We start from the raw sequence: 72,089 nt of genomic DNA, 5'->3' as shown, positions 1-72,089 counted from the left end.
TGAAAACTCTTTCATATTCATGACAGCGTCATGTTGGCCTTATGCACACCCTTTCAAATAAACTATACCCAAAAAACGACAACATTTTGAGAATAGTCTCAGAAATTCCTGAAAAAAAAGCTCTTAAATTTTCAGAATAAACTCTGCTCTCTTATATAAAAAATATGCAAATTTCTGAATCCTAAAAGTTGAAACTTTTACTCTTCTAGAGTCATTTCAAAAAACCTCTAGAATGTAATGTCACAAATAAGCAGGCATTTCACCTTTACGTAGCAACCCCAACAGAGTTCCGCCCGTTACCTAGCAACCCCAGCAGAGTTCCGCCCGTTACCTAGCAACCCCAGCAGAGTTCCGCCCGTTACCTAGCAACCTCAGCAGAGTTCCGCCCGTTACCTAGCAACCACAGGGGAGCTCCAGCATGATTGCCCAGTTGCCTCTACCGCTGCAGCTTATTTGGATTTAAAGTGACAAAACGCCATTAACAGCTCAAAATAGGCAGAACTGACCAGACTAAAATCTCATGATCTAAGAATGATTTTGTGGAAAAATGTGGAGAACATATTTTGTGTAGATTATATACTTATTGTAACCTGTTCTATGAAGCATAATGGGTCATCAGACTGAATGTAAATGTCTGTAATGAGATTAAATGTGATTTTAAAAAAAGTATTTATATTTTTGTTTAAATCCCTTAAAACTACGGTGGTTTCACTCCAAAGTTTTATTCTATGCCAACCTCGACTCCTTCAACCGTCCGTTTGTCCTAATTTCTTTGTTTTCCAATAATCTTCTACCAAACGCCTCATAGAACAAGTGAAACCAGAAGCACCTTGGCAAAAACAAGCTCAAAAGTTAAAGCAGGGCTGTGGCTGAAGAGTTGACCATTTCTCTCTCTCTAACACACACACACACACCCCCCCACACACACACACACACACACACACACACACACACACACACACACACACACACACGCAGAGTCCTGTGAGGGCCGAGTCAAGTGTTGGGTTGATGTTTTCCTCGGTTCATGAATATTAATGAGCTGCTCTCTCCATCAAAACACGAGCAGTCCTCATTTATACAGAGGCCAGTGTGAAGCCTCTGTCTCACACACTCAAACACACACCGAACCGCTGAAAAGAATAAATTCATAGAAGATCGTAAACATGGGAACTTTCATAAAAACAAAGAGAGGTTGGTTCTGATCTAATAAATGTCTCTAAAACCATCAGGATAATTCGGTGGAGGGACGAAGGAGGTAAACCGATGGAGAGCCGGGGATTGTTGGGCCAAGATTTGTAGTCAATTAAGTTGGATTTAGCGAGGCCATGATGAGATCCTCACCGACGCCGTGTTTTCATATTGGACCGAAGCTTCGGGTAAGCCTTTAAGTTTTCCCTCCGCCCACTAACGTCACCGTTCTCTCCGGCTCTGCTTTTAATATCGTTTTATCTGCCTGGCTCACCCGCGGCTCCGATGGACCCGGCAGACGCTCAACCTCAGAGATCCCACAAAGAGCCACATTTAATCAAGATGGAACCGTTTCCGGATGCTTCTGAGGAGACAAAACGCTGTAAGCAGAACTGTAAAGTACAGAAGTAAAAGTACTTTCTTACTGTACTCAAGTAGATTTTTCAGGTATCATTACTTTACTTGAGTATTTATCTTTTTGGGGACTTTTTACTTTTATTCTTTTCATCTTATGAAAAATATCTACTTTCTACTCCTTATATTTTCAAATGTGACTCTTGATGGAAAAATAATGATGGAAAAAATCCACCGCTCACACTTAAAGTGTGTTATATTATCGGTAATTCACCATTCAGATGGATTCAACACAAAGCAGAAGAAGAAGAAAACACTGTGAGAAAACAACATGGATGGAAACTTAAACCTGAGCAACAACACAGGAAAACATTCAGAGATATTCTCCATCTGTGGCCTTATTTTGAAAAATAATTTAATGTTTTTGGCTCAGAGTGATTACCGGTGAATGCACTTCGGTTTGTGAAATCTAGATTATTGGTTACGAATGATTACGTATCTACAATATCAGTATGTTTTAGTTAATTTTAAAATGTGTTGTTTCATTAGTTGTAGTTCTCTATTCTGCATCAGAATGTGGTTTATAAACCAGGATTCTGTTTGTTTTACAAAGTGAGATCATTTTATCCAACTTCTCCAGATCAGCTGGGTGAACAGACGGATCAGAGGTGAAAATTAAGAGCAACAGAAACAAGCAATTAATGGGGCACACATGTAAATTTGTGTTATCACTTCTGAGAGCGGAAACAAGCTTTTTGTTTTTCAAAAGATTCACATGTTTTTCCAAAACTGCTGCTAAAGTTGTTAAAAACCACAATTATTATTTAATGCTATTAAATCCTGTTTACATCAAACAGCAATTTGATTACAGGCTGTTTGTACATAACCAAAAACCCCAGAAAGTTCTTAGAAAAAACAACTTTAGAAAATTCTGTCAAACATTTCCAAATTTTGAAACAGATTTACAAAGTTTGTTTTTCACTAGCAAAGAAATTATTTTATTTTGAAATTTCATGTGCAAAAACTTGCCTGCAAATTTGGTGACGTTCTAATGACCAAGTCAAATTAATCACCAACAGACTGAGTCGAGTGGCTTTCAGCCAATCAAATTACGCTCCTTTTATCCGTTAGCTGACCAGCTAACAGACATGATTAAAGGAATGTAATCCAGTTGGCTGAAAACTGCTGAACTTAATCTAGAGCTCATTAGTTTGGCCTTGGCATTTGAAGGTATATTTAAAAAATCATATGGATACTTATGCAGGATAGAAATTGGAAATTTATCTTGCCAAGTTGAAAATTCTCAACTTTTGGATATTTTTGAGTTTCAAAAGTTGAAGATCTTCAACTTTTGAAACTGAGAAATGTCAAAGTTTTTCTAGAATATTGGTGAATGTTTATTTTGCTTTTGATGCTTAGAAATTTCCTTGGTTTTCTAAAATTTTCTGAGATTAATCTCAAACTTTAAACTTTCCTTGCAAATTTTAGAGTTTTGGAACTTTCATTTTGTTTTCTAGAAAATTTCTGAGTTTTTTGGCGGATATTTATTCCTTTTTTTCTGCCATCATAGAGATCGAGTCCCACAGCTTCACCCAGCACAGAAATATTAGAACTGTCCTCCTAATTTACATAAAACAAACAAAACAACTAATACAACAAAGCAAAATGCAACAACCACTAAAATTTGACGCTTCTCCATTTTTATTTCCATTTTGTAAAGAAGGAAGTTGCGCTCATGTCTTCAGACGTTTTTGTTTCCTTCAGTTATTCTTGTTGCAGCGCCCCCACAGGCGAGGAGGGGAACAGGTTTTTCAAATTGTCTGGTTTATTTGACTTGGTGCAGTTTGAAAGAGAACAGCAGCTGACATTGTAAAAAATGTTGTAACTGTTGTCCCAAATAAAACCAAATCTAAAACACCCTGAAAGCTACTGACCTTCTCTTGTAGAAAGTATTAATAGAAAGCATGACAATTATTGTTAAACAAAACCAAATCTCTCTCTGGGATTTTTTTTTTATAAATATGCACAAATTAATGGCTAGTTTTCTAAATATTTCCACTCAGAGATCCTTCTGCTGCAATAAAACATTCATTAATTTATGGATGAATGTTTCGCAGCAGCGAGGGACAAAACACGAAACGTCCCATCTGAACTCAGGAAGTGCTGTGTTGCAGTATTTAGACTGAATGACGGGGCATTTCATAAAACAGTCTGCTGAGTGTGTGTTTAATAAATGCATCAAGTCAGCCAAGGTTAGGCAGCAAATCTGACACATAACTGGCAGAACTGATACCAGGACATGTCAGATAGGTGTCATGACAAGAAATCTAAATAATTACACCCACTGCTGAGTCCGGAAAAGTGAAAATTTGATTCGATTTATTCTTGGAAAACGTCGGCTCAAGGACTGAGGAAAGGTAATCCGATACTCCGGCCGCACTGCTGATCGGAACGATCCTGCCACATAAACAAAACGTCTGTGTCAAGTCCAAAGATAAATCCTGCTGAATGGACTCTCGAACAGTCCGGGTTTGAAAATGACAAGCGTTCGCTGTGATCTCAGAGACAGACTGCTGGGTTTCCTGCCACGTTTCGGCGGAAGAAATCCGACTGATTGGCTGCCAATACGACATGTTTGCACACAAACTCTCAACAGACGGCAGCAGGATTTCTGCAGGAGGAGCAACCTGAGAACTGAAGCTGGAAATACAACAGAAACGACAATAATTACTGCATGCTTACAGAAGCCAGAGATATTTTGGACGTACACATAACACTGGAGGACTAAATGAAGTTTATTCAGCTTTGCTCTTCTTAAAGGTTATTTATTTTGCTTCCTAAAACAGGTTAGGAAAGGTCTATGGACGATAAAAAACATCTTTATTATATTTTTTGCACAAAATCATAATTCTTAGATGATGAGCTGCATTATGTCACTTTTATAAAACATGTTTTTTACACATCCATTAAAACTGTCATCATGTCATGGTTATTATGAGACAGATGATCCCTGAGCTACTTTGCCGTTTGAAGAAATGCACAGCTCCCAACCAAAAACAACCAATCAGAGGCAGGAGACCGGTCTTAGCGCTGTTACTCTGCACCATGTTCACACTGCTAAATGTGCTAATGTCGGAGAAACAACTTACAGTTACAAGAAAACAGCAGAAGGCATGGGGGAATGAGCAGCGCTGCATGGAGCTGCATGATTGACAGCGGTAAGATCCGCCTCGTGGCTCTGATTGGTTGTTTCTCGTTAGCACTGGGAGAAAGTGAAGGAGTTTAATATTTTTTCACACATTATCTGTCTCAAACCAAACTGTCGCGACACGGTGACAGTTTAAACAAATGTGTAAAAAGATACATTTTGTGTGAAAGTTACATACAGCAGCTCTAAATCCCCCAACTGAACCATTATAGCCTACAGTGAAAATGGCTGCACAATGTGAAAAGCAGAAGTGGAGCCTCCTGCAAAACCAACAAGAATGCAGCAAATGGTTTCCAAATATTAAGTCACCAACAAAACACTTGTCATTCCGGCAGCCATTGTACAGCACACCCATCGGTAAAACCAGCTGACCAAATGTGCTGGAGCTCTAGGTTGCTATGTAACGAGCGGAACTCTGCTGGGGTTGCTAGGTAACAGGGAGAACTCTTTTGGGGTTGCTTGGTGACAGGCAGAACTCTTTTGGGGTTGCTAGGTAACGGGGCAGCGCCTGCTGATTTGTGACGTCACATTCCAGAGGTTTCTGAAACGGCTGATTTTCCAGACACCAAAAAACATTAATTTATTACAAAAAAAGAAAACAGCTTGGTATTTTTTTTTTCAGTGCTGGGCTGAATGGAAATACAAAACTGTGGAAAATATGAGTTTTGCATAATTTGTCTGAAGCAGCCAAATGTATCTGTTTTGGGACGGACGACAGGGTCACCATGTCTCTGGTCTATTCTGGTCATACAATCATTAAGCAGGTCTCTGTGATACTTTCTAGATGGGAGGAAAAACTCAGATTGAGCTCCAATCTCTGCCTCAGTTTCTGACACCCGTCCAAGCCTTGTCAGGAAGACGTGAACGATTGTCTCCCTCTTGCCTAATGATGCCAACCGGAGGAAACCAGCCCAGACTGACGATGTCTCTGCTTTCCAAAAACCTCAAAAGGAAAAGGGTTTGAGACCTTCTCAGTTGTAGAGTCCAGAAGTTATTTTAGTGGAAATGTTAAGAGGTCTGACAACAACTGAAGATCAAAATTGTGGGCAACACATAAATGTCTGCTTCTACTTTTGTTTTGCTCTGTTAGAAAAATAAAAAACGGTGGATGGTATTTATATTTCACCATCAGGAGAGTTTGGTGGTAGTTTCACCCAAAGTAAGAGCAGGTAACCTGAGAAACACAAGATATTTTTTATAATAAATGTATTTCCTTGTCTTTTATGTAAAAACAAAAGGTTTGATGTAAGAACACGTGTCATCAACGAACACACTATGAAGTTAAAACTGATCCTGGATGTTGACGTGTTCTGGTATCCATTATGAACACCAGGCGCCCATTACGGTTCGTTATCCTGTTGGCTCTATGTCTGGTTGCTGCATAATAACATCAGAGGAAACTTATTCATGAGACATGGCCTGGATTTGTCTCTGGAGAATTTAATTAAGGGTCGCAGGCTGTGTAGCTGTTAGACCTTCTGTTAGCTTACTGCTAACAAAAGCTGTTAGCAAGCTTTCCTGTCTGCTTTTTCTCCAGGTGTTCAGGCTCGGAAAACAACGGTAGTCTCATTAGAATCAGTCTCCTGATCTTAATGAATCAAACAGTTAGCTGGTTAGCTAAGACATTAAAGGAGAGTAATTTATTTGGCTAACTGCTAGGCCTGTCATAATACGCAATAAATGAAGCACATGCTAAATTAAAACAAAATTATTTGCATGACTTATCATTTTTTCTCTGTTCTCTCTTTCTACCAAAAGTCTTCAGTTTGGTGTTTTGGTCTCAACTAGTCATTTTCTAAGGACAGTTTTATTTACAGACTCCATAATTAATTTTATTTGTTGTTTTTGTTGTTTTGTTTATTTATTTTGGATATTTAAAATGTCTTCCAGTTCCAGTGTTAAATATTCATTAGAAATTAAAATTTATTGATCTTTGAGAATGTTTTCTTGCATTATTATTATTATTATTATTATTATTATTATTATTATTATTATTATTATTATTCCATTTTACTTGAAAATTGTTTCAAAACAACAATATTATCATTTATTGCAATAAAGTCTGGGGCAATTTATTGTCCAGCAAAATTTTGTTCCAGTGATTAGACCAAACCTAATGCATTCTTTCTGGAATACGGCTCCCATCAACGGGAGAAACACACACCTCCCAATTGTGCATGTGGGCAAGTTACTACGATTTAAAGAAAAAAAAGAAGCAAGGACTTTGGTAGCCTTTAGTTAAAATCTAACATGTATTTATCACTCATTTGCATTAAAAACCTCCTTCGCCTGAATCAGTGCATGCTGATAAACTGAACAAACCAGTGGGAACCTTGGAAAAAAAGCGATGTCTTCTTTTTCCCAGCTAACGATGAGCTTTTGTTTTCTCTGATAAATAACAGTTTGTGCCGATCCGTCTCCCACCTGCTGACCTGCGGCACACAGCCAGCCTCTGGGTCCGCCTCGGTTCCTCTGAGGGTCTGCGGAGGTCTCAGTACATCTGCCCACATCCAGTGTCCATCCGTCCATCTGCCTGTCCGTCCCCGTCCCCGGGCCTCTGAACCCAGAATCTCCAGAGTCCAATCAGCTCAAACGATCCGGTCAGGCTGCTGCAGCATCAGGTACTGGATCCACTCTGCCTGCTCTCCATCTATGTGGAGATTAAATGCTTACTTACCCCAAATAACCACAAGATTATTCAGATTACCTGTATTAATCTGTTTTAACACTTTGTTGCTACATGTAGCAACTTTTCAGACAATCTTTTCAAAAACACCACGAGCAGCAAAGGAACTTTTTTTTCTATTTTGCTCAATGCTCGTAATTCCAACTCAGGTTGAGTGTCTAAACAAAATGGCTTCCTGGCCGAACGCAGGACTGTGTGACGTAGCCACCGTTCCACCCAAAGAGGGCAGCACTGAGACGATTTTAGATCAGATACTGCAGAATTAAACAAATTTACACAAAAATGTCACAACTTGCACTGAAACTTAAAGACAGCATCCCGAAGGCCCAATTTAAACAGTTTATCTGCATAAAAAAAGTTATTTTGTGGTTTAGTTGCCCTTTAATGTCAACATGGAAATTGATTTTTTACGACATAATGACAGTTGATTCAAAATATGTAACATAAAATGTGTAGTAGCACTGATATTCATTGACTGACCTAATTAACAGAGATCCAGTCAGTTGGTGCTACTGGTCTCATTGTTGGTCTTTGCAGGCATTCGCCATTAAACACATTTTTACTTCAAATCTGCTTAGAAAACACACAAGATCAGTTTTTTCATATGCAGCAGCAACACACAATGTTTTATTTCCAGATAAAATGAAAGGAACGAGTAATTATCCCAACAAAGCCGATTTACCACGAGAGTCCATCTCTCATGCAGCAGTGAGCTCCTAATCAGCGCGGTGTGACAGCCGTCCAGCTCGCTGCCAGCTCAGCCTTATGGCTCCAAACTGAATGATATCCAACAGGACCCCTGATGATAAACACTGCCAGCCTCCGTCTTCCTCTGCCTTCACTCCTTCGCTGCCCCACTTCCACTATTTACTGTCCTTTATCCTCTCATTTCATTCATGCTGCTAATGGTGTCTACAAAGGCCTTTGCTGTTGTCTTCTGCATCTTTATGAAGGTTTTTCTTCACACAGGTAAAACCCAAATCTATGAAACATAAAGCAAAAATCTATCTGCAAATTAGTTTACAATGTAGTTTAATGATCCAGAAAGGATAAAGTGCTTGGATCATTGTGTCAAAGAATTGTTCTGAGAAAAAAAGTCAGGATTATGACGTTTAAATTATAATTATAAGAAAAAATTCAGAGCTTAGGCATAACTAAAAGTCATGATTTTTAGTCATGACTTAATTAAAAAAGTAAGAAAAAAGTTGAACTTCTGAGAAAAAGTCAGAATTCTGAGATTAAAGTTGGAATAAATTTTTTGCAATGGTCCTAATCATCTTTGTTATGATGTAAGATGAGTATTAGTGCCACACTAGGAAAATGAAAAAAAAATTACAATAATAAAGTCATATGGGAATAAACTTAAAGTAACATGAGAATAAAGTTCTTGTATGATTATGACTTTATTCTCGTAATCTCATTTTTTATCATGGCTCTTATTCTCTGCCAGAAAATTTCACGTTCAGGTTTCCCAGGAGTTTTTTTGAGTCTGTTTTGTTTTTCTCCTCCTTCTCCTGCTGCATCTTCACAGCTTTCAGAGCTGAAACCTTTTGAAAAAGCCGACGAGTTTAAAGGACATTTCAGGACAACAAAGTTCACTGTAAACACAAGCAGTCCAGTTTCATTTTGAGCCAAACCAAGCCAAATAAAGCCAGCCAGAGTAATCCCGCTATTAAACATTAATAAAGGCTATTAATGTGGGAGGTCCAGATGGAGGAACACCTAATAACAAAGACGGCAAAGAAAAAGCAGGCTGTGCACAATCTGTCTGCAATAACCTCCCACCAGAGAGCAACAAACAGATTTTAATGAGAAAAACAGCTCCTCTGAGACTGAACCGCCATGACTCGACTCGTGTAGGTCAGGAAGGTTTGTGACAAGAAGAAAGAACTGTATTTATCTGCCGCTAACGCTAGCGTGTGCAGGGGAGACGTTAACGCGGATCAGTGACTCTGATTTACAGCCAGGAAATACACAAAACGCAGAAAGACAGACATGTTTCATTACTTTTTCTTTAAATATTATTTATTATTAGTTATTACTAATTATAAGTTGAGTTCAACATCTGCTGAAAGTTTTTACACATCTTCAGTTACAGGTGTTTGTTTGCTAATTAGCTCAAACATCAACAAAAAAAAACAATCATATGGCAGCGACTGAATGAATCATGCAGTATTTTCTGCATCCTGGAATTTAAATCAAGAATCAAAATTGTGGAGAAAAGGGGATTTAAGTAACTTTTATTGTGTTTTTATTGGAGGTGTAACATAACATATACATAGTGCTATATGTTATGTTAATCTATATGCACAGATTGGCATTATGAAAATAAATTAGCTTAACGGAAACATGCCAATTAAAAAAACTCAGGTTTTTGCTAAGAGGTTTTTGCTGTAGATGGACATGAAGCTTGGTTTCAACACTTCACATTTCCTGATGTTGTTTAACCAGGAGAAAGTTAAAGAAAATAAAAAGGGACTAAGAACAGAACCTTGAGGAACACCATATTCTGTCACATAATACAAATAACCCTTACATAGTTTACCCATTATTGCTTCTACAAATAATTTTTGACCAACAGAGGGGTGTGTGTTACCGGAGACATTTTTATTTATTTATTTTTTTTTTTGCTTAATGCTCATAATTCCAACTCAGGCTGAGTGTCTAAATAAAATAGGTTTTATTTATACACTCAGGACTGTGTGACGTAGCCACCGTTCCACCCAAAGAGGGCAGCACTGAGACGATTTTAGGTCAAATATTGCAGAATTTACAAAAATTTACCCCAAAATGTCAGTTTATCTGCATTATGCTTTAAAGTCAAAGTGGAAACTGGCATTAAAATAACTTTCTAATTATTTTTAGTGATTTCATGTGGATGTAAAATGTATCCATTTTCCCAGATATCCAGCTACGTGTGGACTATACCTGACACCAGCATGCTAATGCTAATGCTAACTTTGACAGCTTATTGTTGTTTAAAACAACCAAAAACCGATAATTAAGAACTTTTTAAAACTTTCTTACCCAAAATAATTTCTGCAACATTTTCTTCACATTCTGCAACAAAACGTCTCACTTAAAACTTTTTACTCTACTTCCTCTTTGTAGCTATTCTTTCCATTCTTCCTCTGTGTCTATGCTAAGTATTGGTAATTACATTATCATGCGCCCTATGAAATATAGTTTCGTTGACACAGTGTGTGTGTGTGTGTGTGTGTGTGTGTGTGTGTGTGTGTGTGTGTGTGTGTTCGCTGCTGATGATGGAGAGGCTGTCTGCGTTTTTAATAAACACAACACCACAACGCCTCACACGCTAACTGCCTTAGCATTGAGCTCAAACACACACACACACACACACACATAAACGCACACGCAGACACGCACACACACATAACAAAACACACAAGCATCTGCCAAGTCTAGGCTCAAACTTGCAGGGAATTTATGTACAAATAATTACTTTTTAATAGCCAGTAATGTGATTTCCTGCCAAAGAAATATTCAAATGCATCTCAGGCAGTCCAGTATATTATCTGCCTGCAGCTATGGATGCGACTACGGGGAGACGGCGCAGGAAAGACGGATTATTGTTTGTGTGATAATAATTATTTTACCCTTGTCATCTGCTGAGGAAAATGGGAGGTAATGCCTTTGTCTCTCTGTCTTCTTTCTCCACATTCTTCGTCCTTTTCTGAAAATTCATCTAACTGGGTAACTTTTCTTTCTGGTTTTCATAAGAGTTACGACTTCTAGGACTTTTTTCAGAAGCTTTTCATAAATGCGTGTCGCTTTAATTTTCCTCCTTTGGACATTGATGTGCTGTGTGACACATTAACAGCCTTTGTCAGGAAACCTTGCACACAATTTCAGGTTTGAATTAATCAGTAGGTGGAATTCGCCCTTGTAGGTTTTCACGTTTTCACTTTGTAAGACTTTATTCCTATAAACCTCTGAGCTCAACCCGGTGAAGGTTTTTCTCTCATTTAGAGCTCAATCCAAGGATGTTTTTTCACTGCAGACAGAGCGAACTATGAAAAGGTTGAGTCCATCAATGAAAGACGTTTGAGCTCACGCTGACGTGTGTAAACCTGCCAGATATAAAACTGAAAACTGAATAAGTAAAGCCTTATGAGTACATGAAGACAAAGAAACGTCGACATGAATTCAGCTCATAACAGCTCCAGTGACGATGAAAATTAACATCATTCAGTTTTAGAAAAAGGAGAAGTTGTGTTTTTTTCTCCAGAAGTTGTTTCACATCATTCAACATCAAATTTATTTATTTGTATTGAACTTAACATCTGGTTTCAGCATCTGCATGTTCTTTACTGCTTACATAAACTGGATAAAAAGACTCTTTTTTTTTTCTTACTGTCTGAAGTTAAATCAAAAACAAACTTTTTTGTTTTAGTTCAGGCAGAATTAAAATTATTTCTATTTGCTAAACTTGGTAAGGAATTTTTTTTATATATTTTTTGTAACTTTCTTTGAATTCAGAAGTTTGCACTGCAAAAGCACGAAAGTATTTTTGGTCGAGTTTCTAGTGCAAATATCTTAGCAGACCTGAAATAAGACAAAATTAACTTAAAAATAACTTTTCAACAACTTTTGATATTGATTTTAAAGCAGTACTTATTGGAATGGCAGATTATTTCACTTATAATAACATATTTTAGTGAAATAATCTGCAAGTGCAACTAAAACTTTTCCATCAATATTAAGAAAATACTGACTTAAAACAAGCTTCGTTTTCTCTTATTCCAGCTGCACTTAGATATTTTCACTAGAAACTCGACCAAAATGTCTTGGTAAGATTTTGTGTTTTTGCAGTGTAGATATATTTAGTCAGTAACTGTAAGTAAAATCAACTTTTTTCCATAATGTTATAATGTTATTTCCTCATCAGAAACATACCTGTAGTGTTGCTTTGATTCCTTCATCTAATCTCCATGGCAACCATTCAGGTGAGCAAAACGCCTGGTTGGACGTAGCTCCGCCTTGTAGCTACAACAAAATCTCCAAAATGTTTTCTGGCATTTAGAAACTATGAATGATTTTGGTGATTTTAACTACCATAAAACAGGAGAAGTTTGGTCGAGTTTAACTTCAGAAAGTGAGAAAAGAATCAGTTCCTTTTTTTTCTGTGAATCAAAGTATCTGTTTCAGTAAAACGTAGTCACCAAAGTTTTAAAATACTAGAAATTACATCACAAAACAAAGAAATCTCAAGAATGGAACGAGGTTATGAATTTTAATTGGAGTCAAGTTTGTTGAAATCGGTTCTTTAAGAGTTTATTGAAATGTTCAATTTTCAAGGAGTACTTTGCTTTACATACACATTTTTTCTGTATTTACTTAGAATAAACAAACAAACAGAAGAAATGCATGAAACAATTTGCAGAAGTGTTGCATTTTTGATTTTATTGCATCACTTCCTCTTCTGTGGAGTATCCTGTTGGAGCCTGCAGCCGATGGCGAAGTGTCCTTTCTCCAGCCAAGTCTGATCTCGCCATGGCAACGGAAACATTTCTCAGCCCTGATATTGGGCTGCGACGTGACGGCAGGTGCAAAATCAATTTACAACCAAACAGAAAATCTGTGTTTATTCAGGTTTTATAGAACTTCAGTGTTATTGTTGAGAACAAAAAAGCAAATATGCCGCTGGATGATATTGTGTCTTTTCTTCCTTGGAAACAAAGAAGAGTACTTTAATTCTGCATCTGAGTATAAAATATTAGGATTTAAATTAAACATTTAAATACCTCCCTGATTTGCAAACCAACGAGTGTTTTGTCTGGAATTAATTTCTCGCGTTAGCAGTTGACACGTCCTTCGCCTGGTTCAAGAGCCTAATGGTGTGGAAGTTTGAGAGCATCTGTGTGAGTGTGTTTGCAGGTTTTAATCTGTGCTGGAAGTGTGTGTGTGTGTTTGTGTGTGTGTGTGTGTGTGTGTGTGTAAATTGTGGTTAATGACCTTTGAAAGAATGAGCTAGCTCCAAATGAACCTCGGGGAGTCTAACCGATTTCAGCTGTAGAAGTGTGGGTGTGGCGCTAAGCGCTAACTGATGAGCCGTTGTGTCTAATCCGCACCATCAAATCGGAGCGAGGTTTACCACACACACGCACGCACACTGATAAGGAGGAAAAGTGAGCGAATTTGACTCGTTTCGCTCACTTTTCGTTTGTCTGTCGGCTCCTAACTGTGTTGCTGGATCTGTTTGTCCTGTGGCGGATGTGAGCTGGTTTGACAGGGCGGTAATGGGGCCCAGGCTGGGCGACGCCATCAACCTGGAAACAGACCTGCCGCTGATGAACACACACACACACACACACACACACACACACACACACACACACACACACACACACACACACACACACAAGGTATTATTTCTTATCAAATTGCAGTCTAGCATAGCTTCCAGTCAACAAACAGATGATCTGTCCCCTCTGTCTTGATGTTTCAGTGCATTAAATTCAAGCCAAAAGGGTTCAGACATATACTTCCTTATTTTACATTCAGTCCTTTTCAGGAAATTAAGAGTATTTGTTCCAATGAAGCTTGTTTGTCAAATTAAAAGTACCTTTTGTAAGTAAAGACCTTTAAAAGAGACTAACTATGGATGTTTGTATATTTTCATTTTGGTTTCTTCTGCTTCTAAACACCAAGCCGTTTTTTTGGCAATGAAAGTGAGCCGTTTCAAAAACGTCCAGAATGTTACGTCACATTCCACAGGCAGTGCGCTGTTACCTAGCAACCACAGCCAGCCCAGCCCCGTTACCTAGCAACCACAGTCAGCCCAGCCCCGTTACCTAGCAACCCAGCAGTGGTTTTACCACTGTGCTGTTCAGTGACGAATGGAAAAGATTTGATAGTACAACATCTTTCTTACAAAATGGAAAAGATGTTTCAATCCACGGATTAAACAAAGACAATAGGGAGATGTCAATAAAAGAGATTTACACACAGATATTCACTGATAGTCCAGTGGATTTGGTTTGACTGGAGACCAAAATTGCAACATTTGTTACATTTTCTGGTTCACTTTCAAACTGCACTGTGTCAAACCAACCAAACTGTTTGAAAAACCAGTTCCCCTCCTCGCCTGTGGGGGCGCTGCACCAAGAACCACTGAAGAAAATGACACGAAAACCTCTAAAGAAGACACTGAGCGCAACTTCCTTTTTCATGAAACCTTAACAAAAATGGTGTGGTGTCAGATTTTAGCATCTGTAGGATTTCTGCTTCATCTTTGATTAATGACCAGGAGCCATACCCCCCACTAGCATGTTAGTTTTGGTTGTATTTACCCAGAATGCCCTGTGCTTTAGTCCGCTTCCTGCTTTTGGAGCGGTCTCCAGTCACATTTGTATTGGAACGGCACCAGAGTTCACTTCAACCAAACTGGTATTGAGGTTTCTAGGCGGAAAAATTAGATTTTTAGTTCGGTTTCTCACCAAACGGACCTGACCTTCTAAGGAAACGGACTGGAGTTTGATTACAGGGTTTTGTCTGCAGTAAGAAGAACTGTGATCCATGATAATTATTATGTTTTGATTAATAATCGACAGTTTGTGCTTCTGTTTGATATAAACTGCTCTTATTATTTCTAACTTCTCTGTAGCAATCTGCATTTTCACTTGGCTTTACTAAGTTACCTTTACATCTAAAACTCACTCTTCTCTTCCGTATCTCATAATTCTTTTTCTCTCTCTTTCTAATGAATCATGCTGAAGCGAGTTTTCATACGCCGCTGATGGAGGCCCTCTGGCATGCACACATATTGCATACATTTATCACTGCTGCAACACATCTTAGACTCTGAAAGACAAACACATAATGACACAGTTATTTGCACATTTGCTCATGCATTTATTTGTTTTTAAAAATATGTATCTATGGGTAAGAATATGTCATGCTCTCTATTTCTTTGTTTTACTGGAGAACAATAGATACTGAGTGGTGGACATGTAGAAAAACTAATTATAAACAAATAATAACAGAATCTGGTATCTAAATGGTAATATTTTCTCACATTGTTAATTATTTTAAAGTATTTACTTTTATCTTCCTCGGTTTTGCATCATATCATGTGAATTTATGAAACAAGAAAATATTACGTTGGTGTACGACCTGTAGGGGTCACTGTTTAGCTCAGCAGTGTCCAAAGGGTGGGCAGCGGGCCATTTGTGGCCCTCAAATGATTTTGGTCGGCCCTTGCTCAAATTCGAGAATAACCTGAACTTGAAATTTTCACTGATGTTCAAAAAAGAAACAAGAAACAGGTGCGACACAAAGTATTCACAGTATTCATCCAGGTCTTTAATTTGATTAAAAACAAAAACATCCAGTGGCTGATTTAATAAACTTAGCCAAATAAAGCTAAATTAATTCATATCTTCTTTTTTTTTTTTTTGAAAAGACACAAAAAGCTAATCATGAAATAAGTATAATATGGTTTGTTGTTATTGGTTTTAAATTGATAGCTTATCAATCATTACATTATAAACAGAATAATGGATGTTATTCCATGACCATGTTTAATTTTTTGCTTTTTTTTTTTTTTGCATTTTCACGGTTAGCCCTCAAGATTTTTTACTTAAAAAATACTGTCAATAATCCGTTTTGTTTTGTTAAATAAAGTGACTTTAAGTGTTATGTTACCAATATTTACATTACTTAGTGTTCTTGTCAACATATGGATAAAATATACATGATATTTCAGCTTCAATAATTGGTTGGAAATGTTGCAGAAATTCACCTTTAAAGAGTTTTTTAGACACTAATGGCATTAAAACCTCATTTTTACATACAAACAGTTACATTTAAACATCTTTTTACAAGAGGTAATTCAACATAAACTACAAATAAAACAGCAGGAATAAACAGTTGAAGAAACACCTGGAGTTATGTGATGATGTGGATTCAAACTGGAAAAACAAACCTGGCAACGGAAACACGTTGGTGGAAAAAGCCACAATGTTTAGTTTTCATTGAAACTATTCTCTTTATACAGATGAATATTGTGGTTTAAACATTTTCTTATCAAACTAAGAGTAAAAAGAATTTAAAAAAAGACATGATGGTGGTAGAAAGTGTGTGTGTGTATTTCAGGATTTCGTTAACTAAAACCCAATTTCAACTTCAAATCATTGGCCTGCCAGCAGCAGCCGCCTGTGACATCATCACTGAGAGACGGGTCAATACTAATGAAGTCAGAGAGAGGAGGTGAAATCCAATTATGATCCTCAGTTCATAAACAATATATTTCTATTAAAATGCAACTTGTACAGAAGTGTAGGGTGTCGCCACGAAAGGAGTAGAGAACACAGGTAAAATGAATGAAAAGGGGCAAAAACAGGCACTAGAGAAAGTTTGGAAGTTTGGATATTGTGTTTAATATTAAATGAACTGTATTAAAAATGACCAATCAGTCTCTTTTAATCAAAACTGTAATAAACCCAAAAATTTTTACTGACAGATTTGAACATCAGATGTTAGATAGAAAATACAAGCAAACCAAAAGCTTATTTCAGACATATAGAGGCAATAATCTTATTATAACAGGAATGTTTATGGAAATCTCTCATGTTTGTGTTTGATGGTGGAAAAAATACCAATAAATGTTCATGTTTGTTATTCTAAGTGCTTCTTATTGCAATGTGAGATTCATTTAGGTAATGGGTCAACGCAGAAACATCAAAGGTTCAATAAAGGATTAAGATAAATGAAAATAAGGTCATCAAAGCTGAGTGTTTGGCATAAAAGACTATCGCCATGGAAACAGACAGAAAACCTGCAAAAGAGAATGAAAACACAACGAACAGATTAAGGAGAAAGGTTTCTAATTATTTCAGCACAGAAGACCTCCATATGGGCCCAATAAAACACTACAAATTACAGAAAAAACACAGACATATTTGGACAAACCAGGTGTTAATTTTTACAAAAATAATAGACCAAAGCTGTAAGTATATTACAGTGTCAGTTACATAAAAATATTGATATTACCCACTGAAAACAGTTAAATGCTAAGTGCTAGCATGGTAGCATGCATCCACTCATTGAAAAGCATTTTTTATATATTGTATTTTAGGCCACATTTAGCATCTTTATTGTTAACAAAAGAGTTTGCAAACAAGTTTTAATTGACATTTTCAGGTTCAAATACGGCAACAAACTGTCTGAAAATACCTGCAGCATTGGGATTAGTATGCTAATGCTAGGTCAAAAACTCAGTTAACATCAGAATCAAACAATACATATCAAAAATTTTATAGTAAATTTGCTGGATTAGGTAATATTTTTTTCACCAACCTAGTTTCAATTTGGTTAATTTATAGGAAACTCGATCAGAACCAGGAGATGCTAACGATTGTCTTAGCAAGCTAACATATCATAAAATATGACAAAAGAAAAACACTTCAGTTTTATATTTCCGAATACAGACGTAAACGTTTTGTTTTTTTGCTTCTGATCAGATCACAAAAATCAACAAAAAATGTTTTTAGTGCATTATCAACAAATTAATACAAAAATATTCATTCACATATTTTGTTTTGTTTGGTTTACTGTGATTCATTAGTGTATGATACAATTAGCATGCTAATGCTAACATTACCTTTTACATATTGGTGACAATGAATAATGAGAAGAAAACTTCATCCATGGAAGAATAATGAAATAATTTCCAATATAAATTCAATAAATTATGCTTTACTGTACCAATTTGTAAGTTATACCTGCATGTCAGTAAAAATATAATTTCTTGGCCTGAAAATCAGGCAAATTAACAAAATTGTGCTTAAAGAAAAATTGTTCCCTCTGGCAAAAATCAAAAAGTTCTCTTTAATTTTAATTAAACGGTTGAAATATGTCAGTTGTATTTGATTACAGTATTCTGATTTTTAAGATGATGTTGATATTTAAATGCTCTGTTAACCAACTGAACATCCAGTTTATCTAAGAAGTTTTAAGTTGGGCGTCAAACACAAATTTTAGCCTTTTTTTCCACTTCTTTATCATAAAAATGACATTCACGTCTGCTTTCAACCTCATGTTTCCTCTGTGGACTCAAATAAAAACACCTTCAGGGAACAGAAAACACACAGACACGGATCGAAACTGACAAAAGAAAAATGAGACCCATAACGCTTTGAGTTGTGGGACCCAGAAATGTCGTTAGTGACACTAAAAACAGAACCTAGCAGCACGTTTTAAAGTCCAGCTCCGTCCCCGGATCTTACATTCAGCATATGGAGCTGAATGGTGAATCTTGAACACAATCCCAAGTTTGAGTCCAAAACGTTGTTTCCCACGTCTGTTCTTCTGCAGCAGTGCAGACAATCTGCTCCAGAGAACCAAATTAGATTAATCACAGCAGAAACTGGAAACGAATAAAGACGACTACGCTGTACACACACACAGCTGAAGAAAAAGAGGAGCAGGAGAAACACACACACCCTTACAGTTAGTAAAGCCATGCTCTGAAGCAGGGCGTTGTGTTTGTGTGTCAGCGCAGCATCAACTGTGGCATCTGTTGCCCACTGAGCCAATCTGCTGGAGCTGGAGTCAATTATAAACACATTAGACTCTGTTTCACATAACACACACTGACAGAAATACCTGGCGCCGACCAGGCCTCCGCTCACAGCGTCAGACCTGAACCTTTCCGAGGGTTTAGGGTCCTTCAGGGCTCCATGAAGTAGATATGTGTGAATGTGACGCTAATGACACAGTTGACAAAAACAAAGGAGATCCATTATGCTTCCTTGAACTTCCTTGTTTTATTTGTGCATTTTTTGCACTGTCATTCATAGAAAATGAGGTTTCCTGCCTATTTTGAGCTCCTTTCTGATTGAACTGTGAGGACGTAATGTCCCGTAGATTCAGTTTGATTTGGGACCAAAACTGCAACGTTTGTTACATTTTCAGACATTTGAAAAACCCGTTCCCCTCCCCGCCTGTGGGGGCGCTGCACCAAGAACCACTGAAGGAAATGACACAAAACCCTCTGAAGACACTGAGCGCAACTTCCCTCTTTACAAAATGTAAACAAAACTGGAGTAGCGTCAGATTTCAGCGTTTGTAAGATTTATGTTTTATTATTGATAAAAGACCATGAACCACTAGCTAGGTAGCTAGCGCTTTTGTTTCACTTGTATTTACCCAGAATGCCCTGTGCTGTACTCCACTTCCTGCTTTTGGAGCAGCCTCTGGTCCGCTTGGTGTTCACATATGCATTCAAACCGCACCAGAGTTCACTTCAACCAAACCCAAGTGTGTAGGTGGACCAGAGTTAGATTTTTTTGGTCCAAATAGGAGTTTGATGTATTCACACCTCCCCAAACGAACCGGAATTTTTGGACAAACAGACTGGAGTTCAAGTAAAGTGGACTAATCAGTACTGGTATGAATACACCCTTTAAATCCTAATAAGCTGCTGCTGGCCGTTAATGGGCAGAACTCTGCTGGGGTTGCTAGGTAACGACGCAGTGCCCATCAGTTGTGATTAAACATTAAGGAGGTTTTTTTGGGCTAAAATATGTAAACAGAGACACATTTTTGTGAATAAATTTTAATTTAAAGTTGTAGTTTTGTTCTAATTTATTCTTGAATTTTGGTCTGTCCAGGTGCCCCAAAAGGCGCGTAGGCCCCACTTTGAACACCCTTACTGCAAGGTTAAGAAAAAAAAGCCTCAAAAGTTTCTGAATAAACAACAAGAAGCTGTTTAATGTCAGTTGGAGCCAATTTCTGAAATAATCTAATCTGCTGTGATTCTCAGGGGGACCAGCGTCACTTTTCACATCTGATCTCACAAAAGATTGACTTCAAAACCGAGAACGCAATAAGAGAAACGCGTTCAGCTGCGTCTTCTTCGAAAACTCAATTTGTTGAAGAGCCTCTTTGTTAAATGCGGAGCCTGCATCTGAATCCCAGCAGAGGATCGGCGACTCGATGCTTCTCTTATAAACGCACCTGACAGACAGAATGGAAGAGAACAGCTCTGAGTTTCTTTCATTAGCGAGATCGACAGGCCGTCACCAGATCGGCTCCATCCTCCGACTGCAGGGCTTTTACACACGTTCTGGCTTTTAATGCATTTTGCAGAGTCTCCTGCATTCTTCTGTGAATTTTATGTGACAGCTGACAAATAAGCATCAGTTCAGAGTGACTGACAGGAGGCAGGTTATGAAAAGCAGAGTTTCTCTCTCTGTCATCTGCTGATTTACAAAGAGATGGTCGTTACATTTTCAACTGGTTCTCTTTACAGTCGAACCAGCTGACATTGCAGATAAAGCAGTAAATTCACAAATTCTGAGATTAGTTCATTTTTATTGAAAAATTTGTACATTTCGGAGTCTGAAAAGTCGAAAATCTGCTGGAAAAAAAACTCAGAAATTTTGAGATTAGTCTCAGAAATTTTAAAGAAAAAAAATTTTCACCAAAACATTTCTTAAATTTTGAGATTGACTTAAGAATAAAAAAAAACTGTAGAATATTTGAAAAGTCAAAAATCTGCAAAAAGCTCAGAAATTTTTAGATTAATTCTCAGAAATTTTAGAGAAAATGAGAATTTTCTACATTTAAAAATCAAGAATCTGCTGGAAAAAGTTCCAAAATTTTTAGGTTAATCAGAAATTTCTGGGAAATCATCGACATTTCTGAGTAAAGTTTTGTAAAGTCAAAAATATACTAGGAAAAAAGTCAGAAATGGTTTAGACAAATCTCTGAAATTAATCTCAAAATTTCTGAAAAAAGAATGAAGAAAGGTCATGAGGAAGGAATGATGGAAGGAAATAAGGAAAGAGGAAGGAAGTATACAAGGAAGGATGAGATAAAGAAAACAAAGGCATAAAAAAAGGAAATTAGGAAAGAGAGGAGGGGAAAATGAAGGAAGGAGCAAAGAAAGTTCACAAGGAAATAAAGAAGGAAAAACACATGGAGAGAATGAGGAAAGGAAATAAAAGGTAGCAAAGAAAGAAAGATGTTAGGAAGGAAGGAAACAATAAAAAACACTGAATAAAGTTTATAAATACTGATATTTTATCAAAACTTTCCAGAACAGGAAACTTTTCCAGATATAGTTTGTTTTTTTCCTGAATTATTTAAAATTCTCGTCTACTTTTGGATTTCACCACCTTCAGCTGGGAAGATCCCAGTATGAACTGGCAGTAATGGAGCTGAACCCACTGGGAGCCAGACGACCAGCCTCGAAGCGCCGAGCGATAAAGTACGAGGCGGTGTGTGTGTGTGTGTGTGTGTGTGTGTGTGTGTGTGTGTGTGTGTGTGTGTGTGTGTGTGTGTGTGTGTGTGAAGTCACAGAGGAAACCGGCCTAACCTTTATGCCGCTCTTTACTCTGTCAGTTCACGTAAAAACACGACTTCATCACTTAGCGAGGAAGAGGAGGAGGAGAAACAAGTCAGGAAGAGGAGGAGAAATCGTGGTTAAACGGAGGGAGAGAAGAAAACGATGTGAGGAAAAGATGAAGATGTTTCATATTTTCAAGGTTAAACGCGCCGGCTGTCAGGCAGCCTGCTGGCCAGAAAAATGAACAAAGAAAAACTCAGAAAACCTGAGAGAAAAGAAAACTGGAGCTGTTAAAAGGTTACAGAGATGAAATAAAAGGTTACAGCACCAGCATTACCTGTTTTCCAAGCATTTTATAGCATAATCAAGTAAATGTCTTAACTTCAGTTGTTAAAAAAGCTAGAAATATGATTTAAAGGACATTTGACTTTATAATTTAAAATTTGGTCTCTGTCTCTTTAAGAAGCTCCTGCTCTTTCTGAAGCTCCGTCTTCAGGAAGTCATCACAACATGGCTCCTCTATTAACCGTTTAACATTTTTACAGCGTTGCTCTGAGAAACAGCTGCTATAATCAGCCCAGCAGTTCCACCAGGTGTTTGCTAATTACTGCTGGCTAGTTTGAAGGAGCTGAGTTGCAAACTGAAGCCCCTTGAAGGCGGAGCTACGCCCAACCAGGTGAATGGTTGCCATGGAGATTAAAGGAATGAATCAAGGCAACACTCCAGGTTTTGATGAGGGTATGACTTTACAATCTGATTTTAAGTTTATTTTTTTAAAGTTGATTTTACATGACACTGCCCCTTTAAAAATACTTTCATTACTCCAGGGTCTAGTTAAAACCTGGCTAGGTAAAGATTTTTAGATTTCCAATGTTGGATTTTACAAAAACACTTGAAAAAACTTCCTCATTTTCCTTTTTTCTGTAGGAACCAGGATGTTAACTTAAAGCTAAAGTATGTAACTTTGATAAAGAATCATTTTATTTACTAAAACTGTCACCATGTTGTGACAGTTTGTTATGAGACACATAATCTGTGAACAGACTGATCACCTCCTCCCTGAAGAGGAGGATCATTACAGATCAAAAACAGCCAATCAGAGCCAGGAGGAGGGTCTTAGTGCTGTCAATCAAGCTCGTGAACATGCTGCTAAATGTACTAATGGTGAAGAAACAACTTATTGTTACTGTAACAATTTTAACTTTGTTTTGTCTTATTTCAAGTGTACTAAGATATTTGCAGACAAAAGTACTTGTGTTTTAGCAGTGAACATTTGGATATACGATAAATAACATCCTTTTTCAACAAGAAACAAAATATCAGGTTTTTGAATTTTTCAATAGTAAACTTCTTAACTTTTGTTCAGTTTTATCTGCCAGTTCATTTAACTTTGAGCCCCAAACAACAAATGTTTGACTCAAATGTATCAAAATAAAATCTGAATGCGATTTCCCAGCTTGCTTCAGTTAAGAGTTTTTATAGTGTGATGCTCCTTCAGAGTCTCAGCAGTGATTAAGATCTGCACAAATAAATATGACATAAACGTATCTGCTCCTTCGCTTCGCCTTCGGTCTCCAAAAACCAGATAAATTATTCACTTCATCTCAGCAGTAATTATCCGCTTCAGCCTCATAAATCACGACCACCTTAAAAAGGTCAGCCACGTTACCTGGATGTAGACAAACAATTAAAAATCAGATAATGCTGCATAATTTATACAATATATTAGATTTCCCTGAGGTTTGCACCATGCAGCAAACCGATGGAGAACAGACGCTCTTCAGGGTGTCGTTCTGCCGCAAAACAGTGAAAAATACGCTTTACAATTATTCTCTGTTTTTACATCCATCCTGAGGAGACTGAGGAGCCTAATCAAGCTAACTGCATTTACACTGTAAAAACATAAAAGTATTACACTAATTTCTAGTGCAAATATCTTAGTACTTTTGAATTAAAACAAAACTAACTTACAAGTAACTTTTTCAGTAAGAAATAAGAGCTTGTTTTAAGAAAGTAATTTATGAAAATTGATGAAAAGTTATCAGTTCCACCAGCAGAGTATTTCACTTCCTTCCATGTTTTCAGTGAAATAATCTGGCAGTTTATTCTTCTGTCTCTGGAAACGAAGGACACAGCAAAGCGACAAGCTGCAGAAAACACTAAGACAGAAACAAACTTTATTTTAGGCAGAAATTTGTTTTGATGTGACGTCCTAGCCGTTGTTTCACTAGCAGTAGCATCATGCCTTCTGCTACTGTTAGCGCTGTGTGCTAATTGTTAGCTTCTTGAGGACAGACTCATACTGTGTGTTTATAGCATAACAGTTTGTTTATACCATTTCGTTTTGAGAAACACACAATGCAAATTGACTCAGCAACGTTCTGGTGCTAAATCGCTAACAATGTTGAGGCTTGTTTACATCACGTGTTCATTCATGTTTTCTGTCTCAAACATGTGAGGTTGGAAGAACAAGCCTTCGGTTGTTCACATCTTTTTATCACCTTGAAGGGGAAAAAAGTTTCTGCTCTGCTAGATAATCATATCTCTGCTGTCAAACTACAAAAATGGCCGAAGGGGGAAGAGTGGGATCCTCTGTGACCTGGAGGGGGCAGGGCTTGAAGTGCCTCATTTGCATTTAAAGAGACGGCACAAAAATGAGTTCATGTCAAATCAAAAGTTAGAGAAATGTCTGTGGAGTTTAATAATGAGAAATTAAAACCAAAACACTGCAGCTCTACTTTATATAGACCACAACTGACTGATTTAAAAGCACAGTATGTCTACATTAGTGGCAAATACGCCTTAAAGGCGCAGTGTGTAACTTGTATAAAAATATTTTTTTACATATTTGTTGAAACTGTCACCATGTCATGACAGTATGGTATGAGACAGAATTACTTTAAAAATTGACCTCTTCTGTCTTCTCCCAGTGCCGATCAAAAACAACCAATCAGAACCAGGAGGCGGATCTTAGTGCTGTTAATCAGCCACAGCAGTCTGTTGTTAATGCTAACGACAGATAAACGGTTTTTCTGTAACTCTAAGTTGTTATCACATCAATATCACATTTAGTATCGCTTACATGAGGATTATTAACAGGGCTAAGGTACACCTCCTGGCTCTGATTGGTTGTTTTTGGTCCATTTCCTCAGATTAGTGAATCAGGGATCAGATGGAGGAGATCAATCTTTTTATGGTGACAGTTTTAACAAATATGGACAAATATTAAAAATAGTTTTGTAAAAGTTACATCCTGTAACTTTAAAAGACCTGAACCTTCAGAGTCACACAAAGATGGTTACAAAGTCGGCCTTCCATCACCTGAAGAACATTTACACTAATGTCACAACAAGATCTGGAGAAACTCATCCATCCGTTCATCTTTTGCCATATTGACTACAGCAACAATAAGTTTATTATTTCACAAATAAAGGTAATAATTTCCTCAAAATGGTGTTTGAACCACCAGAGTAATGGTGCGGAGTGTTGCTCCCAATGAGGCTGAATCAGAGATAAGTTGAGCTTTTTTTGGACAGGAGACAGATGCAGGAAGAGAGACTGGCGCTGGAGGGAATATCAGCCATGAAGCTCATTAAAAATGATTATTAAAGCAGCAACGCCACAGAGAAGCATCCAGGCGTGGCTGCAGCATCCCAGGTGTGTTTGCACGTTTAGCCAGATAGATGCTGCTGCTGCAAGTCACTGCAGAGTGCAACTGGTTAAAACACACGAAGTGAGACATTCATCCACTTTAACTCCACATGCATCCCTGATTTATGTGAATCTGAAACAGCATCAATGTGTTAGCTAACTGATCCTGATCCAGGGGTGTACAAACGTTTCCACTGTTAAATCAAATCAGAAAATAAAAATGAAATCAAGCAAATAAGGTGGTCAGATTCCTTTTATTTTTTTAGTTTACTTTTGATTAGGCAACGGATGGATGTCATTCGCCGTAGATTCAAAACGTAAAAAAAGGAAATTTTGTGCATTTTCGAATTCTTTTGGGCTCGACTGAACAAATTTATTTTCAGATCTGGATTTGGGTCACTTTCTTTCAAAATGCTTCCTGAGATTTATCCAAGTTTGATAAAGTAAATAAAAGCTGATTTGGGTGAAATGAAAATAAAAATCTCAGTAAACACGTGGTTCTACTGCCTGTAAAACATGGGTTATAAAAATATGAATATTCTGAGTTGTTAACATTTTCCATTATGAGAAAATTATGCACTGTGACAATTTGACCCTGACGATGGGCCAAATTTGTATCATTCTTGAACTGAAGTGGGCCGCACAAAATCAGACCATGGGCCACAAAAGGCCCATGCGCCGGACTTTGGACACCTGGTTTTAAGGTGTTGGGATCCGTTAGTGATGCCAGAAGTTCTTCCTTCTTTTAACAGTGTTTCAGATTGGTAGTGAATGTAAAACACGTATAATGGAGCCATTAATCTTTAATATTTAATTACTTTAATGGAATATCTCTGTAAGCAGACAGAAGACATCACTCAGATCCGGTGGCACATTGTCTTTCCTAATGGGCATTTATTATGCTAAAAGGCTAATTAATCAGCGTAGGAAAACATTAGCAATCATGGCAATCCAGCTGAAAACTGATTTCTAATGAGAGATTCTAATATTAAACCACATCATGGCGGCAGACTGGACACTTTCTCATGATTTGATCCAGTCAGAAACGATCAGGAGAAAAAATAAGAGAAAGGAGACGCAAGTTATGATGCTACTATGCAGTTAAAGTTATTGGATAACAGTAGCTACTTTAGTTACACTGACCTGAGAGATATAAACCAACCAAGTGGCTCAACTTCTTCTTCACTGCTCAGCTTGTTGTCGAATGAAGGAGAAAAGCTGCACAGAGAAGAGAGAGTTACACCTTGCAATGCAAAATCAAAGCAAAATGCAGCAGCTGAAAATGTTGCAACTTTGGTCCAAAATAACCTACCAGACTATGAGGTGTGAAACCGGTGGTTTCTTAGGTTGCATTCACACCAGACCTGTTTAATCCGATTTAATCCGACTCAAGTTAGTTCGTCTAGAAAGTCCGATTCATTTGGGGCGATGTGAATGTCCAACTGGACCAAAACAGCAAACTGGTCCCCCTACAAACCTCTGACTCTGTTTGGTTGAAGTGAACTATGGTGTGGGATATGTGAACACCAAGCGGACCGGAGACCACTCCAAAAGCAGGAAGTGGACTACAGCACAGGGCATTCTGGGTAAATGCAACCAAAACAAACATGTCGGACTAGCGCTAGCAGCAGAAACGGCTCGTTGTCTTTTACTGAAGACAAAACAGAAATTCTATAACCGCTAAAATCTGTCGCCACTGAGTTTCTTCTTCAGTGGTTCTCGGTGCAGCGCCCCCACAGGAGAGGAAGGGAAGAGCTTTTTCAGTTCAGTGTGAAAGAGAACCACAGCAGCTGAAAATGTAACAAATGTAGCAGTTTTAGTCCCCAGTTGAACCGAGTCTACCAGACTATCAGTGGGAAAACAGCCTGACTCTCTGCTGGATGTGACTGAGGAAGAAAAACGTGAAAATCTGCAGAATATTAGAAACCAATCTGTATGCTGCTGACCTGAAAACACAAAAAGATGCCAACAAAAGCTTTCACTGGGAGCTGAGCACAATGCGGAGGTCTAAAAAAATAAAAACAGGATGCAAACTCGCTCGCTTTCATCTCCCAGACCTTCTCATCCGTCCATCCTTCTTTTCTTTCCTCTCCTCCATCGCCATCTCTCCTCAAAAGGTTAGTAAATGTCAGATGGGAGTTGTCATCGCCTTCAATGGCGTCATATTTCTTCATAGAAACTCTGTCCGTCTCTGCAGCCGTGTGTGAAAGAAAACCGTTTTGGAGGAAACCGAGCTGAGGATCTGCTTCGCTCTCCCTTCATTTGTCACTTTGTACAAAGAAGCAACAAAACTTCAGTGGATCGGCTTCAGCGACTCAGTCATTATATTTCACTACGTCTCGCTGCTGCGTCTTCATCACAGCCTTTATTTGCCCCCGCTGTATATTTTATGACTAATAGAAGGAGCAGGCCTTAGTGGCGATGACAAATCCCCGCACTCAGACAGTTTTACAGCCCCTAAAGAGCCCCTTGACAAACGACGGGGCTGTAAACCCAATATTCTAATGCCGCATGTTATTGTAATGCTGCGTGTGCAAGAGTGGATATTCAGGAGATATTAAGTATTGCTCCTCTCAACCTATTATTAAAGTGCTTTAGCATCCAGAGGAAGACAAACACGAGCCGGTAAGCTGACAAACGGTGGTTTATACACTGTTTTTGTTGGGATAAAGTCTTAAATAAAACTGTTTTTAAAGCTGCGTATACGCCCTTCACTTTCCCAAACACAAATATAGATGTGTTTTATTTGGACTGTAGGAGACGCACCAACATAATGTAGTGCATATTATAAAGTGGAAGGATTTCACTGCAGAAAAACAACAGCAAGTACCCTTGGTCTAATTTCTAGTGCAAATATCTAAGCACACATAAAATACTAAAAAACTAACTTTCACGAAAACTTTCACGCAAACAAAGATGGATTTCCCCCCAGATGTGGGAACATTTCCAAGAAAATAAAATTTAATCCAGAACTTCGAAGAGGTTCTGATGGTGTAAAGAATCCTGTGGTTTAATTCACCCAATAACAAACATTTTGATTTATCCACTTGCAGCTTCAAGTGGAAGCCAAAGCTGCAAGTGCAAGCTGCATTTGCTCCCATCATGCAACCAAAACAAACATGTCGGACTAGCGCTAGCAGCAGAAACGGTTCGTTGTCTTTTACTGAAGACAAAACAGAAATTCTACAACCGCTAAAATCTGTCGCCACTGAGTTTCTTCTTCAGTGGTTCCAAAATGGTGGATTCATGAAAGAGGCTAGCTGGAAGTCGATGACCTTATGTAGCATTTCTGCAACAAATCCTGTTCTGCTCAACAACATAATATGAAACAGAGAAAGTGGAACATACTGCAAAATGACTACATTAAACTTTTCTGCACTCCAACAGGCTCCAGTTACACAACAATGTGTATTTAAGGGCTAAAAAAGTAGATTTTGATTAGATGTTCCCTTTAAAGTCTCAGATTTGTCTTTTGAGGGAGATGAAGCAATTCATCATTATTTATTAAAAGTTTACATCAAAAAGGTTTTTTGAATTGAAATTGTAGCTTATTTTGTCGTTTTCTATGGATTTCCATTAAAATACGAAGATTACACTGTAAAAACACAAAATCTTGTCAAGTATGTTTTGTCTAATTAATAGTACAAATATCTTTGCACACCTGAAGATATACAAGCTTAAGTCAGTAATTCCATAACACTGATGAAGATTTGCATTACCTTATTTCACTGATAAAATGGAAAAAAAAGTCTTAATTCAATTTTTATATTAAATCTGAATTTTGAAGAAAAGTCAAAATTCTAAAAAAAAGTAAATTTTAAAAAAAATCTAAATCTTTAAAAGAGTGAGAATCCTGAGATTAAAGTCTGATTTCTTATAAAAAAGATTTTCTTGGCCCTAATCTTCTTCCATACATTTAACAACCTGCTGACTCAGATTTTACTGATATAATCCAGATATTTCTAATGACTGGATCAGCTGGATTAGGCCAGTTTTGAGGTGAGCTGCATTTCGGATCATCAGAACCGGTTTTACACTGCGGTTCGGATCGGTTCTGTCATTTCAAAGCTTGATAAATCACGACTGGAGTCATTAAGATCCGTCCAGCATTGATTATGTCCTCTCGCCTTACAGTGGATGTAAACCCTCCTCCTCTACTCGTCTTTAATCCCCTAATGTCTGCATGCTCTTATTTCCCCGGAGAGCCGCGCCGCGCTGCGGGAACGCATTAAACTCAAGAGTTGTTGACGCACGCTCAACAGAAAGCAATAACCTGTGCAGGGTCATCCCCCCTCCCCCGCCCGTTTCTTCCTTTCATTTTCTGGGGTTGGACAGAATTGCCTTTTAGTGCTACTGTGATTATGTTGCATTTAACATGGGAATTATAAGAATTACACACATAAGTGTGGAGCAGCAAGATTAAAAACATCATCACCGGACAGACAGACGGGACGCGGAGGAGCGAGGAAGATGTGCAGCGCTACAGTCTGAATGATATGGAGCCCGAGGCGTTTAAAGACAAGAACAACAAGCCAACATTTCATGGCTGCAGAAAATACCTGCTGGCTGCCCAGAGGTTTGTTCTCACAACCTCCAGTCTGCATGATGGGAGGAAATATTTCTCACCAGATAGACGCCAAACTTTAACAACCTCCTGCTTCCACCTGTTAGACATTCTCAGCCTGGGAAAGAAACATAAATTTACTGGGAAAAAAATCATTCTGGATAATTCATCAGGTGAGGTTTTTAAAAAAATAATTCGCACTTTTGAGAAAAATAATCTCAAAATCTGAGAAAAAAGTGAGGAAAACAGCATGAATTCTGCAATTAAAGTCAGGATTCTGAGAACAGGTCAGAATTTTGTGGAAAAAAAATCTCACTTTTAAGGAAAAGTTTAAGAAAAAAATCTAAATTTCAAGACAAAAGAATTCTGAGAAAAAATTTGAATTTTGAGAAAAATGAGGAAAACGGTTTGAATTCTGCAGATAGAGCCAGAATTTTACAAATTTTATTTGAGGAAAATAATATCACATAGTAAAATTCCCACTTATGATGAAAAAAAAGTCTGAGAAAAAAGTCAAAATTGTGAGAAAAAATACTTTTGAACATTCACCAAAATGAGAGTTTTAAGAAAAATTCTAATTTTTAAGAAAAAGTTCTGAGAAAAAAATCCAAATATTTGAGACTGAGTTTTTGTTTTGTTTTGACAAATTTTTGACTTGCATCTCAAATGTTCTTATTTTTTCTAGAATATTTCTACGATTACTGGCAAAATTTCTGAATTTTTTCCCACAACTTTTCTGTTTTTAGATCTCAGAAATGTTTTTGTGCTTTCCAGGAAATTTCTGGGATTTTTCTCCCAAATTCACTCTTATTTTTTTCCATATGCAGTGGCTCTAATTCTCTGCGTGCATCTGTGTGTGTGAGTGACTATCATCTCCAATTTTACAGTAAATTACACCCTAAACAAGCTGAAGAGAGGCGAGCCAGCAGCCTGGGACCCGGCGCTCGCATGTAAACATGATTATATCGAGGAAGTGGCTTCACATTCTCAAGCACACAGTGACAGCCAATTAGGGCCGGCACTGGTGCCGATTATTCTTCAAATGCAACACAGTGAGGAGCGACAGGAGGAAGAGCAGGGAGGAGGATGAGGAGCAATTAAAATGAAAAAAGCAGCCGCAGCGCCACAGACTGGGTTGTAATTACAGCGTGCGACTCCATATTAGGGCTGTTTGCTTGGACTAACAGCTGACTGTTGTTTTCAATTACACCTGCCATCCGATTATGTGGAGGAATGAGGAAGAGGAGGGAAGAAGAGCTCATCCTCCTGTAATGAGACGGGAGGAATCAGCCGGTCCCGTCTGAGGTGGAAAAGCACCTGTAATTACTGGCAGGTAGGGTTTCTGCGCCGGGGTCAGGAGGCTAGCAGGATAATAATTATGGGAACTCAATTAGTTTGTCCTCTCTGTTCCTTTTTTCCCTCCATCTTCATAAACAAAAAGTGCATTATGCATCGATCCCCGGGAGTTGCTCGGGTAACAAAGCGGTGACGTGTCCTTAATGAACTGTCTGCTGCCAGCAGCTTCAAAAGCTCTTCAGATTCTGATAATTAACTCAGTAAAATCCGACTGAGGGGATCGAGGTTCTAACGGCAGTTTCCACCGTTTTGTTTAGCTTCTCCCCGAGGGGAAGCGTTTCCTCTTCTTCACTGGATTGTTACGGTTGTTCCTCGATGAAGCCATGATGTTACGCAGATGATGCTCTGCTCTACATCATGACGTCGTCCATCCAAACTGAACAAATCAATCCAAGCAGGTGCCAAAACTTTATCCAGATGAACAGAAACAAACTGAAGGTATAATATTTGGACCCATCTGGAGTCAGTTATTACAGCTAGAAAGCCAAAGTTTATTTATATGACACATTTACATCAACCTCAGCTGAACCTTTAGAGTCACATAAAGACAGTTACAAATGCAGCCTTCTATCACCTGAAGAACATTTCCAGGTTTAAAAGACGAACGTCACAGTAAGATCTAGAGAAACTTAAACGTGTTGTCGCGATGCAACAATATGAAAAATTGGGCCGATATCGATGTCCAATATTAACATTTATATTGATGTTACGGCTGCTAACCAATATTTACAGATATTATATGTATTTTCCTGCTTTTTGACACATTTGGAAAAGAAAGACGACCAGAAACAGATGGCAACAAGATGGAAATAAATATCAGTTGTTAATATCAACCCAGTTTTATTGATCGGGCCAATATCGATCAACATTGGTGCTGATATATCATACATTCCTAATGCGTTTATCTTTAGTCGCATTGATTACTCCAACCGTCTCTTCCCAAAGGAACTCACCTCTGAACTGTTTAGAGTTTGAACCACAACAAATCGAACGATGACTGATATATTTGACGTCTTGATGATTCTGACGTTGGCATCCGACAAAATGTAACGTTTGCCTCTGGTTTCTCAATTACACTGTAAAAACACAAAATCCTACAGGATTTTTGGTCTAGTTTCTGGTGCAAATATCTTAATACACTGGAGAAAACTAACTTAAAAGTAACTTTTCACCAAGAAATAATAGCTTGTTTTAAACCAATAATTAATTCCTATTCATTAAAAATTACTAGATTATTTCACATGGTAAAATTGTGAAATAATCTGCCAATGAAACAAGTACTTGTTCATCAACAAGCTCACATTTCTTGCTGAAAAGTTAACTGTGTCTTATTTTAAGTGTACTAAGATATTTGCACTAGAAACTGAACTAAAACAATGAGTAAAATTTTGTGTTTTGCAGTGTGGTGACTGTATGTTGTTTCATGATGTAAATCACTTTGCTCAGTTGCTGAAATGAGCAAAACGCTGGACTGATTAAAACGTGTCAAACTCGAGGCTCAGGGGCCAAATCCAGCCTCCAGAATGTTTTATGGGGTCTCTAGATTCTGGAAACAGATAAATATAGGCTACAAGAACACAGTTATATGAATAAATACTATTTTAGTAATCCAATCAAATTAGATGTCATTCCGCCAAATTACATTAATGTGAAAATAAGTTTAATATTGTCAAATTTTAAGAAGTACTCATCAAATGCAGACACCTATTTATTCAGATTTTAACAGTTGAATTTGCAGTTTTATAAGTTTATTTTTGCCACAGCTGGACGTTACTTTGACAGCCATGGACTAAAATATAACTAACCCCATCTGTGAAAAAGTAAAAGTTCATCTAGAGGTTATTTACAGAGCGATAATAAATGCAGCAGTATACGTTTTTGCAGCTTCTGCAGCATAAATCTGTTGTTTGAAACGTTGACAGACTTTGCCGATTGAAAGCGTCCCTAACGGGAAGCGTGGTGACCAGAGGGCAGCTTTCCTGGGACAACAGTCGCCGTTAATTCCCGTCTCAGCACAGTGAGGGTTCACTCAAGAATCCCATCCGCCGCAGCAGATCTGACATTTTTCTCCTCTAATTGTCTTTTCTTTATCTGCCTTGGATTGCTGGTGTGGTTTTATTTGTTTGTTTCTACTAGTTTGTGTGTTTGGCTGTACCATATTAGAAAATAAGAAAAAAAAAAGTGTGCATGCACATTCGAAGCACTTATTTATCTCCCTGTGTGTGTGTGTTTTTGCCAATTAGGCACTCAATGACAGGACATGTGGCGAAGCAGCTAGCAGGACTATTCATGGATCAGCAGTTATTGGAGCAAATTTCCAGTCTACACACACAGTTACTGTCATTTTATCTGCATACGGATGTAAAGCTGAGGCTTATCATGCAGCATGATGCGTTCTGTCAACGTATTGCATGTCGCCACCGTTGACATGATGGTAACCTCCAAAGAAAAGCGTGCAGTCATCATCATACTGCAAATAAATGTCCTCATACATGGGAATCTCGGAATGTCGCAGAAAGCATCAGGAATAGTTTTAGTTTTATTCTGTTCTGGCTTTTTCTCTAATTCAGTTTTAATTAGTTTTTATGGTGTGTTTGCTAGTTTTTACTAGTTTTATTAGTTAAATGTTTAATTTCTATTAGTTATAGTCATATTTTTAGTTTTTTCATACTTTGGTTAATTTTTAGGTGTAGAATTCAAAAAGGTCAAATTATTGACGTCACACATGTATGGCCCCCCCCCCCATCTCCCTCCTGAAGGGCAAAAAGCTGCTAGCCAACAACGACTAGCACTGGGTTTAGATGTCAAGTTGTCAACATAACGAGCTAAATCTTAAATGTATGAGTGATGTATAGAAGAAAGATGGATGCATTGCATTGCTACTAATTGTCAACACTACGACAACTAGATAAGGTCAGGTGAAAGTTTTAATAAAAAAATAGAGTAGCAGAAAGAATTAGGTCAGTTATGTTAGCTTGACGTGCTGTGGAATCCTGTGTTTCAGTTCAATAAAAAAAAAAAAAAAACGGGAGTTACACACAAACTGACAGATCATCAGCAGAGCAGGAGTTCAAATTAGCTAATCAACCAGCACAGTGTTAGCTTAGCTACTGATGCTAAGCAGCTAATAACTTAGGAATAACCGTAAAATAAACATCAAGCCTGAAAAAGTAAAACTGTGTAAAGACTGAATGTTCTGTGTGTGGGAGATGTTTACGTGTTTTTTGGTGTTGAATCCTGACATCTTAGTGAAGCTGTTGTCAGTCAGTTGCTACAGCAACGATTCTGTGTAGCGTAGCCAACATGGAGCGATAAAACATGAGAATACAAGTGGTTTAGAGTCGTTCTTCAATGGTTTTTCTGCATTTTTTTTCCTTTGTTGTGGCGCACTGAACTAAATAACACCTACATCTCCAGGTTTGATTTTAAAGGAGTTGTTCTACCTCAGCAACAGAAGAATCAGAAGAATCATCTTAAAAGAATCACCTTAAAAGAATCATCTTTTGTCCTCCAACGTTCTGCAAAATTTCCAAATGTAAATAATAAACCTGTAACATAGTGGTTATGTGTACATCAAAATTGAATACTACACAGAAGACATTTAAAAAAAATGTATTCAATAATTGTTGAATAACCAACTTACTCTCACATTTTATCTGTCACCATTTTACGGGCCAGCATGAGAGCCACCAGAAGGAGTATCTAGTGACGTAATATTCCCAAAATTTGTGAAATAAATTTGCAAGAAAAAATCTCTGAGATGTTGTGATTAAATTCACAAATGTTCCAGAAAAAACTTGGAAAGTCTTGAGATCCAAAAGTCAAAAATCTTTTACTTTTGAAACTCAAATCAAAGATTTTTGACTTTACAAGCTCAACAAATGTCCAAGATTTCCAAGTTTTTTGGCTCAAACTTGCTCCTTTTTTCCATCTACAATGGCCCTAATATGGCTTCGTAAATCTGGTTAATATAAACTTACTTAATATTGCAGCTATTTCAGCCAATTAAGTAAGTTTTTCTGAGCGTTGCAGCGATCCAGGTTTGTTTAAGATCACAGAAGCAACTTTTCACTCAACAAGCGTCTTATTGTGTTTTATGAAACGCCTCAGGCTGCATTAAAAAGCCAGACACTCGCCTCTGAGATTGGACGGATGTGATATGTTGGACTCCTTTGAAGCACGTTGTAGGTGCAATGTCACGAGCCGATCCTGACCGTGTTGATTCTGTGTTATGAGCCCAGTTGATGGGGGAGCGAAGGACCAGAACACGGAGTTCCCACCACGCAAAACGCGCCAAAGAGGAGAACATAATGAAACCTCTCAGCATATATTCAGCCGCTGTTCAGAGGGGAACATGCAGTGAATGCATTTCATATTCACTGCAAATATATTCTTTGACGCCGTGAGTTGCTTTCAGACGTAGTTTCTGTTTCCTTTCTGTAACTTTGAGTTGTTTAAAAAGACTAAAATTGATTCAGGTAGGAAATGGTTCAGAGCCTCCAATTAACCCAAGATGAACTGATACAGAAGACTGACTTTAAATATTGAGAAGCAAAACTCAGCATAAGATTCAGCACTTTTACTGACTGTTGACCTGATTTCTGCCCTCACAATATGGGAGCATTAGGTTTGGTTGTCCCGTTTACATGCTTAGAAAATCCCACAGAGGAGGCTGATCGCAGGCCTATAAGCAATAAATCAATTAATCGCATGAGTTCATGTTTTTGGTGCCTGGAAAATGAGCCATTTCAAAAAACCTCCTGATTGTCAAGTCACATTCGAGAGGCAACCGTGTTGCTACTTAGCAACCCCAGCAGAGGTCTGCCCGTTACCTAGCAACCCAAGTGGATCTCCAGCACGTTTGGTCAGCTGGTTTTAGCACTGTATGTGCTGTACAATGGCTGCTGGAAAAGACAAGTGTTTTGCTGTTGACTTACCATTTGGAAACCACTTGCTGCATTTTTGCTGGTTGAGCAGGAGGCTCCACTTCTGCTTTTCAAAGATGCATGGTTGTGAAATTGAGTATCTGTTTGCAGCCATTTTGACGTGACATTTAAAGTGACAAGACGCCCTAAAACGGCTCATTCTGAAAAGAGCTCAAAATGGGTAGAACTGACCAGACTAAAATCTTATAATCTAAAAATGATTTTGTACAAAAATATGTAATAAACATGTTTTGTATGGACCTCAGACCTGCCCTAACCTGGTCAAGGAGTCATAACGTTAAATAAATCAGAGTATCCTGCTGCAGACACAGTCCGGCCTCTTCCTTTGTGTGGTGTGACAGGAGTTACTGTCATGTCGCGCCGCCACAGCCTGACATGTTCCAGTCTTGGACGATATTTTACACCAGAGATGAGGAGAGGAGGCTGTTCTACTGGAGGGAGACGACGGGAGGTGGTCGTTTTTCTGAGCTCTGTAGGCTCTGATGGAGTCGAAACATTGGTCTTTAAATGTTTTCTATTCTAAATAATGTTTGAAAATGACTTTACAGACATGTTGGATGTTATTGATTACATCCTGAAATGTTGCACATTTGCACCTCGCTGGAGGGCAAAATGATGATTTTCTTTTTTTTTTACTTGCATTTTTATTTAACAAAATGAAACCTGGAGACGAAGGTATCACTGATTCAGTGCAGACCATCAAAGCAAAGAGAAAGAAAATGCAGAAAAACCGAAAAAACAACTCGAAACCAATCGTATTCTTCTTTCTTCTCGCTCTGAGTTTACTAACCTACACACAGACCCGTTGCTGTAGCAACTGACAACTGCTCCACTACACGCATCAGGATTCAACACCAAAAACCAGTAAAACATTTCCAACACAAAGAACAGAACATTCAGTCCGTTTAAGTTTCATGTTTTCAGGCTTGATATTTAATTTGCGATTATTAATAAATGATCACAGCGGTGAGTGATTGGCTAATTTGCTCTAGTGATGTGTTAGAGATTTGTCTCTTTTTTTAAAAACTGAACTGAAATGCATCAAATTCCACATCATGGCTTCATGTTTAGGTTGTCAAAGTCAAGTTAGCATAACTGACCTCCTTCCCCCGCCCTCGCTGTATTTTTCTAAATTAAAGCGTTTACCCCGTTATCTTAGTGTTGACATGTAGCAGCAAAGCACTGCAGCCCTTTTTCTTTTATATATCCGATATAAATTTAACATTCAGTGTGTTGACAACTTGATAGCTAAAACCAATGGTACCAATCGTTAGCTAGCAGTTTTTTGCCTTCCAAACTAATAAAACACCTGATTTCTAAGGTTTTCTACAGACAATGAAAAATTCATTACACACTTTCTCTCTTAAATCCAGTTGAAGCAGTAATGATGATAAATGTTCCAACGAACCGGATTTAGAGGATTCGCTTTTTGCATGACAGCATGTTTTTTGATACTCAAACTGTTGGATATATCCAAGTGCCAGATGTCATATGATGTGAAAAGGGTAGAGAATCTACTCCTGTGTGTCCTGAGGAAGGGTTGAAATTGAGTCGAAGTCAAAGGTCATCCGTCAGTCGTATTGAATAAAAACTGCTGATTTGTTCTCCTCCTCGTCAGTCTGAGTCCACCGCCTCTGTTTTCCGTTGTTTACGCGTCTTCACGCCCATCTGGCTGCAGGGAGAGGGCACCGGGGTTAGAAGCGTGTGCTGCTGGAAAAAACGGGCCGTGAATTTCCATAGAGCAGAAAATATAATGCTGCATCAGGTCCAACTGTCAGCCTCCTCCTGACATTGAGAGGAGACGAGGATGCATGCAAACAACACACACATCTGCACACGGTTCGTTTGGCTCGCCACGACCCTCAGACATTTACATCCCCCTCGCTCAGGCCCAATCAAATTACTGCTGGAGGACGAGGAAATAAGACACAGCAAGACAGCAAAAGATGCATCCTGCAGCACACAGTTCAAAAACACCAACAACTTGGCTGTTGCTTTATGGAAACAAAATAACTGTAGGTTTTTTGGTGAAAATTTACAAAAACAATTTTGGCAAGCAAAGCTTAGAAATTTTCTAGAAAAAAATCTGGAAATTTCAAAGCTTGTAAAGTCTAGATTTCAAAGGTTTTTCAAGAAAATATAATTTTTTTCTATCAACTTTTCAACTTTTCAAACTTAACCAGGTTTTTCAAGAAAATGTCTGAGAATCCCAAAATTTATTTTTCTCAAACAAATTTCCATCTTTTCAAGATCAGGTTTTTTCTAAAAAATTTCTAGAAAATGTTTTAATTTTCAAACAAACATATTTATGATAAAATTTATGATTTAAGTTTATTAACTTAGTTTATTAACTCAATTTGTGACATTTAATCAAGACTGCTTTATCTGTGATTCTCAAAAAATAAAAACTACAAATGATTGAAATGCAACAGACATTTTTAGACAGTAAAAAACTTTTTCTGTTTGCTCCTGTCACTTACTTTGCTGCCTCTGCTGCCGTTTCAGTCAAACTTCTCCGTTTCTCCTCCTCCGTCACTCTGAACATCGGTGTGTCGGAGTTGGCTACTTCTTTTACTGGCAGCCTGTTGATTAGTTTGAGCATTACTGCCACCTAGTGACCGGAGGCTTGTTTATCATTCTCACCAAAGACAAATGCGACTCAGACTTTTTCAGTGCAATCTGAATCCTGATGTTTTCCACCCCCAAACATCAGAATTTTACAGTTTCAGTCGGATCGGTCATGTTTGTCATTTTATCCGAGTTTTTCATCGTGAGACTTGAATCATGAATCTGCACTAGCAAGACGTGGAAAATCCAGACAAACAATGGCTGAAGCAAGAAGTTACGGCAACGTTATGATCTTGAATATTTTCTTTTTCTTTCCGCAGACATACAGAAAAACTCATAATCTTCTATGGAGATCCAACCTGGATTAAAATGTGAATAAAGACAGAATTAGCTGACAATGAAGACGTTAGCCCGACTTAGCAGGATTCCCTTCTGTGTACCAACACCTGATATCTGAGTCACAAACTGCAGAAGTTTGTTTTATGGGATGGTGAATTTAAAACTACAAATTTCTATCTAAAATACCAAAACAAACTAAAAATATGTTGTACAAGTTTAAGTGATTTTGAGTTTGGTCAGCTTTTTTAAGCCAAGTTTAGAGAATACATTAAAAATAGGACAAGTAGGTCTTGTAAAGGAGATTTGAAGTCCAGTCATAAAAACAAAATTTAAACAAAAAAAAAAGAAAAGAAAAACATTTGTCAACAAAAGAGCTTTTTCCTGCCTTGTGTTGAATGGAGTGAATCACCAGCTGAATGAAGCTGATTCAAGATATTTTAAGGATAAAATGGATTTGACTTAGAAAAGGTACAAAAGCTTAAGCAACACTGACATCATACTCAGTTTATGTAGCCAACATGAGACAGAAAAAGGTTTTTAAAGTCTTCAGAGCACAAGTCACAGTCGAGGGTCTTTAATTTTTGAAACTTAAGTTCAACTCGAGTCTCTGGTACAAGCCTGAAAATCGGCTTTTATGTTGTTCGGTCAACACAAACTGGCCACATTCCTTTAATCCTTTAAATTTTTTACATGGATAAAAAAACCAAACGTTTCTCAGTCACTCTTAGTTTAAAGCCCTTCAAGAACAATTTGATATTTCCTCCTAGTTTAAGTTCTGAAATATGAGACTTTTACCACTACAAGGTTCTCATGGCAAAGATAAAAGTATATATTAAAAAACCCTAGTGTTTTAAAATGTATGTAGCCAACAATTATAAGTCACAATGAGACTCAATTTTAGATTTACTTGGCAAATATTGACAAATAAAAAAACACTAAGAAAGTGGCTGCTAAAAAGTTCTTCCATATTTCCTTTAAGAGATTTTGCTGTTCCATTAAAAGACAATATAAGTAGCTAAAGGGGAATAAGTATGGGAAAACAAAAAAGAAACCGAGGATGCAAAGATATGCATAACTGGCCCACTTTTTTATTATTCTTATATCATGACTATCCTCATAATTTTATTACTTAGTTCTCATAACTTTATTTATTTATTATTAGTTTGGCCCCAATACTCCGTCATTATAAACAACCATCCGAGATCCGAACAAAATGGCCGTTAATGTTAATTCAATATTTTAAAGTGTGACTAACATGGACTGTACGACTTTGTTCACTTCCTTCACTGATAAAACTACATTGATTCTGAAACAGAACAGAAAACTGATGTCATCGTTCACAACGTCTTGTGTTCGCTGACTGACCCAAAAGAAATCCTACAGGAGACAATCCAACTCTATAGGAGAAATCCCAGATGAGAATCAGGCAGAATTGGGTAGGCTAATAAAATGCCTTTATGGTAAAGTTAGTGAATTAGTGATAAACACAAACTGAAACAAGGAGGAAATAAGGGCTGAAAACATGGAAGGAAAGAAACCAGGACACAAGAAAGGAAAAACAAATTAATAGAAATAGGAAACAAGGATGGAAAGAAGAAATGAAAGAAAAGAACAAGGAACAGTCTGTAAATACAAATTACTTTTGCATACTTTAGTCCTGAAAAATACTGATATCAGGACAGGAAGTCATAGAGGTCAGACTCTCAAAGCGCCATTACAAAAACGACAAGAAAGCGATGGAAAAACGAGACTGAGGGAAATAAAATAAAATCCAAGTGAAAAAGACGAGACACATAAGAGTATTGGGAGCTAATGTTTGCTTGTTATTCCAGCAATAATTTTCCCCCCGGAGCTCATTAAAGTCTGGAGAGAAACGATCCACAAAACCTTAAAAAACCAACAGAGTGGAGACGGAGAACACGAAGCAGGTGTGAGCTTCCAAACAACGCAGACAATAAATGAACAGAAGAGAAAGAGCTGAGGAGGGCCAGGGAAAGCAAAGAGAGGCTGCAGACTGACTGACGGGTTTCACAGAAACGTAAAAATGACAAAACCAGAAAAACCTCCATCTGCATGCAGCTTTCTGGGCGTTTAACAAACTACCAGGACAGACGCGTGTTTGGTTTAAGAAAAATAAAAGTACAATTTCATTTTATTGAGTTCTTCAAAGCAAATAAAAAAACTTCATAAATTGATTCAATTAATAAATAATAATGGCAAAGTCTAAATATGATCTTTTTACAGTCAATAATAATAATAATAGTCCTTTTATGCTATCATTTCTATAGAAGTAGTAGTTTTAGCCATTTAGCCACAATTTGTTCGACACAAAACAAAAACAAGAAGCATGATTTTAATCAGCAGAATGGCAGCTTCAGATTTTTCCACACAATCAATATTAGGTTTCTGTTTCTCTTTTATATAACACTCAAGTACGGAAATACAGATAATATAGTCATCAGTCAAATTCATTACCTAGTAGTACCATTATTATCATCATAATACCAGGAGAATAAAAACAGTGGCTTTGATATATTAATATTTGTGTGTGTGTGTGTGTGTGTATATATATATGTATATATATATATACTGTTAAAGTTCCATGGTAGCAGGGTTCAGAGGTCACAGTCCGACATGAAGAGAAGCAAAGGACAGTCTGTGCTTCGAAGCGAACAAACACCGGCGGTCCAGGGACAAAATGGTGGCCTGTCGGGGACGAGAGGGGATGTGGTGGAAAAATGAACCAAAGGATGAAATGAAATCTGAACTTCATGGAAAGCAGCAGAGTAAAAGAGAGGAGGGTCCAAAAGATGAGGAGGTTTGTTTCTGAAGAACCGCAGCAGGAATGAGGCGAATTAAATGAATAAAACTCCACCTGACCTCAACAGGAATGAGAAATTCAGTCGAGAAAAGGGTAACTACAGTGTTTGTTGAAAAAAAAAAATACTTGTTTTATTTGTTACAAGAGCCTAAAAACTTACGAGCTCGGCAAGTACGATGAAGCTACTTCTGCCAATGAAAGCTTTATTATTTTACCCATATAATTAATTTCAATTTGATTCAACCTTTAATTTCTATACACTGTTTACATATGTACATATGTAACTAACATGCAAAACAGGAATTAAATCAATTTAATTGTATTTTTATTTGTCATCTTGGAGTTAAACAACTTTTACGTTTACTAAAACATTTAATTTAACTTTCCAAACATTTTGGTGATTTAAAAACATCTAATTATGTTTTTCATCAAGGTTTGGACAGTTTGTTTCTTTAATAAAAAAACACTTGTCACGTTTGGCCCTCCATACAACCTGGAGTTAAAATACTTTCATGTTTACTGAAAAGCTAAATGTACATTTTTACATTTACTGATTAATTCCTCGGCTTCTGAATTTCAGTGGAAAGCACTGAAATTGCTTTCCACTGATGCTCACTCACCAAGCATCAATACGGTACAGAATATTTATAAAACTTCTTATATTTACCGTTAAACTGGGCGAATTTATGTTGGGCTTCCAGAAACATGGAATATCTACGTTTAGTCTCATCCAGTGACGCTTTAACAACGTGATCTACGTTTATTTTTTTAAATATCTTAAATATGGCTAAACTTTCCATACTATATTTTAAATTACATTTACTTTTGTCTTGGATTTTAGTGCTAATTTTTGCTTCATTACGTTAAGTTAGTTTTGGTTAAAGCGTGTTTGTTGTGTTTTCACAAAGTTTACAGTAGAAATGTTGTTCAACTAGTTCATAAGAAATCTTAGAGATTTTAATTCATTAAGGTCTTAAATTTCAATAATAATCTTGGAAGGTTACATCTGTGATATGGAGGAAAATACTGACCGAAATAAATTACAAAAGAGAAAATGTGGGATAATTCACTACACTTTAACAGTAACATTAAAGTCAATAATCATATTGAAAAAGTAAACCAGCATCTCCAGGCTGTAATCTAGAGGTTTGTGTTTAAAATCACATTTTGTAAATGAAACCAGGAACAAATCTTCCCCTAAATGACAAAAATAAAAATAACAAGCTGCATAAAAAATGTGAGTTTTTCCCTTGAGAAACATTCTTCAGAGTTGATGTTTAGTGACTGATGGATGAAGGGATGATAAACGGATGGCTGGGTGAAGGAGTGAGGAGGAAAGAGGGGATTCTTACACTTCAGGACGCTCTGCCACAAAAAGATGATCAGCTGCGTTTTTCAGCAGAGAGTAAAAAAAGTTTTGGCTGTCCAAGCTGCAGTCAAGCCACAAAGAAAACAGAGAGAGGAAAAGGATGGATGAAGGGATGGATGAAAGGAGGAAGTGAAGAAGGTGGCCATTTTCTCTCATGTACCGGCTTTTCTTAATTCCTACAATCAAACTTTATCTTAAATCATCGTCCGTTGTCACGCCCTCTCTTTCTTCTTCTTCTCTTCCTCCAGCTCATTTGTCCTTTTTTCTCCGCTTCTGAACTTTCCGACTTCCTCCTTTGTTTCCATCCCCAGCTCCTTCCTCCTCTCTACAACGGGAACACCAGGAACCCGGAGAAGGTGGAGTATTTCCATCCGCCCATCAGGTTTCCTCTTTCCAGTTTGAGGTAGGCCCGGTCGCCCTTCTCCATCTGGATCAGAACGCCGTTGCTGGCAGCTTCGCGTGTCACATCCTGGTCGCCGGCGAACGCAGAGATCACCGGCCAGCCGTTGTGCATCAGGCTCACCTGGACCAGGACAAACACAAGCCGGGTCAGGGTACAGAAATAAATTTGGCCTTTAAAGATGTGTTAACGAGCATTTCAGGATTTTAAAGACTTGTCAGCATGAATATTTATCTTTGATATATAATGTTAGGCCTGTCACAATAAATTGCCCCAGATGTTATTGCAATAAACGACAATATTGTTGTTTTGAGACCACTTTCAAGTAATATTGTGGTAAACACAAAGATTTTATGAAATTAAACAGAAACTCTTTTTCTACATGACTGTAAACAATGAAAGAGGCTGTAATGTGGCACAGAAACAGGTCAGCACCAGACCTGCCACAGCAATTAATCAATTGATCTCATGATAAATTACAACAAGCTCAATAATTTCCATTTGGGAGATTTATTGTCCTTCTCTCTCTCTTTTTTTTTTTTTTACCAAAAACTGGATAAAAGTCTTCAGTCTGGAGTTTTGGTCTTGCCTTGGACTTTATAATTAATGTCTCTGTTTGGTTTATTTCTGGATATTTAAAATGTCTTCCAGTTCAGTTTCAGTTTAAAATGCTCATTTAAAGTTTATTGATCTTTGGGAATGTGTTTTTGCCTTAATAATGATAATATTACTGGAAAATGGTCTCCAAACAACAATATTATCGTTTTTATTACGATAACTTCTGGGACGATTCATCTTCCAGAAATATTTTTACTGCAACTTAATTTAGTTCATTATTGTGAAAATGGATTTTTAACAATACTGGTCCACATGCAGACCAGGGATCATTACAAAGTGACATTAGGATCAAATAAATTAGCTCCACATTTATGCAACACATCCAATAATTACGTGGTTATTATTTTTGGAACAGCGTATTTATCTGCAGTTTTACACAGTCAGCACATTTTTAATAGATTTGCCAAGATGGAGGGTCTCTTTCTTCCTCCTGAATTCAACAAAACCCCACAGAGCCGCCGACGGAGAAAAGGAAAAAGACGTGCAGTGCGTCTGACTCAACAAATATTTCAATAGGGAATAACATCTTGGTACAGAAAGAAGTGTCTGTCAGAGACGTTTCCCCTCTTCTTTAAACAGGCAGCAGCTTTCATCACTTCTCTTTGGAGCTACAACAGAAACACGCTCTCTCCCGGGACTCGATTCCCCTTCTTATGCTTCACTTTAAATAACAACATTGTTTTGTGCCGGCTCTGGTAGCGGCGCAGTAGTAAAACAAACTGAAACGAATGCTGGGGAAACGTCTTGTTTTTATGCAAGAATACATTTTATAAGCCGAGTGGGATTACAGGCCGTCCTGCGAGAAGGTGCTGAGCCTCCTGATGGGAAAAGGGAACAACACGGTTTCTCTTGTACTTAATTTCTACAGCCAGTTGTACAAATCATGTTTCTGCAAGAATATACAGAAGTAGAAGAAGCTGCTGTAGTTTTTGTTCTCTAGCTCAGATTTTGGAGAATTGAGGCAAAGCTTCGTCTCCAGCACAAAGGATCAGAATCACTTTGCACATGATAGAAATAAATCAACACATCGGTGTTGATGGATAATTTCATTGCGAGTAACAGAAAAAACAAGTTATTTGTTGTTTTCTGTTTTGATCATTTCTGCTCTTATATTTTATGCCTCGTGTTTAGTTATTCTCATTGTTTGTGTTTCGATTTGATTCGTCTTTGTTTGTTTCAGGTTTTCTTTAATTTTCCTTTTCTGTAGTTTAAGCTCATAATATAACCCTCCCCTTTCCAGCTGCTAATCACTGTCTCATCATTTGTCCTCCTCTCAGCCACCGATTGGCTCTTCAAGTTTCTTCTGAGTTTTATGCCTCTGGTAAGGTACGGGTGGATGGGATCCTTTCACCATCACATTCGGGAAAAGTGTTTCCATTTTCGTTTAGCAGATTAACCCTTTTTGAGAAAAGCCTAAAACCACCTCAAGGACGTGTCGACTTTTTTGCAAAACTGAGTAAGTCATTTCAAATTTTGCTGTTCCTGTCTACCTTTCCTACTGCGATACTTCAAAATGTACATCAACATACACTGATGGAAACACTGCTACCGAGTCCAGTTCAGTTTAATGATGTGGAGCAGATTCATACCAAATGCCATATCAAACAGCAGCAACTAAAAACAACTTCTGAACTCTTCTGTACATCAAAGTATGGTAGAGTAAAAATGGAGACCATCTGCCTTGATGGCTGAGGTTTGCTCCAAACTGGGTCATCAACAGAACAATGATCCCAAGCACAGCGACAAATCTACAGCAGAATGACTGAAAAATAAAAAATCAAGGGTGCTGCAATGGTTTAAGACAAACTCCAGATCTCTGATGAAAATGCAAAAAACGTTTTTAATCCATTTTAATTTGATTTAGTTGCATTTTCTTTAGTATAAAAGGAAATGTACAAGGAAAACCCTGCATAGGAACCTGTAAACTGTGTTTTGTGAGCATTTGACAAGCTGCTTCATTGCTTTTTCGGTCTCAGACATTTATTGGAAAAAGTTTGTAATTTATTTGGCCTTTATGTTTGGATAATAGTTGAGTGGATTTAGTTTAAAGGCAGCTCAGACTTCTTTATAACCGCAGTCATGATAAAAACATTTTATTTGTATACATTTATTGAAAAGCACTCAATAAGCTGCCCCCTTTTAAGTCCACTTACATGATCAAGGATAAAAACATTGAAGTTCTTTCTCGAAGAATGACGTTTGAGGATGTAATTTTTTCCTAGCTTCTTAATATCAATGAAAACATGACGCCTTTTACAGCAGAAGAACCAATTTCCCTCAAATTCTCACCTGAGCGCTAAATTAGTGAAAATATTTCCTTTCACCCCACGAAAATACGTAATTGTAAAACTGTCACTAACTGATGGAGCGAAGTCATAAACATCCCATAATTATACACTTAACCAGCTCATTTGGCCTGATGGTCAGGACAGTGTGTGTGTGTGTGTGTGTGTGTGTGTGTGTGTGTGGGCAGGAGATGGAGAGCCTGTCAGAGTCAAGAGCTCTCTTGGCCTGGCACTCCTCTTAATAGAAAACTGAACTTGGCGACTCACTCGGGCTGGATGAGTGTGTGTGTGTGTGTGTGTGTGTGTGTGTGTGTGTGTGTGTGTGTGTGTGTGTGTGTGTGTGTGCGCGCGTCGCTTTGAACAGCTCGTGCATGAATCCGATAAAAACACTCAGCCTACACTTAAATTATTTTTTTCAATTGTCAGAACAGAAAAAGAGAAAAGGTCAGGGCCAAAAAAAGAACACTTCAATATCTTGAAAATGTATTCATTTAAGTCTGAGAAATATATTAGAGGATATAAATTTGCCAAAAAAACGTTGCTTTTCAATTACAAAGTATATGTTGCCTTTAACCTAATGTCACGTAGACGTCCACGAACAAACCATTTTAGATGTGTAAAGAATATTTATGAAGCTGCTGTCAAATAGTTTCACTTTTTTTTCCATTTATGTTACTATACTCACCAAAAAAAATTATTTGGATCTAAACATGGATTTTTGTGCTAATCTTCTGAATGGGATGGCGTGTTTTGGGATCAGGGGTGTGGTGATCAGTCTTCTGTTAAAAGTTAAGCTTCCTGCAGATTTTTGGTGTACAGTAACTAAAAGCTCCAAACATCATCCTCCACCATTAGACACTTAGTTAGGCCATGGCCGGGCTTATCTCACGGTGTAAGATGAAGTCCGGTGCAAGTGATTTGTTTTTCGGGTTAAGCTGGTCTGAAAGGTTTTCCCATATTTTTATTGCAGGTCCTTCGCCATCCTTCACCCTTCTAGTTACTGTTTCCAGAGAAAGCAGGATGGATGGCAGCGGAGACCTTGTGCGTCTCCATGAACACTTTGGGACAAGAATAAAAATTGTCCATGTAAAAATGGTGCCAAGAGAAGATGTGTGAATGAGGTTCATGACTCCTTCATAAGAGTTTTGCCAGTGTGCATACTAAATCTGATGGTGCAGCCAGTGCTTGATTCAGCCAAAACAAAAATGTTCATCCCCATTTAGTTGGCTTGTTCTGCATGAACTGTTATTTCAGTCTTTGCCTTAGTTGCCACAATCTGGCCTCAAACTCCTGGGGTGGAAATAAGCTTGGCACGCACGGTGGATGTCATCAATGAGAGGCCTGGCTCTAAACAGTTTGTCATGTCCAGTTGATCACTTCTATCATCCGGTGACGTTCCACAATATCGATCAGAACCCATGACATGACTTTGTGAGGAAGGGACGCAGACAAATTATTATTTTGTTTCCAGTAGTCCTGAATACAGGGGAGCAACACTACAGACACTTCAAAGGTCAGTCCATTTGGATTTCTTCCCCAATAACTTACTGTTGGCCGTATTTTTGTTGGTATTGTGGTAAATTGTCTTCACCATTTCAGAGGCAAAAACAAAAAAAAAAAAAGGTATTTTGGTATTTTGAGAAGAACTATTAGTGCTCATCCTTTACCTACAAAACAAATACCAATAAATATCACAAAAATCACAAACTGGATGTCACAAATCACTCCACAAAAAAATTTGTTGTCAGTTTTGCTATCTCACCATTTTTCTCGGTACTCCATTCTTGTTTCTACTCCATTTCCTCGTTACTCTTTCTGCGCTGCTACATGTGCAACTTTCCTCCACTCTTCAGCAACAAGCTGTGGCCAATTTTTACTGCCAATTTCATGGTTCAATATGTGAGATTCCCGCCAGCAAAGGGATCTCAAACTGGCACCTTCCCTTTCATATTTACAGGATAGACGTTTAGCATATTCTGAAAAAAAAGATGGTTCAATTATTTTAGTACAACTTCAGTTTTACTTGCCCTGTTCATTTAAAAGTTGGTGTGTAGTTTATGATCTGCACTTTAAGCACAGGTTGAAATTGAAACTTAGGGAGGCTGCCATGTCATCCCAAATCAGACAAGTTTAAAATAATAAATACAAAAACATGCAGCCATGTCCACAGACCCTTAAGACTTAATGTTACTGGAAAGATGTAGCTAAAATTAATAAAGAGAAGGTTTTCACTTTGTGCCATTTATTGTGTTAACAGGCTGCTCTTCCCACCTCGAATCGTACACAATAATTGCATTTAGTGGTTTCTCAAACAATTTCATTATTGTTCTTGTGACACCTATCTTGGAGGAATATTTAACATCTAAACGTCAGTTTTGAGATTTTGGAATCAGTTTATTGTTGTCCCAATAAATCTGAATTCTTATTATTCTAACTTTTATTCAACAATAAGGCTAAATGGTCACAAGTTGTTTTTGTCACAACTTGTGACAAAAACAAAAAAAAATAGTTTTTTCAATTTTTGTTGTAAAACAAATACAACTACAGCTACGGAAGAAGGATGAAGGTGTACAGATTAAAGAAGATACAAAAACACAAATCCAGTAAATAATGCGCAAACCTGGCCTTAAAGTTGTTTCACCAATTAACTTAAACTTTATAAACACATTTATGGTGTAGGTTCCTGTAAAACAGGGCAAAGCATATCAGAGTCCAACATAGGTCCAAGTTTAGTGATGGACTCAGACCTGAACCTTCAGAGCCACATAAAGACAGTTAAAAATTCAGCCTTCTGTCACCTGAAGAACAACTGAAGGACTAATGTCCCACCAAGAGGCAGAGAAAGAGTTTTACTCCATCTTCATGCAACACTAAATTGATTTGTAATCACAGACATTTTAGAGTTGAAAAAATGGTAATTATGCTGTGAGATTTATTATTAAATCAAAACTAGCATTTTTTTTCCCCGAAAAGAAAAGCCTTTGGTTTAAATGACAGGAACAGATACTGAGGCAGGTAAAAAAAAAAAAAAAAAGAAAGCAGTAGTAAAAAACAAAAGTGGCGCAGTGGAAAGAACGGGCTCAGGGAGATTGGGACATGGTTTCTGTCCAAAGTGCAAAAACTGCTTCCAGACAGAGATGGCAGAGAACTGCGTCCCACAACGCTCAGACACACCTGCTTCCAGGTCACTCAGGTGGAAATCAAACCTCAAACACCAGCTCTCTGAGGTTTGGGTTAGAAACGCTGTTCGGGCGTTAAATGTTTAAAACTGTTATCCTAAATAATGGCTTCCTGGCTTTAACAAAGTGTGTCGAAGCAGTGCTGCATACACTGGAAAAACACACCGATGTCAAACATTTCCATACAAACCCAGATTTAAATCTAAATGAGGATATGATGTCTCAAGCAAAACAAAAGTTTATCAAAATGTCCAAACTTCCAGATTACTGATTTTTGTTTTTGTAAAATTTAGGCTCTTTCTGCAAGTTTCTGTCTTTGAAATACCTGCAAATCAACAGACTTGATAATTGATTTTCACTTTTTTGACTACTAGTATTAGTCCGTTAGAAAGAGGAAACATTTTCCTGTTGCTTACTTGGAAATTAGGAGAAGTTTAAAATTATCATAAAATAAATGATGAGAAAAAATGTGGAAATGGTGAGCATAAAATTCAAAAAGGAGAAAAAAAGTTTAAATGACTGGACAAGTTGGAATTACAAGTCGAAAATGGGAAAAAAGTTTAAATGAAGAGTCAAAATGATGAGAAAATAGTTGAAATTACAAGAAAAAAGCTGAAAAATTAACAAAGTTGAATGTATGCGAAAATACTCAGTAAGATGACATAAAAGTGAAATGACAAAGTAACTGAACAATAAAGTCAAAATGAAAAGAAAAATTTTGACGACTAGAAAATCAAAATTATGAAAAGAATTTAACCAAAAAAAGTAAAAATAAAATAACGATTAAGTCGAATGAATGAGTAAATACTCAAAATGACTGTAGAGCAAAATGTCTTCTGGGGAGTAAACACTTAAAGTTAAAAAGAGATACGAAATCAAAGATTTTACTCTTTATTGTTATTAAATCACTGTCAAATCAAAGTAATATTTTTTATCAAGCACACCAACATATCTGTAATACTTATTTTTGAATAATTGTTTTGTCCAAGAAACAAAAAATAAAAGTTAAGCATGAATGTTGTTCCATATTTGTGAAAACAACATATAAGCATCCTTTAAAATAAATCTAAAGTGCGTATTTTAAAACAAAGGCAGAAAGGAACTAATTGGCTTGTTAGATGGTCGTGAATCCACAGGGATCGTTTTAATTTAACATTTTAAACAACTTTTAAGATCTGGAAGCCAAAGAAACATACCGTCTTCACACAGCCCTAACATTTAGTCCATTCTCTCTGGTTGACGAGTCGTTGCCGGGTCGATAACGCCAACATAACTTCACATGGAAACACAGATGCCGTTCAGCACCAAACGCAACAACGATCCGGTTTGAAATTGCAGGCTGTTATTATCCACCAACATGTTTCTCGTTGACATTTCCAGTTTGAGTCGATTGAAATTGCAAAGGTTAGCTGTAACAGGCGGTGTAAAATCTCCATGATCCAAACCATAACCTACTCCACAAAGTTCTGATTCACCCGTGTTTTCTCAACACACACACCCACGGCTGCTCGGGGTGAGTGTGTGAGGTTATGGCAGTGATGTATAGCAGCAATAAAACCATGAAACTGTGGTCATCGCCTGTATGAATCAACCCCACATTGTGATCGTTTACCTCCTCTCCAACACGCAGAAGCACAGATAATCTAAAATTACTACCATAAAAATAAAGAAAGGTTGAAAGTGAGGCGCTGCACAACGTCAGACTGCTATTGATCTGCATTCACTATTGGAAAAGGCCGAATAACAGAAAAAAAGAGCAAGAAGAAGAGGATAGGGATATAAGGAGAGTGACAAAAGGCAGAAGGATGTGGAGAAAAAGAAAAATTCAAAATGTACTAAAGAGAAAAATCTTACATCTCGGTGCAGCACTTAATGCTTAATGACATCCTGTTGCATCACGACTTCCTGTCCAGATTTTGACACGACAGTAATGCTTTTCTGGTTTTGCATTTCACAACCAGTCTTCTCGCCTTCATTTCCAAATCATCTCTTTTCAGATCCACATATTTCTCCTTTAGATTCTCCACTTGCCTTTCTGAGCCGTTTTCCTTAAAATGTTTTGTCTCCACACAACCAGGACTAAAGACAATGGACTCCTTCAAAGGGAGACATTCTTTACCTCTGATGAAGGAATAAAAAAGTACAGAGAAAGTTGCCAAAGAATAAACATGAAAAAAAAATTAGATACATTTAAAAATAAGAGTGAAACCTTCTGGGGAAAACAAATACTGATGTGAAGAAACTACAGAAACGGTGCAGGAAACACAAGGGACGTTTATGTGTTAAGAACAATTTAAAGACAAATGCTATTGCTTTTCTGGCCGATAACTGATACTTATAGATATCAGACATTATTGCCCGATGTTTAGACGCCATTAAAAAACAACCTCACTGCAGACATGGCCTCTCTGCTTCAGTTAAATCCCCACAAGCCTGCACTCCATCAATCTCTGTCACATGACAAATACCACAGCACCAACTCCCAAACGGCAACAAAGTGTGACATCAACGCTGGTTATTAATATCAGTCTGGTTCTACTTATGACCGATACCAGTATGGCAAAAAAAAAAAAAAACCAGCATCGTCCAAAACCTATGTTAATAACGATATATTGTCCATTCAAGCAAAGCATAAAATAACAGTAACGTTTTTAGCATTAAATACATAGAAAGAAATAAAAGAAACTCAGGAGGAAATTCTCCCACATCCACAAATGGACTAGTCAAGACTGTGGTCAAGATCTATGCATAGATACATAACGGAGTACTTTTTTGAAATACCCTACAGTCTTAGCCAAGGGGAGCATGTAGACATTTAATTAAAAGTGGTCTGAAAATGGAGCCTTGAGGAACCCCACATATGATCTTTGTTAGATTACATTTAAGATATGAAGGTCGACAGGTGCAAACACATGAATAATGCAAAATCCAAAAGAAACTCAAACAAAAGCAACAGTAAAATGGTGCAACCACAGAAAATAAAAGGGAAAATGCTGCAAACAACAAAAGCAGCAACTATGAAACTGTGCAAACTCGCTCCATACAATGGGAGTCCTCCAGACCACTAGGGGGAGTCGACCACCAACAACCTGACACTTAAGACAGGATCAACTGTCTTTATTTACATACGAGCTAATTAAAAAAATAAAAACCAGAGACTAAATATATCAATGCCTTGCATGTTGTATTTACGGTCCTTCAACGCCACCCATCGTTCCCACCATTCATTTCTCCTTTTTTAGAAATATTTGCAGTGAATTCATTAAATTCAAAGTCAACTTCTGCATTTACACTTTGACAATGGAGAAAATGGGTTGAGAATTTTGGGAATTTTATCCTGGATTTGTGAAATGAGAACACAGTGAGGACAGTCTCTGCCAAAGCATATCTGGTCCAATCAAACAACACTTTCTCCAGTTTTAGACTGTCGTCCATATGATGGAGGCTGTTGCTGTTAACAACCATGTCTCTCTGCAGTAAGGCTCTCTGCTCTCCGCAGGATGCAAAGAAGTCATTCTTATTTCTTATTGGTCTGATGGAACAACCTCCTGGATCCAAGCAAACAGTTTGTCTCAGGTTCTGCTTCACAAAAATAAAAAATAAATGAAAGTTTCCTTCATTTAAACAGGGAAACATGACATGTAGCCTTCTTCAACTAAAAAGTCTGTTTTTAATATTCAACACAAACCATAATTTGGCTCAACAACTAGAGATGCACCTATCCACTATTTTCATTTCTGATACGACATAAATATCCGATATTTAGATATTTCACTTTTTGCAAATACAAAGTGCAAAAAAAAATCCCCAAAGCAACAGATTTTGCCTCAGTGCTGCAGCCACTGATGACTCATGATTCAATGCGCCTTACTTGCAGAAAACACTTTTAAACAAAACATGGCTACCAGAATGGCGATCGACAACATCTGCAACATGACTGTGTTAAAGAAATGTGAACATCTTCAAAGTGAAATCAGCTTCAAATTGCTAATTTAAAGGACTACTTAGCTATAATATTTGGTTGGCTATCGTATTACAGATGTTAGACATTGATGTTTTGAATATCAAATTTATTAGTCAAGTTGGATGAACTCTTATTGAACTACAGACCACAATGATAAAAACTACATTTTTTGTCAAAATGGAGGTAATTGTAATAGATGCCATCATCCCAGTTTAAAACAATAGTAACAAACAGCCCTCCTTTCTAAAAAACTAAACACACTGAGAAGCAATGGTTTGAATAAAATATACTGCTGACAAATAGTTTTGATTTACTAATAAAATAGTAGAGCTGTACAGTACATCTGCATTAATGTTGGAAAGTAAAACTGAGCAAAGAAGCAACATTACCGGTGTGGTTGTCGAAAGTCTAGGGAAATGTACATAATATCAAAAATATTGGTTATGTATGGAGAGCCAAAAGTGACAAAATTAAATACATCATTAATTAAATGGACCATGATGTTTAAATACTTTATTTAATAGACAATTGATTTGGACGACTAGCCCCTCAAGTGTTATTGGACAGTTTGATAAAAATATTTCAAGATTTAATTTGAATTATTTAAAGGAAATGTAATAAATGATCTAAACATGTAGTTAAAGGTTCATTATGACATTTATTTAATGATGTATCCGTTTAATTTTGTCCCATTTGGCCCTCCATAGTCAGCCATAACAATATTAATATCGGAGATCAATATTGGTCTAAATTTTTATATTGGTGCATCCCTAAAAAACGTAATTGATTGATTCTTGGTTCTGATTAACAGTACAAATAATCAATACTGTTAATCAGTCACCAGGTTCTGCAGAAAGATGCCCATCAGCCAGGTTGTTAAATCTTAAATTTAAACTCGGTCAGTCAGAATAATGCTGAGCAATAACAACAACCAGAGAGTCTGCTGAGTCACCGGTCGCTGAGTCAGTGGTTGCCACGGTGACGCCCAAGGGAAAGCTTCTTGTGGCCAGAAATCAAAAATCGTCTCCTGTGTTTAATTTGGGTTGTGTGACCCAAATTAAAGACACAACCCAGAAGAAATGCTTTACTTTGATGTCAAACGGAGCCGCATTTTAATCGCATGTTAGGTCAAATTAGAGCTGCTTAATTATGGAAAACTTAATACAGAAATAACTGAAAATAACTCATTACTGCACTTTGAGGACTGAAATAAGTGTAAAAATGTTCTCTAATGTCTTGAATGTTTTGTTAAAACAGTTTATTCAAATAAACGAGTAGTGTCCTTCAGAAACTGCTGGCAATGAAATTCAAAACTAGAAATGGAACAAAAATAAATAGTAAAATAAAAATTAAATTACAAAAAAATAAATTATAAACAAAAGGAGGATTAAAATTAGCCCAATATGAGGGGGTGAGCATTTATTGTATAGTTTATCGTGATAAACGTTTCTTTTACCGTCACAATAAATTGCAAGTAATGTGAAACCTCAAAAACTGTCCTTTTATCAGCATTGTTGATTTTACCATCAGTTGATAATTTATTTGTTTTTTTATTCTAGATATAAATACTGCCAAGCTTGTGTGAATCGAAGTTCAGTGAATATTCTATGGGGAGTATTATATATTGATTACTTGTCTATCGCAATATAGGTCATTATTGATTTATTGTCCATCTATACCAAAAACTAAATTCGATTCCTATTAAAATACTGCATAATGTTGGCCAAAATGACGAGCCTTAGACGAGGAACTGAAAATTCAAAATCGAAGCGAAAATTCAAACTCCATGTAGAAAGATCCAGAAAGCAACCAGCTCCCTCCCGCCTGAAAATAATACCGAATAGGATTAAACACATTAAATGTAAAAAAAGAAACATTCCCACCATCATCATCATCTAATCTTTTTCACATATGAGCAAAAATCAACCTTCTGTAATGTTCTGCCAAACTAAACACACATCTATTGGATAAAAACCAAACCAAGCATCTGGCTTGTACGCTCTTTGTTTGTGTGTCTACGTTACTCATAATTCACATAAATCTGTTCATGCAGACACCTTGTGGGAACTAACGTCTCTTTTGGCAGCAAAAATAAAGTCCCAGCAGGGAAAATAAATCAATTCTGAGAAGAGATTCTGGTTTAAGGTTCGACCGAGGATACATTTAGATAAGCAGCAGTTAGTTAGCTGCACAGCTTGTCTCCAGTAATGAGATGAAAGCAAATTAAAGAGCGTCTTCTCTGTTATCGCTCATCCCAAACCGTGCAGAGAAATGTTTTTTATAAGATAATTATCATAGTTATTTGTCTCTAATTGCTTCACATGATTTTAAAAGACGCTCTTCTTTTGCATTGATATATTTTGAGCCTTTATCTCCTGACAAAAGAATTTCACTCAACTCAGCCACCATGTTTTACTTACAAATAGATTTATTAAAATAAAAAAGAAGAACCTAATGAACATGACCGAAAGGTGAGAGTTTATATTTGACCTTTCGGGATAATTTCCGAAGCGTTGTTCTGCACTCCTGGATTCTTATTAGTGTTGCCATCAATGAATATCAATTTACATGTTATGTATGATCACCATGACCTTTTCTGCAGAGATCAGAAAGTATGGCACCACATTATGATGTTTGGCAGATAAAAGGCAGCAGCTTAGATCTATAAGTCCATCCACGAAGAAACGCAAAATTATCTCAGTAAGGTAAAAACATGAATGCCATCGGATCTCTGGGAGAAACATTACTAGACATAAAATAAAGGTACTAAATTATATATAAGCTATATTTATCTCAACATTAGGATGAACAAAAATTGTTATTGACCTTTTATCACATCACTTCCCCTACAAAAGGCAGAACTAAAGTCAAACAGGATTAAAGAGGATTTTGTTTGGCGTTTTTTCATCAATGTTAGACGTGTAAAAATCGTGGATAAACATGAAAACATGGCAACGTTCTAACATCCGAGACTGGCCCAAAGGCTGTGTGTTGCACAATGACGCTCGCTTACACCGAGAAATAGAAAATACTTTCACTGAACTCTGAACCGGAACCGCACAGCATTCTGGGAGATGTAGGCAGATGAAAGGCTTTTAGCTTCTCACGGCTAACCAAGCTAGATTGGTGGAATCAAATCACTGGTTACCCAACAACTCACTCACTCTTTGGTTGCCTAGCAACAACCAGCTGAGTAACATGCGCAGCAGCAGTTTAAGGTTTTGCTATAACGTAGTGGGATGAAAACTGGATAAAATCAGGAAAAGTCACGCCAGTAGTTTGTCAGTAAGTCAGATATTTAAAACAAAACTAATCAATAACTATTGATATTGACTTATACAAAATGCTTTTATCGTGTTAGTTTTTCCAGCCATATCATCCAGTCATAATGATAACTATTTTTAGCTATGAAGGGGGACAAAAAATACCAAAGAGAAGTGGAAAGTAAATGACAGAAATGGTCAAAAGCATGGGAACATTTTAACAACTTCTTCATGGAAGTCTTAACAGCCATATTCCAATGTTTACACCCCACAAGTCTGACTTATCAACTTGACCTGTCAACTCGACTTTGTTGCTATTTTACTGACTTTTCAGACCAAAAAGAAAAAGGTCACTCTTAATTGGCAGTTCAGCCTTTTTAATAATCAGTGATCACCCAGAAAGCTTCTAGAAGAAACCAGATGCAGTAAATCAGGGCGTAAACAACGGCAGTGTCAACAGTTAGCTTCGTCTTCATGAGCTTCCTTCTTCTTGTTATGAACCGCACCGTGTCGTCTTATTATGATCTTGTGACGATATTATCAGCTCCCATTGCTCAACAACTTTAAAATCAATCTGTAAACAGCGGTGTCCATTACTACGTCCATGAACCGAGCGCTGCTGTGTCACGTCAACGTTCTTCTTCTGCAGATCGCTTCGAAGTCATAAACCGTTCACACAAAAGTTAATTTGGTAGCATGGATGACCATGCAAAAAACTGATTTCAGAAAAAAATAAATAGAAATTGGAATCAAGGATGAATCAGCCTGTCACAATAACAAATTTTCCTGGAAGTTATTGTGATCAATGACAACATTGTTGTTTAGAGACCATTTTTCAGTAATATAAGGGACACATTCTGAACTTTAAATTCTACTAAACATTTAATCATAAAACTGGAAGACATTTTAAATATCCAAAATAAATAGAAACAACAAATAAAATGAATTATGAAGTGTCTAAGCAAAATTGTCCCTGAAGGCCTCGTTGAGTCCAAAGCACCAGCCTGAAGACTTTAATCATCCACTCTTTGGTAGAAAGAGAGGAGAGAGAAAATCAAATAATTATGCAAATGGAAAATAAGTTTGTTTTAATTTCTAGACTGTTTTAACAACTAAAATCACATGAATACAACTTAATATTTCTGACATTTTACAGAAAGCATGCTTTGTTTGGCCCACTCAGAAACCACATCAGAATAAAGTAGCATGTGAATTATAGAGGGAATAATAGAAACCACAATCATTTTGGTGGTTTTTGGGAGAGAGGTAGAGCTTCATCGTTCACATGTAATGATGTTATAGTCCCAACAGAATGACCTTCTGTAAACGCTGTTATTATGAGGGCGGTGCATGAAGAAGCAGTTCCTTCAGATCCATAATGCACCCAGGATGGGAGGCGTTTTAGTTTCCTCCTGAAACTCCCAATTAAAACTCAGACCCAGCATTAACACGAGATGTAAATGCCGAGTGCGCCGGCAATTACAATATATCCGCAAAAATATTCCCAATTCACCACAAAACCTTCTGCTGCTCAATTTCCAGGAAAAAAAAGTGAATGTTGAGTCAGTTTGATCTAATTTCAGAAGAAATCCTTTAATCTCTGAACCATCAGGGCGATTAGTGGACACTGCTGGTTGCTGTTCAGTTAGTTTTGTCAAATCTCTGTGGTAAGTTAAAAACAAGTTTTCAGCCTGACTGGAACATCCAAAAAGTGCTTTCTTGTTCCTGTGGTAAGAGAATCTACCAAAGGCCAGTTTTTGCAGTGCTTTCAACTAGACGTGCACCAATAAGTCAAGTCTGATTTTCTTAATTTTGGGAGATCCGCAAGTGGTCAATGAGAAACCAAATCTCATCTACCTCTGGTCTGGAAATCAGACACTAAGTTAACCCCATTGTTAACTTAGATGCTATATGTAGCAACTTTTCAGCCAAAAAATAAATTGATATTGGCTTAAAAAACCATATATATATAAATAAATAAATAAATAAATAAAAATCAGCTTTTTAATGATTGGTTATGAGCCAAAAAAATAAAAAATACTGCAATCAGTGTACCGCTACTTCCATCAGCATATACTGCTGTCAAAGAGACTCAGTTGACCTTAATTCTATCAGATAAAGTGTTTAAAAGCCACAGGAAGCTGGTTTGTGGATTGACCAACATAAAGGGTGTTTTCGCCTGATAGTCCGGCAGATTTGGTTCAATTCGGACCAAAATAGCAACATTTGTTAATTTTCAGGTGCTGCGGTTTTCTTTCTCACTGCAGTGTCAAATGAACCACAGTTTGACACAGTGCACTGTTTTTATTGTGACTGTTTTTATCGTCACCCTTGGAAAACCCTGTTCCCCTCCTCGCCTGTGGGGGCGCTGCAACAAGAACCACTGAATGAATATGGCATGAACCCTCTGAAGAAAACACCGAGCGCAACTTCCTGTTTTACAAAATATAAACAGAAATGGAGTAGGTCCAGATTTTAGTGTTTGGAGGATTTCTCTTCTGTTTGGTAAAAATCCAGGAGAATTTTTTTCCGCTAGCGTGAGACTAGAGCATTTATTTTGGTTGTATTCACCCAGAATGCCGTGCACCATAGTCCACTTTATGCTTTTAAAGTGGTTCAAGAACATTGTTTGTGTTTGTGGAGCAATGATTGTCGTGCCATGCAGTTATTTACAAAAACTGTTTTGGTGAAAACTTTATCATAAATGTTTTACGTGGAAAAGATTTTTATTTTAAAGAGAGGTCAGAATCAGAAAAGGAATCAATTTAAAGAACTTATTGAATTGATAGATGACTATACCTGCCACGACAAATTTAGGTTCACGATAAATTGTCCCAGAAGTTATTGCAATAAACGATAACATTATTGTTTTGAGACCATTTTCAAGTAACGTTATAGTAATGGCATAATAATGCAAGAGCACATTCTCAAAGACCAATAAGCTTTAAATTCTATTGAACATTCAACACTGAAACTGGAAGACATTTTAAATATAAAAAACAAATAAGACAACAGAAACAACAAATAAAATGAATTATGAAGTCTTGAAGGAAAACTGTCCTTCAAAAAAGAGCGAGTCAAGATCAAAGCACCAAACTGAAGACCAGTTTTGGCAGGAAGGGAGGAAAGAGAAAAACAATAAATCATCCAAATGGAAATTGAGCTTGTTTTAATTTGTCAGGCGATTAATTGATGTAGTGTTTATTGCGACAGCCCTATAGAAGATCAAATTTAAAGTCAGTGAATTTATTATTCCAGTCTGTTAAGGTGTGGCACTGGAGATAAAAACAGTTGCATCTGAAGGAAGATGTGCAGAAGTAGAGTAAATACGAGCTGAAGGGTCACATCGCAGGTAGATCAGATACCTTTCATTTGCAACATTTTTGTTTTAATTGGTAGGAAAACTGCTAGCTTTTATCACCTTTCACATTTTCATCCAGAAATCCAGGTAGAAAACTGTTTATTCTTCCCTCCACATCCAAAACCTGCTAATCAATGGTTTCTCCAGATGTGTGGTCTTCTTCAAACCTCTCTGAACCTCTTCCTTCTCCTTCCATCTTCTCCAATTATTTGCTCAACCAATATCTTGGTTCCTGTAGCCCCCCCCCCGCTGGTTTGCTCTCCATTCTTCCTCGTGTCTTCCTCCCGCTGCCTCTCATCTCCTGAATGCTCCACGGTGGCCGCCTCTCAGGCAATTAAGCGGTGGGAGTTTTGAGCGCAGCAGATGTGCAGGACGGATGACGGGCAGCGCATTGGGTGGACACGATTTCAGTTTATGTCGAAAACTGAAGTATTTCTGCTCGCTTAAATATTCCAAAAATGAAGTGAGAGATGCCGTCCAAGCAGGAGATTGAGTAAAAGTTAAACTGAACTGCTGTTTTAATCACATTAAATAAATTTAAGCAGCAGATTGAGACAGAAATTATTTTCTGCACAGTCCATACAGTCTTAATTACCTCAAGCAGTCATGTCTGGTGGATTCCAGTTTATTATCGCCCGTTCATTCATTTAGGTCCCTAATAATAAAGTAAAACCACTTTATATTGCATTTCTTGCAATTTAATTTGCGAGAGATGCATTGTAATTTCTGCTGTGGTTTCTAGCACAGCACGTCAAAGGCTAAAAATGAATTTTAGCGCTTTGACGCATCAAAAGAATCAAGAGAGCATCTATGGAGGTGCAAAACACAAATATTTTACATTAAATTTCATGTTTATGTCTGATTAAACTAAAAACTGCTAAAAGAATTATGAAAAACAGCTTTTCCATTCATGTTCATCACGGCTCTCCTGATTCCAACCAGATTCTCGTAAAACTTTTACGAGAAAATAAACGGATGCACGGCACATGTAACACACACACACACACACACACACACACACACACACACACACACACACAGTTAGACTTATTAAAGAGCTACCTGTATGGTTTGGCGGTTGTAGACTTTGACTACGTGGAAGTTAAAACTGTAAATCCCTTTCCGCGGCGCGATGAAGTTACTTCGTTCCTCGTCAAAATTCCTCCCAACGTTTACTAAAACCTGGAAGAAAAGAAAAAACATATTGTAAAATTGTTTCTGTGAAAACAAAAGTAGTTCTTTGAGAACACAACATTTTAAGTAAAAAAACAACAACACTTAAAATAAAAGTGAATTTTTTTCAACCCAACTTAAAAAAAACTCACTTTAAATCTCAAAATGTAGATGATCACAAGTGTGTTTCTAAATCAAAACAGTTTCCTGAGGCTATAACCTCAAATTTTACGTTCTTTCATAAACTTTAAGGAAGATTCAGAAAGAAAAATCATAGATCATTCATTTCTGTAACTGCCCGTCTGCTTTTATGAATGATGACTGAGATGCAGTTTAAGGGAAAAATTAATAGTTTTTCCATCTTTTATGGCAGAATAAGCAAGACAGTGAACAATTTAAAGAATGATATCCAGAAGGAAAGGCTGACAAAACTGAAATAATAAGGATTCAGTTTTCTAAAAACAAAAAGAAAGATAATCACTTTGTATTAGTTTACATTCCCTCGATTTAGCAAATTCCATCATTAATATACCATGTTTGCCATACACAAGAGAAAATAACTGGTCTGATTTATTGTAATTTTAACAGAATTGGGCTTTTTTTATAGTTAAACACGTGACATCTACACAAATATTAACTGTATTTTTTATTAAATTAAAACACTGAGGTGGACAAAAAATGTGCATCGCCATCATTTCTGCAGAGTTAAACATTTTATTTAGAGTTCTAAGAGAAAAGACAAATCGGAACAGCTTCGGATCAACTTAAGACAGAAAAAACAAATAATGATAATTATTTATTAACTTAACATATTTTCTCTGTCAACTGACCCAAAATCAACTGACACTAACCGTAAAAAAGAAAAACATAATATGAGATGTTTTTAGACTCACCCGGTCAAAGTAGATGACCATGGTTCGGTTGCTCATCTCGGACGGTTCGTGGTTGGTGTTCCGGACCGCGGAGAAAGCCACCTTCGCGCTGCCGGAGCGCACCGAGATGCCGAGCGCCGTGCCCGTCGGGTCCGAGGTCGGGTTGGAGTCGCACACCACCAGGCACTTCCCCTCCAACACGATGGGTTCGGTCTCATTCTGAGCCCGAACCGGGCCAGCAGCGAGCCAGGCGGCACTCAGCAGGCACAGCACCAACATTCCGGACCAGAAAGAAAAAAAAAAGAAAAGGAAAAAAAAAGCCCCAACAATAGCAGAAGTTTAAACCTGCGCGAGCCGCTCCGTTCTGCTGCGGTTAACGGTTAAACTCCGACCCGGATGGATTCGCTGGTGTTCGCTCCGGTCCAGTCCCGGTCGCTCACCTGGTCTCCTCCTCCTGTCGCACCTGTCAGCGGCTCCTGTTCCGGAACAAACAGAGGGAGAGTCGCGCGCCGAGCGGGCGGACAGCAGCACTCATAGCAGCAGCGCGCGGGAGGGGAAGCTCCGTCTGCTCTCTGGCGCGCGCCTCAATTATTGATAGGCAAGATGTGAGAGTTCGAAACACAAAAGGCTCGCGAGGAGGAGACCCCTCCCTCCGTTCCCGCGGTAAACGACAACTCATCAGGATTGGCGCGTGCGCGTATGTGAGATTTTCCAATCAGCGCGTGCCGACCGCCTCTTTTTCCCGCCCTTCGCCTCCTTTAACTCAATCCCAGTTCTCTTTAATTCTCAATCTATGAAAAACTATCTGCATCCTTACGGAGTCGATGTTTTTCCTTTTTTTGTTTTACATATTTCACACGATCAAGACATCACTTTCTGGAGAAAGTTTCTTGAAAAATTTTAAAAATATAGAGATTAATCTAAGAATCTTTCTAGAAAAAAGTAGGAAAATTTTGAGTTTCTAAAGCCGAAAACATTCTACAGAATATGGAATTTTCAAAATTTCTACAAAATATTTTGACTGAGTTTCAAAACTCTTTCTAGCTTTGGACTTTTTCTGTGTTTCAAAAGCAAAAAATTTTAACTTTTGAAATTCAGTGAATACATTTTGACTTATGAAACTCTGAAATGTTCAAGATTTTCAAGAAAATATCTGAGATTAATTTCAAAATTTATTTTTTGAGTAAATTTTTATCTTTCCAAACTCAGAAATCTTCATGATTTTTCTAGAAATTTTCTGAGATTCATTTTATCAGTCTTGAAACTATTACAAAGCCATTTGTAAGTCTGTGGGGCTCCATAAATGGAAAAATGATAAACATGGCAAACATTCCCTAAAAATGACAGAACTACCAAAGTTACTCCAAAAGTACACCAGTCGCTCATCCAAGAAGTCACAAAAGGACCATAAATAAAGTGCTAAAGAGATTAACTTATTAGAGAGAAAGTGGGCAAAAATGGTATCCATTGAAGAGAGTTATATTGTGAAAACCACTGCTAACCAAAAAGGACAAAAGGTTTGTCGAACACTTCCCAAAAAAATCTTGAGGAACCTATAGACTTTTGAGAAAATATCCTGCAGCTTAGCAAGAAAAAGTGGAACCTATCCCGTAACTTCTGTCATAAAATAAAATAAACAGTATCGAACTCCATACTGTCAAACAGTGGTGGTAGAGTGACAGTTTAGCTTGCTGCTTCAATGCCTAGAACCATGATGAGCCATGATGTCTAACAATGAAAAAAATCATGTCTGGCCTCCAGTTCATGATATTAAACTTGGACACACTAAGGTTATGCAGCAAAACAATGATTCAAAACTCCAAAATGGACAAAACCAGAATTGTCCGAAAATGTTTAGCATCTTTTGTTCACTATAGAAGAAATTGTTTTTGGTTTTTCTCTTGACTGAAACAAGCTGAAAATGTACCAAACCATGACTATAAAACCAATGGACAACTTGCGGATGTGTACTCAAAGACTGAATAACTTCATTAACCAAGAAAAGGTGATGGGCTTTTTCTGGCAGTACCCTGCTGGAAGTCGTCTGGATGTCCACTTTTCAAAAATGTGTGTTTTGATCAAATACTGCTTTGGAAAGTTATCATTTTTGTATCCTGGTGAGTTGTTTTAGTAACAACTCATTTCCTTTTCCTTGTTGAAAAGGAAATGCTCACCATGTCAAGGAATTTGTATTTATCTCACGTGTTTTATTTTTCTGCCCTGTTGTTCCATTATTTCTTGGGTTTTATCATTTTTCCAGGCCCTTCCAGTCTCTGTCATACTTTCTACTTCCCTGGTCTCCCTCCAATCCTGCAGTTTTCATCCCTGTCTCTATCCCAGTGGGTTTTCCCTTGGCGTCTAATATGAGCTGACGGTGAGTGACAGGCCAGAAAGACTTCTGTGTGATGCCGGGCGCTGGGGACCAGCCACATCTACTCTCCGTCTGTCCACCTTTTCTCCTCCAGACAAACACAGATCTTCATTTCCTTGCTCTTTCCCAGGATCACACTGCTCTGTTGGCACCATGGCTTCACTGAGTCTTAGGCTATTTTCACACCTGATAGTCCGGTAGACTCGATTCGATTGGGGACTAAAGTTGCAACACTTTTTAAATTTTCAGCTGCTGCGGTTCGCTTTCACACTGCACTGTGTCAAACCAACCAATCCCTTTGAAAAACCTGTTCCCCTCCTCGCCTGTGGGGGTGCTGCACCAAGATCCACTGAAAGAAATGACACAAAAACTGCAGAAGAAGGCACTGAGCACAACAAAAATGGAGTGGCATCAGATTCAATTCTAGGATTTCTATTTTGATTTTGGTAAAAGACCACGAAGCATAGCACCCGCTAACGTTAGATTCACACGTTTGTTTTGGTTGTCTTACCCAGAATGCCCTGTGTTTTAGTCCACTTGATGCTTTTTCAAACAGTCTCCCATCTGCTTGGCATTCAAATATGCATTTGAACTGTGTCAGAATTAACTTTAATGGTGGACCAGAGTTGGCTGTTTTGGTCTGTATCAGAGTTCAGTTACGTTCACACATTTTGGAAAAGCAACAGTGAAATCAGGCTTGACGCAAGATGTACTGTTGTGTTTAAAATAACAAAAATATGTTCAGAGACATGAGTTAAGGTCTAAATTCTTGTAAAAACGTATGTTTCCATAGCATTCAAATGCATTGGAAACAGTGAATAAAATCACAATTTGTTGTAACTTGATAGAAAGTGAGGGGAAAACTTATATTATACTCTTAAAAGAAGCAACATCAACATTTTTCAATATAAATTCCAACTTCTTACTGTGTAAACTGTATAAATACTCAAAAATGTAAGTTTCCTGTGACTCAATGAGCAAATATTTAGTTGTGTACAACTAAAACATCAACATGTGAACCTTTTCTAATAAAAACATCAAATATCAGAAGTAGTTTCCTCATTTTCTTCCACAAGACTATAATATTCTGACAGCCTAAGAGGAGAAACCCAGATTTCTTCTGCATAACAACACAGATGCACTGAGCATGCTCAGATCGACTGGAGCACAGTGAGGCAGGTAAACACAGAGCGAGAAGTTTCGACCAGAAATCAGCAGGTAAAGCTGTCTGTTGATTGGAGGTTTGCCTCCTGGGATCATGTGAGCGTGTTTACACTGGACTCTCATCTAGTCTAAATAAATGGGGCAGAATAATAAAGCCACACCTCTGCTTTCTGGCTGCAGTGTTTTATCCATTACTGTGCTCTGTTTTTTATATTACAATCACAAAGAAGTTGAAAAACTGGAAGAAAAAAAGGTCTCTCTGGATCTTTACAATAAATTTAGCACTCCGGGTGTTTGCTATCTTTATTTAAAAGAAGAAAAAAAAACATAAATAATGTTTCTTATTTGCAACTGCAGCTTTTAAAATGGATTCAAGAACAGTATAGCACTCCAAAACCATTAAAACTTACCAAGTATTTTTGTCTAGTTTTTTTTATGCAAATACATTATTACACTTTTAATAAGACAAAACTGACACAAGTAACTTTTCAGTAACATATAGAAGCTTATTTTAGGCCAATAATTCCTTAATATTGATTTTTTTTTTTAAGTATAAGTTCCACTGGCAGATTATTTCACTTATAAAATGGAAAAAAATATTGTAAAGTGAAATAATCAAATATTAAAGACTAATGTACTTAAAACAAACTCAAAACAAACTGTAAAGCAAGCTAGCAGGCAGATTTTAGTGCTGTCAATCAGACTGTGCTGCTAGCTATGTTACAGCTATCAACCTCTTTTGAATGCTAAGGTTAGCATAGCCACCGATGATGGCGGATAAACGGTTTTCCTGTAACGTTAAGTTGTTTCTCCAACATTTAGCAGTGCATACATGAGATTGATTGACAGACTGACAGCGCTGATACCCACCTCCTGGCTCTGATTGGTTGTTTTGGTTGACAGCAAAGTATTTCTTCAATTGCAGCTCAGTGAAGAGCTCAGTCTTTTCACAGATTATCTTCCTCATAACAAACTGTCACGACATGGTGACAGTTTTGTTAAAAACACATTTTATAAAAGTTACATACTGCAGCTTTACATCAAGGTTTAAAACCCACCTGTTTATTTCATAAAATATAACTGGCAACAATGCCACTAATGTACCAGGATTCAACACCAAAAAACAAGCAAACATTTCCCACACAAAAGCAGAACATGCAGTCCGTTACAGTTTTAAAGTTTGATGTGAATTTGGCGATTATTAATAAGTGATTGTCTGACCAGAGCGGCGTTTAATTAGCTAATATCAACATCTGCTCTACTGATTTTCTGAGAGTGTTAATATGTGGGTTTACTTATTTTCCCTTTTATTATTTTTTTAAACTCAACTGAAGCACACTGAATTCTGCAGAACATCGACATGTAAAAATGTCAAAGTCAAGCTAGCATAGCTGAACTACTTTCCTCTCCCTTGCTATTTTTTTAAATTAAAACTTTTTTCTGACTTTATTGTCTAGTTGAGTTGACAATTAGCAGCAAAGGACTGTGTCCCTTTTTCTTTTATATATCACAGACACATTTAAGGTTTAGCGCATTATGTTGACGACTTGACAGATAAAACACTGCTAGTCATCGTCAGTGAGCAGGTTTCTGGATCTTGTGTGTGTGTATAAGGACAGCACAAAATAAATATACTGCTCAAAAAAATTAAGGGAACATTTCACTTTAATTTTGTGTGTGGCTCCAAATCCAGGCCTCCATTGGTTAATAAATTTCATTTCCATTGATGATTTTTGTGTGATTTTGTTGTCAGCACATTCAACTTTGTACAGAACAAAGTATTCAATGAGAATATTTCATTCATTCAGATCTAGGATGTGTTATTTGAGTATTCCCTTTATTTTTTTGAGCAGTGCATATTAAAGGTAAAGCCAAAATTCTTTGGAATATTTCAGCATCTGGTGTTTATGTTTCTGTATTATAAAGCAGTTTCTGATCCCAGGTTGTTGACCTTTTCGTCACACCTTGCAGCAGCAGCAGCAGCAGCTTTATTTTCCTGCTCCTCATCGTCTTGCGATGCATCAGGCAAGCCGGCTCAAATCTAATAGGTCGCTTAAAACACAGTTTTCCTGGCTTGAGATTAATTACCATATCCTCCTGCTATTACGGGTGTATTTTTGAAGTGTGGCTGCCATTAAGTGAATTATTGCCTGTCTTCGGATCAAGTGCTCTGATGAAATAATCAAATTAGAAATGTGAAGCACGGCCTGTAATCTGATTTTTCAGGAGATGATTGCATTTTGTTGACAAGACGTTGGTAGATGTGACGGTCGCTGGCTCGAGACTGCCAAGTGCACAGCAAGGTTGTCACGTCTCGTTTGAAAAAGTCATCCTGCCGACTGCAGCGAAGACAGAGATGTCTGAAAAAAACACAAAACAGCTGCTTCTGTGTTTTATCTTGAAGCTGCAAACACATCTGTTAAAGCTTAAACTTTGAGATTTCACCACATTTTAACCTCATTAAATGATAATGAAGACCCACAAAGGCAGCTGAAGTCTGACTGAGAAACTCCTCACTTGGAGGAATATCTTTGGATGAAGTTGTCCAAATTGCCTTCACAGAAAAATTAACCAACTTTCTACAGTGGCCCTAACATTCTGTGGTAAGAACCAGTGGTTAGGATGTTGGGTTTTGGTATGTCTTCACTTGAGACCAGGTGTCAAACTCAAGGCCTGGGAGCCAAAATCGGCCCGCAGTACCTTTTTATGTGGCCCTAAAGACTCCAGATGCCAAATTACATCAATCAGTTCCTTCCAATTGTGGAAAAATCAAGAGATCCCTGCATTTTTAGACAGTTTCGATTCAGTATATTGATACATACTAAGCTATCTTTAGTGTTTGTACTATTAAAATAAGCAGCTATAAGTATCTTCAATTGTCTACAGAACTGTAGACTACTGGATGTCCAGCACTATTCCTCGAGGTTTGGTGACCTGCCAGTTTTTGATAAGTTTCTCATCCAACAAAGGTGATTCAAAAGGTCCAAATACCTTCTCAGCTTGTCTTAAAGTTCTGCACAGGCCTGATAATGAATCACCTTTTGATGGAGGTGTTGAACAAGAGCTTAGTCCTTGAGGATGGATTTTGACTCTCTTGTATGAACAACTATGAAGATACTACAAAAAAAAAACTCTTATAACTGCAGGTTGAGTCTTACAGAACCACTTTGTCCTGTTGTCTCTAATTTGCATCGATCCCCTTCCACATGCAACACAGGTCTGTTTAGTTCAAAAGGTCCTTTAAGTTGAATTTGTATTGGCATCTTGCTTTATCAGGACCTATTTTAAGCTCAGGAAGACGACCTTAAGTGACCCTGGATGAACTTTATGTTCTTCTGATTCACAAAAATGTTCATTTCATTGCGGTGTACAGAAAGTGGTTATTTTAGGTATGCTGCTTTTTGGCTAGGACGAAGCACTCAGAGAAAACAAGCAAGAAAATCTCAGGGAAATCTGCTGTAAATATTGCATGACCTCCATCCACTATTGGCAGCAAAGTAAACCCACTCAGGAACAGACATACGCCATGCCTGAAACCAGACCATTAGTTCATATCTATGTTTGAAGCTTAGATATTAAATGAAAAACCAGACCAAGGTTGTTTAAATCTGTATGAAGGATCAGCTACAACATGAACGATGAAGACATTTCTGTTGCATTCCCCTCTCTCTCTCTTGAGCTTTTAGACATTGTCTCGGTTTTTATTCATAGGAGCATGTGTGTTTTTTATGTTGCTGTTATTAGATGAGAGGATTTGTGAACATGTTTCACCACTTTTTGTGACTCATGTGCGCCAAGACACTGCTCAGCGTCACACCAGTTATTATATCCGTGACAAACGGAGGAAAAAATAAGCAAAGCCAAGTCAAGAGGGGAGAATGAATGGGTTTATTGCAGTTTAGATACACAACAAAGGATGATGAGAAAAGCTGTTATTGTGGATTATTCACTTGTTGGGTGACTACTGTGCCTTTGCTGAGAAATTTTTAGTTATTTCTAGAAATAGATTTTGCTGAATCAGAACCAAGGAGGCATGAAACACCCTGAACAGGTTCCCAGTCCATTGGAAGATAAAGACTCTGTTCACACCTGACTCAAACTGCAACTTTTGTTACATTTTCAGCTTCTCTTCCACAACAAACTATTTGCAAAATCTGTTCCCCTCCTCGCCTGTGGGGGCGCTGCACCAAGAACCACTGCAGGAAACGGCAGGCAAACCTCAGAAGACACTGAGAGCAACTTCCGTCTTCATGAAATGTAAATAAGAATACTTTTTCACTCTTCATGTAAGAAAAAAAATATATTTTAAGTGCGCATTGCTCACATAAAAACCAAATAAAAGATTTTTTTAGAGCTGGTTCATTGTGGGAAGTTTCTACAAATGTAGATCATACATAAATCTGTCATTATTGGCTGATATTTGAAGTTATTTGTGCAATCAGTCATGATTTGTATCCACAGATTGTTCGTATCCACTCTTTTGTTTGTTGGGGAGATTTTTAAACTCGATTTTTTTTTTATAAAATAAATTGTGTAAACAAAAGCAACATACATTTCAGCAAAGCCACAATCCCGATGCACAAGAATAGTAAAATTATTTTCAGTGAGCAAATTCAAAATCCAAAAAGCAGATTTTATTTAACTTCTGCAGAAATGTAGTATTTCCTCTCTCACATTTCTGTCATTCCCAGAAAGAAAACACTTAATTCCCAGTAGATTACGTGTTTGTTCCAAGTGTTTGGCTTCATTTTATCGAAAACTTTTGCAGAAATTCAAGGTTAAAAGGTTTCAACAGACCTGAATTATTGTTTTCCAAAATCGATTCCACAAAAAAATGTGAAGAACAGATTCAACAGAGCAGTGAAACCTCCTCTCGTTCTACTTTAAATATTTTTAGGCATCTCTGAAAGGACATAATCTTGAGCCAAGGACAAATAGTTTATGGGTTTGGTTTTATAGAAATAATTCAGATCCAAACTTTAAGGAATTACGCCATCTAATAAATAGCCTTGAAGATCTTTTATAATCTTGCTGAAAAACACTGCAGAAAAACAAAAAAGAGAGAGAACTTTAACTCAAGGACTTTTTCTTATTTAGTCACAAGATACAGAGACATAAATGCAGAACGCTATTAATAAACCCACTTTTAGTCCTGATTGGGGTGGACAGTAAATCAATAACAATATATATATAAATAACGACAGACACATAGTAATACAGCTGATAGAATATTCAATATTCAGTTTATAGAACATAAACTGAAGTCCGAGCCAGAACTGCACAGCATTCTGGGTAATATAGGCAGAAAAAAGTCTTTAGTTGCTCAATTTCTCATGGCTAGCTAAGCTGGGTTGGAAGCATCAACCAACTTACTCACTCTTTGGTTACCTGACAACAACCAGCTGGGTAAGAAGCAAGTTCCCCCACATTTGGTTACCTAGCAACGACCTGTTGAGTAAGAAGCAAGTTCCCTCACATTTGGTTACCTAGCAACGTCCTGTTGAGTAAGAAGCAAGTTCCCCCACATTTGGTTACTTAGCAACGACCTGTTGAGTAACTTGCACAGCAGCAGTTTGAAGTTTTGCCACAGTTCTTCATAACTGCCTAAAAATAAAAAACAACGGTGTGAAGTGAAAACTGTGGATACAACAGGAAAGGTCACCCCACCAGTTTGGTAGTATTTCAAATATTTTAAACAATAAATGAATCAATAATTATCAGTATTGACTGATATGAAGCACTTTTATTGTGATAAGTTTTTCAACCATACATAAATCAAAAGAGGAATGGAAACCCAACAAGTCCAAAAGATAAAAATAAAATAATGAGTTTCCAAACATTAAATCTTTGAAAACCAAAAATTTGATTAATTGATAAGCTAATACAAGGGGAGCCATGAAGGACGATTAGACAGAACCGGCGGAGTGACTGGTTGCCATGGTGATTCCCGTCTTTTCTGAAGGGCAACTGGAAGTGAAAAACGTTGGGTGTTGTTTGTTTACCACAAAGTGTTTAAGAGAAGAATGAGCCTGGATTCTTTGCGGAAACTTAAATCTCTAAATATCAGTCTGA

The 72,089-nt window shown here is 37.5% G+C and overlaps 1 protein-coding gene across 1 annotated transcript; it reads right to left on the bottom strand.

Annotated features, from left to right (window-relative positions):
* Positions 1–41,295: 41,295 nt before the first annotated feature.
* On the bottom strand, positions 41,296–63,218 carry cbln1 (cerebellin 1 precursor). The gene is made up of 3 exons (XM_014993131.2): positions 62,504–63,218; positions 61,500–61,619; positions 41,296–43,890 (listed from the first exon to the last, which is right to left on the bottom strand). Exons 1-3 carry the CDS (start codon positions 62,759–62,761, stop codon positions 43,693–43,695), a joined length of 576 nt encoding a protein of 191 aa, XP_014848617.1. The 5' UTR covers positions 62,762–63,218; the 3' UTR covers positions 41,296–43,692.
* Between the last annotated feature and the right edge of the window lie 8,871 nt (positions 63,219–72,089).

The sequence above is a fragment of the Poecilia mexicana genome, unplaced genomic scaffold, assembly GCF_051168715.1.
Source record: "Poecilia mexicana isolate PSO_F unplaced genomic scaffold, ASM5116871v1 scaffold_6, whole genome shotgun sequence".
NCBI lineage: Eukaryota > Metazoa > Chordata > Actinopteri > Cyprinodontiformes > Poeciliidae > Poecilia > Poecilia mexicana.
This window is presented reverse-complemented; position numbering and strand designations above follow the sequence as displayed.

Excerpts from the sequence above, each read along its gene's own strand:
- cbln1 (XM_014993131.2), bottom strand. The coding sequence starts at position 62,761 with ATGTTGGTGCTGTGCCTGCTGAGTGCCGCCTGGCTCGCTGCTGGCCCG. Across the intron at positions 61,620-62,503 it reads TGGTCATCTACTTTGACCGG|GTTTTAGTAAACGTTGGGAG; the intron begins GTGAGTCTAAAA and ends CTTTTCTTCCAG. Across the intron at positions 43,891-61,499 it reads ACAACCGCCAAACCATACAG|GTGAGCCTGATGCACAACGG; the intron begins GTAGCTCTTTAA and ends GTCCTGGTCCAG.